At 33.8% G+C, this 72,089-nt stretch overlaps 2 protein-coding genes across 2 annotated transcripts in view; both read right to left on the bottom strand.

Moving 5' to 3' along the window:
- LOC120183687 (filament-like plant protein 4) overlaps window positions 1-3,790 on the bottom strand; it is a 3,896-nt gene extending 106 nt beyond the window's left edge. The window contains exons 1-5 of the mRNA XM_039188348.1: window positions 3,619-3,790; window positions 3,309-3,528; window positions 812-3,227; window positions 630-687; window positions 1-429 (exon numbers count right to left, since the gene is read on the bottom strand). The exon at window positions 1-429 is cut by the window's left edge and continues 106 nt beyond it. Of these exons, the coding sequence (XP_039044279.1) occupies window positions 1-429; window positions 630-687; window positions 812-3,227; window positions 3,309-3,528; window positions 3,619-3,753 (3,258 nt within the window). The 5' untranslated portion in view covers window positions 3,754-3,790. The remainder of the gene's footprint in view (window positions 430-629; window positions 688-811; window positions 3,228-3,308; window positions 3,529-3,618) is intronic.
- Window positions 3,791-39,574: 35,784 nt separating this feature from the next.
- LOC120182981 (indole-3-acetic acid-induced protein ARG7-like) lies at window positions 39,575-40,605 on the bottom strand. Its single transcript, XM_039187794.1, has one exon. The coding sequence runs from the start codon at window positions 40,516-40,518 to the stop codon at window positions 40,066-40,068; it is 453 nt and encodes a 150-aa protein (XP_039043725.1). The 5' UTR covers window positions 40,519-40,605; the 3' UTR covers window positions 39,575-40,065.
- Window positions 40,606-72,089: the final 31,484 nt, after the last annotated feature.

Below are 72,089 nucleotides of genomic sequence, written 5' to 3'. Positions count from 1 at the left end.
TTTGGAGGAAAAGAATCTGCTAATGCCTCGAGATTGTTTCTCCGGTATTGGCGTGGAAGAGCAAGATGAGGAACTCGATATAGTAGACCGGAGATTTGAATTGTATGAGTTGACCGGTGATCTCAAAAGGTTTGCTTCAGTTTCAGAAGGGCTGCATGGCGTGTTAAATGATGACTCCATGGGCGACTCTGGACCCGACCTGCTTGCATTGCCGGAACCAGCAGTGTCTATCTCTGCCTGATTTAAATCATGCAAGTTCACGTTGCTGGTAGTGGTTTCATCCTCGCAGAAACCTTCGACATTTGGGGTCCTCTCGTTGTATCCCTTCCTTTCTGTCTGAGAACGGAGAGAATTCAATTGCTTGCCAAGAAGGAATATGGTTTCTTGACACTCGGCTAGTTTCTTAGCTGCATCTGCTAACTCGTTCTCCTGTGATCAACAGAAATAATCTTAAGTCGGACAGCAAGCAAGAATCGGGACGAGCAATGTGGAAGTACAAATGACCATACAGATAACATACGACTTTCCGTTATCATATTCAACACCAACTTTAGTAGCATAGCAAATCTGTTCTACGCTCCTTGTTGGAATGACAGTTAACTTATATGTAAAATCAAATATAGCCTTACCTGCTTGCTCTTGATGTCGGCATCTGCTGCTGAAGAACAGGCAGAACAGTTCTCATTCCTAAGAATCATGGAAAACAATTATGCTAGAAATAATTATATATGTAAACACACTAGCTTATAAAATCACACAACAATTAGTTGATAAACGGTTCTACATGGTATGAAATGAGTTTGATGCTTACCTTTGCAGATGCTCTTCAAGTTCCTTGCATTTGGCCAAAGCATCATGTTGGCTTTTCTTTTCATCTTGAAGCTCATTTTCAAGAGTATCTATTTTTGCACGGAGAAGGTTCACCTCAGTATCTAACTCCTCTGCCCGAGTTTCAAGTGATCTATAAGACTCCGCCATGCATTTCAGCTGTGTCTCGGCCAAGCTGTTTGATTTCTGAGCAGACACCAATTGAGATTTAGCTTCTGTTAGAAGCAGTTCTGTTTCATGTAATTTAGACTTGGTCATCTCCAGGTTTTCAGTACATTGAGAAAAATCCATTACCAAGCTTTCTTTCTCCAACTTCAAATCCTTGAACTCTTCCGATGAGAATTTGCTCAATGTTTTCGATTCAAAATCTGAGATCAGGTGTCCATCATTGGGAACCTCCGGATTGGAAGTTGGACTTGAAATATGGGCACAGCTGTTTTGATATATTCCTCCCGATGAACCTTTTTGAGTAACTTTATTTTCTGGTAAAGCCACCTTATCTATGCAATCAGGACTACTTATTTCCACTTCATTACCCTTGAAGCCAAGGACATTGAACCTTAGTTCACTGGCCTTTTCTAAAACAGAAGAAAGATTGAAAACAAAATCTTCCAAACTTATATTGCTGAATAAGGCCTTATTGTAGGTGACAGAGAACTCACTGATTTTTTGGCTTAGTTCATTGCCATCAAAAGATATATCATCAACTGCCCTTGCTTCATCTCCCAGGAACAATACAAAGTCATGAATCTGAGATATCGCAGCTGATAATTCTTGACTTAAAGTTTGCACACTTTCTGAAGTTAACTTGTCACCTGGAGAGAGAGCAATTTCCTTCTCTGCAGTCAAGCTACCATCTTCAGGATAAACTTGCCCATTGCATGTGCCATCAGAACCGTGTGATTTGTCAGAGACACTATTTACAGAGTGCTGGCTCAGGCTGCCATTTATATCTTGCACAACGCATTTGATCTCCTCCAGAATTTTCTGCAGATCAGCATCATTAGATATTGATTCAAGCACCATAGAAAGCCTTGTTCGAAGCTTCATAACCAGCAATTTGTCTGCATCAGATTCAGGATACACTACGGACGAATCCATTTTAGACAATACATGATTTTCTGAGGGAGATAGATCATGCTGCTTTTCAGAAGCACCACCATTAATGGTTTCAATTATCTTATTATCATTGCAGCCTGAAATGCTGACAGCACCAAGTGCAGTTGTGTCAATTGAAGAACAAGCCAACTTCTCCATCTCAAGAAAGTCATCCATAAGGTCCAACTGCTTTGAATTTTCAGTTTTGTAGGTACTCTTTTCCTTTTTGAATTGAGGAAGCTCGGAGACTAAAGCTGTTGCCCATGATTCGGCACAACTTCTGTCGTCATCGTTTCCATCTTCAGATACAGAAGTAACACTTGGTGGAGTGCTAGCATTTTGACTCGGGTAAACTTCTGCAGGAATCTGAACAATTGCTTTCGAGTGACTTCTTTGTTGGTTGCTGACGGCAAGTTGTGCTTCTAAACTCTGAAGCTTGCTGGATGTCTTAGCACACAGACTCCTGGAAGCTAGTAGTTCACTGTTACGCTTTGCCAAAGCTTCTTTCAGCATCTTTGTTTCTTCTTCCATTGCAAATAAATGTTCGGTCAGAAACTCGTTCTCTTTATGGAATCTCTGCACATTGTCAAGAGAAAAGTCGCTCACAGGGGACATGTGTGGAGTGGAAGGCCGGAAAGGAGATCTCTTTAATCGTGTATCTCCATAATCACGTCCTAAACTCTCAACCTCTAGCTTCATTTGGGCGAGTGCAGCTGGACCTGGCAACTTTTTCCGCACAAGGCCGCGCAATCTTTGGCATTCTGCTTCTAGCTTTGCTATCTTTTTGACACCCTCCATATGCTGCTTGTTAGCTGATTCTGCAGTCCTCATGCTCATGTTCTTTTCTTCGTTACGGATATCTATCTCTTTGGAAACAACATGGAGTTCATACTTCAGCGAATTAATTTCCCTTTCACATGAATCAATGCTACCCTTCAGACGCTCGATCTGAGCCTCAGCTTGTGATTTTTCTTCACTAATCTTGATCAGCATGTTAGAACATTCTTGCAAAGACCTTGAAATTGCAGTGTTTTCAGCTTCGGCCTTGAGGAGCTCTTGGTCTAAATTAGCTAACTTAGCTTCAAGCTCAAGCTTAATCTTTTCACATTGCTTGTTTTTGCTAACTACCACATCTTGCAACTTCTGCTCATGTTCTTCCTTCAGATTTCGGATTTGCCGCATGCATTCTTTAAGAGCACCATCCAAATGTGATGCCCTATCTTCAGCAGTGAGCTTCAAAAGCGTGACCGATTCCGAGTGATTTTTCAATGCCAAGGCCTCGGCTTCAGCCTTTTCCCACCCTACACCGAACCGACAGCAAAAATTAAATGGGTGACCTTTTAGTTTTTCATTAGCCTTTGCAGGTATGAGCATAGACTAACCTGAGATAGCTTCTTCAGCAACTTTAGTGTGCTGATTCACCAGGTCTTCCTTGGCAGAAATCTCTGTATTGGCCGCATCGAGCTTTTCATTCAAGTCCTTAATCTCTTCCTCCAATGACTGAACTTGTTCCTCGTATGTTTTCACTTGATTCTCCAAACCGGTGAGATGTGAATACAATTCAACAGAAATTTGAACGTACTTTGGTTTTTTGTGGGCATCCTGTTCAACAAATAATATCCACGATAAGGTATCAAATAAAATAGCTCAACATATGTACTTTGAAATGAAAATCCAGAATGAAAAGTGTACCTCATCGCCTATAGGTGTTGCTGAAGCCAAATTGGCAGCAGCCTCATCCACCACAACAGCAGCAGCTACGACAGCAGAAGCAGCCTTATTAGTTTTATCAGATGATTTTTTCTTCCAAGGCCAATGGCGATCCATCACTTAAATCCCCTTTATTTCCTAGATCAAGAAGATTATACAATATGTTAAAAAGAAAAAGAAAAAACAACATAGTAAAGCAACTACATCTTAAACACCAAGTTAAGCAATTTTATGGAGAAACAGTATCTGGTTGATTAACAGCTAATGGCATCCAAAATGGGTCTTGAAAACACACTGATTCAGGAAAATAAGCTAAACATCCTTAAGGACTTTAGAAAAGCCCCTAAAGACCGATGCTAAGTCTTAGAAATTCATAATTAAGGAGAAACTTCAAAAAAGAAAAATTAGGGAGCTGTTCTGTAGATATATGATACAAGAAGTTGACAACCGATCATGAAATTAGGTTAGTAATCGTCTCTTATTTGATTGTCACAAAGAACTCTAAGAAACAAGTATTTTTTTCCTTATCAGTTCAACATTTCCCTTTTTTTTCCGCTCTGGCTTAGATCGTCAGTGAACTAGAATTCATATTGACCAAGTGAAGTACTAACACAGCTCTAAGAAATCGATATATTATTTTCTTTCAGCCTACATTTCCTCGGCCACCAAACAGAATAATGTGGAGGAAGAAAAAAAAACTAGCAAACTTGAACAAGCAGTAATATCGTAAGTGTTTTTAAGTATTTCAATTCAATCGGATTAGATAGCATTTTGAAGCCAACCAAGCGGATCAATGGCTCCACTTCAAATCCATAAGATCTAATCAAAGAGCTAAAGTTCTTAGAATCAAAAGCTCATTTCATATGAATTATACCGGAGATAGATTTCGATTGAAAATGTAAAAGCAAAAAAAAATGAGTGGGTGAAAAGGAATTTACTCGGGAAACAGAGCTAGAGAATGATAACCGGAAGAAATCTGGAAACAGGAAACCTCACCGACAAAACAGATGAGAAAAACAATTTATAAAAAAATCATTGATAGAAAGAAAACATTTTACTACGCATAAAAGCCAGACACCTTTCATCGGATTATAAAAAGAAGAAAACAGAAACAATGTGCAGAAATGGAAGCAAAGTCGGAATCTATTTCCATTTTCACTCTCTTCGACCTTACATTCACAACCAACATTGACGCTATAAAAAATCAACGAAACAAATGAAGAAAAAAACACGTTATTGCATAAGCTTGACTAACCTCCAGAAATGTAGCTTTGTAAAGGGAGTTGGATTCAGAACAGGAAAATTATGTTAGATTCAAAGATTAAGATCCAAAATTCCAGTGTTTTTCTCTTTTAATCGTGAATATTAGAGGTTTTGAGAAAAGATAAAGAAATGGTGATGGCAATGGCTGGCGGTGGAGGAAAAGGAGGAGGAAGTGGTGGAGAAGTGGGCAAGCTGTAAAATATTCTGCTGGAATTCGGTGTCACTTAAAAAAGGCTACTCCTTTGCAAAAATTTCTCAGACCAATCACCTTTTAATATACTTCGATTTCGTACATTAACGTCAGTTTTTATTTATTTTTTCCCCAGACTATGTATATTTTTTTAAAGAATATAAAATAACGTAATTTCCTTTCGGGGTCACTAATTTTATAAAGATCTAATTTAAAATTAAATGTTCAAATTATATTTAAATTTAATTTTAGGTGTTTAATTTTTTTTATTAAAAATAGGTGTTTAATATTTTTACCGTTACACTTTTAGATGTCTAGAATGTTAACATTATTAAATTCGACTGGTTAAGTAACACGTGTCAGACATATGAAATTTTAAATTTTTTAATTAAAATTTATAAATTTTAAAGCTTGATACGTGTCATTTAACGACCAAATTTAACGGAAAATGCCTAAAAGTTTAACGTCGAAAATGTTAGACACTTTTTTTTAACGAAAAATTCTTTAGGCACCTAAATTTTAGGCATAGTTTAAACATTTTTACATTAAGCCTTTTATAAAACATATCTCTTATTTAAAACATTAAAAGTATATAATACTCTAATTTGGTATTTGTGTATAGTTTTAAAAAAAATTCTAATTTTTTATTTAATTTAATTTATAATTTGTTTTTAATCTTTTATTCATGTAGTATTTTGAGGTGATGTCATGAGACAATATTAAAACAATACCTCATTAAAAAGATTATAAAAGTGAAAAATTATCAAATTTATAATTAGGATAAAAAAAAGTTTAAAAATTATAAAATATACAGATTACACATTTTTTTGGATAATAATAGCCAATTTTATAATACTTCAATAAAAATTTGTATATATTATCACGTTTTTGTTATTTTATATATAAAAACTTTGGAACCGTGTTTCATTTGGTTGCATACTACTAAATTTAATTTGACCAGAATTGTTACGAATGGGACGAAATTGCCATCTAAAAAAGTAGAGGATGACAAGAATGGCCTGTACTCATAAACATAAATTTTCTTATAAAATTACTGATACAAGAAAAAAAAGAATGCAATTATGATTGAATATGATATCTCGCTTTCATATTAATAACTGTATATTGAATATTCCCGTGATTAAAGGAAGTATTATTTTTTATGTCTTGAGTTTATATACATTATTTAAGAACGATTATAAATATATATTACCTCATAATTATAACATATTATTAAAAAATAGTTTTACCATAAAATTAAATGATATTTAGTAATGGTTGGGTTATTGTGTATGTCATTAGGGCTGAGCAACGAAACCGAAAAAACCGAAAAACCGACACGAACCGAGTAAAATGGTTCGGTTCGGTTCGGTTTGACCTTATACGGTTCGGTTTTCGGGTTAGTTTAATTATTCAAATCTTCTAATTCGGTTCGGTTAGGGTTTTCCATATGGAATCCATTTATTCCATTTGAACCAAATAAGAAATTGGGTCAGTCCAGCCTGCTACTCACTTGGACATTTACCCTTACGGCCTTACCCATAAGCGATATTGATGTAATAAAAAAACCTAAATAACTCGGCCCTCACTCTTCTCCACTCTTCTCCAGCCCCTCGACCCTCACTCTGCCGTTCTTGTCTTCTTGATTCTGCACTATCCCCAGTCTCGACAGAGCTTCAAATCTTCAACTGCAACGATTCGACAAAGCTTTATCTCTTTCCCTTCATCTTGGCATCTTGAACGTGATTTCATAAGGTAAATAACTCGAACATATTTTTGGTCTGTTAATTTTGGGGCGTGAATTTAGAGTTTTTTTTTGTGGGTTTCAAAGTTTGTAGGTCGTAATATTTGTTTTCCCCGCTTCTATCCTTGTTAATTCTACTTATTCGAGTTTGTATTGCTTCGATCTTTACTATTTTTTTATCTTGCTTTTTGCATATCAATTGTGATTTTTCGTATGAAATCAAAATGTTATTTTCATTGGTTGAAGAACTATGCTAAATCATGGTTACACCTTTACTCTCTCTCATGCTTGGATCTGTTTTCCTTTCTTTATTTTTAACTACCCTTGTTAGATCAGTGTGATTGAGCGTTCTGATGAGATTCAAGTGTGCTTACCTTTCTATTACCTTGTGATGGTCTTGGCTTGATCATGTACTCAACCTAATATTTGTTCGTTAGCTATGTGCTATAATAATGAAACTTTGACATCTCCCACAACACCATTGTGTCTTGGATAGTGACTCAACACCGGAAATAATAGTTTAAAACTGTCATTGCGTGGTGTTTGTCTAAGATTTTATAGGATAAAAATGTCGCAATCTTTAGTTGGCAAGCATTCTCGACTACATATTAAAAGCCTCAGGTCTACCCGGGTTATGGTGTGCTTTTCTTTTCCCTTTTGATTCAAGTGGCTATATATCTGTCACAGATGCATTCAATTTCAAAGAGTTTCTTAAGTTTTGAATTCCGAAAGCTTATTTATTGCATTTCAATTTTAAACTTTCATGCTTATTCACCATAGTTCTTCAATTATCCATCTATTCTATGCTCATTTTCTTGAGGTATTCATGTCCTTCACATATGTCCTGGATATGATATGATAGTATTATTCTTCATATACATGAAAGATTTTAGAAAATATGAAAATTAAAACTTAGTGTAGGAAACAAATTTCCAGGAAAGTTAACCCGGTTTAAAATAGAATTCCACATCTAGTGACCACAAAATTAACTTTACATGAAACAAAATCAGGGGGCCAAGGGTTGTTTTGGTATTTAAGTAGGTCTATCAGTTATCAATCCTTTTCATATTAATAATATTTTCTTCAAACCAAATAAAAAAGCACCAGCTGGATTGATAAAGAGATGTTGCTAGATGTGGTACTACCATTTCCCAGTCCTTATGCAACCTAGTCTCATTCCCGCTTATCTCAATTTGATCTCTAAGTCAAACTTCTTGTAGCTTAATGAACCCAGTGACACATGCCATGTTAAGTCCTTACAAAGAATGTGGATAATTTAAGAAAAAAAAATGCTAAAACTGATATTGAATTTAATTGTTTCAAACATGAAGCGAAAAGTCACGGGTTTATTCTATCAGATTGGGGGCCACAGATAGAAATGTAAAACCCACTTCTTTAAATTGCTCACTTACCAGTCCCATGATTACAAATTTATTAATAATTCACATAATTTAATTAAAAAAATATTACTTATATTTATCCTTTTAAATAATATCATTTAACTCATTATTAATATATAATTGTATAAAATTGCTTTACATTAAATCTAAATAGAATATTAATAACTAAACTTATGCTTTTCTTTTTTTAAGATAACAAACCACAACCGAATTGTTAACATAACTCATCCATTTGCTTATCTCATAATTCATGTTTTGATTCAACTTCCTCTATTTGCTTCAACTTTCTCATTCTTCAATATTTTCTTGTCATTGTAAACTGTTTTTTTTCCTTCAGAAATGAAGTCTTCATCATCTAATGCTACTCCTATGTTTTGTGCTGATGCTGAGATTCCTTGTGATACTACTGTCAAAACTGATCAATCAGTTGCAGCTTCTTCAAGCATCCCATCGAATCTTCAGCAGCCTTTAAAAAAAACAGGAGGCAAGTTAGGTACTACAAGTTCTATAGTTTGGGAACATTTTACAAAATTACCTTGTGTAGTTGGAGATATTCCACAATGTAGCTGTAATTATTGTGGAAAACCCCTTAAATGTCCAACTAAAAGTGGAACTAGTGTCATGCATAATCATATGAAACGTTGTCCTAAGTACCCATTTAACAAGGTAGATGAAAAGCAACAGAATTTGTGTTTTAAATCAGAGGAGGATGGGCAGCAAAGTTCAGGTTCAGTTATTTGGAAATTCGACCAAACACAATGCAGAAAATATTGTGCTAGGATGATTATCATGGATGAATTGCCTTTTAGAGTTGTTGAGCATGAGGGATTTTGAGATTTTTGCAATATGATGCAGCCTAGATTCCAAGTTCCCTCTAGGTTCACTATAACAAAGGATTGCATGGAAATTTACTTGGAAGAAAAAGATAAACTTTTTAAGTATTTTAAGAGTTTCAATCAAAGGGTTTCTCTCACTACTGACATATGGACTTCTAGGCAAAACCTTAGTTATTTGTGTCTCACTGTTCATTTTGTTGATGATGAATGGAAATTACATAAACGAATCTTAAATTTTACACCCATTCCAAGTCATTCGGGTGATGTGATAGGGAAATGCATTGAAAACACTTGCTTGAGTGGGGAATAGATAAGGTGCTCACAATCACAGTAGATAATGCTAGCTCCAATGATGTTGCGATCAAGTATATAAAAAAAGGCTAAACAATTGGAAACATAGCATTTTAGGGAGTGATTACCTTCACATGAGGTGTTGTGCACACATATTAAATCTAATTGTCAGGGAAGGTTTGAAAGATTTGGATGACTCGATTTTTAGAATTCGTTCGGCTGTTAGATATGTTAGTTCATCACCAGCTAGGATGCAAAGGTTTAAGTTGTGTGTTGAGCAAGAAAAAATTGAGAGCAAGGGTTTAGTTTGCTTGGATGTTGAAACTAGATGGAATTCAACATTTTTAATGCTAGATACTGCCGTGAAATTCGAAACAGCTTTTGACAGGTTGGGAGAGCATGATTTTAAATATAGAGATGAGCTTTCAAGTTCAAAAATGAAGGGTCTACCTACCGACTTAGATTGGGAGCATGCTCGTGCTTTATTGCCATTTTAAGAGCCTTTTATGATGCTACATTGAAGCTGTCCGGTTCTTCATATGTCACTAGCAATTATTATTTTCATGTTGTGTTTGGCATTGGAATGAGAATTAATGATAAGCTAAATGATTCAAACTCAAGCATAAAACTTATGGCTTCAAATATGAGGGAAAAATATCACAAGTATTGGGGGAATGTGAAAAATCTTAATCCATTCTTATTCATTTCTATGATTTTAGATCCTAGACATAAGATGGATTATGTAATCTTTGTGATTGAAGAAGTTTACGATGCTGAAAAATCTGAGCAGTTGAGTGAAATTGTAAAACAAACTTTAAGTGAGTTGTTTGATCATTATAGTTTGTTAAGTGGTAAATCCCAAGAGGAACCAAATGTTGCTTCTCAATCTAATGTCTCTAGGGTTGAAAATGATGAGATGCTTGATTTGTTTGTTTATTCCAAGACCAAGTACAAAAGGAAGAGGGCTGAAAGTGTGTTTAGTGAAGGTAAATCTGAACTTGAAAGGTATTTGGAGGACAAAGTAGAACCTGATGTTAAGAAATTTGATTTGCTTGATTGGTGGAAGAACAAAAGTCAGACCTATCCCATAATTTCTGTAATGGCTCGAGATATATTGGCAATTCCTGTATCTACAGTGGCTTCAGAATCTGCTTTCAGCACTGGAGGTCGTGTTCTTGACTCATTTCGGAGTTCTTTAACTCCAAAAATTGTTGAGTGTCTCATTTGTGCACAAAATTGGCTGAGAGCATCACCTGTAACAATCCAAAAAGAGGAACAAATTGAAGAAATGGAGAACATTGAGAGTGGTAAGTAATAATTATATAAACACTTGTAAAAATATTTTCTGACTCATTTCTGTAAATATTCTTACTTCTAAATATTGTTTTTGACTTTTAATAGGTTTCGAAGATTTAAGGCTAAATGAAACAATGATGACCATTGATGATTGATCGAAGATGGAACACTTACAAAGGTAATTTCTATGATTTAATTTTATAAAGCTTATGACATGATAATATTTGAAATCAAACCGATTGAAAGTTCTATGATTTAATGTTATAAAGCTTATGACATGATAATATTTAAATATTGTTTCTGTTTGTGATATTAAAATATTGTTTTGATAATATATTAAATATTAGTTTAAATTTAAATATATTTCAATTGAAATGTAATTCTGATTTAAATTTTGCATGATAATCTTATCCGTATAATATAGATTGAAGGTTGGGTGATGAAGAGCTGACTGTAAAGTTAAACTTGAAGGCTGAAAAGTTTTCAGCATCTGCAAATGAAAAGCTAGAGGCTGCTGGTTGTTCTATCATGAATGGATGATTATAGTTTCAAACAATTAACTTTGATAGTTGAATTACACTTTGATTTGGTTGTTTAATTTGTTGTGTGAACCGAATTGCGAACAATATGTAGATTATAGTTTTTGTATGGATTATATATGTGGAATGTGGATCATCCATAGCAATGTGGATTATAGTTTTTGTTGGATTATATACGTGTTTACTAAGATTATATATGTGGATTATGTGTTTTCAGCATCTGCAAAGTAATTTTTTTTTGAATTTATAGGTTCGAGTGAAATTTTCATTGAAAATCAAAACAGGCAATGATATTTTTCAAGTATGTCTAATAATGTATTCGGTTTATGGAAAACCGTTTTACCGAACCGAACCGAATCAAAAAACGGTTTCGGTTTTTCGGTTTTTTAACCATTCGGTTTCGGTTTCGGTTTAAATTTTGAAAAACCGTTTATTTCGGTTCGGTTCAATTTTTGGTAAAAAACCGAACCGAATACACCCCTATATGTCATTACCCAATTGAATAATTTGTTCATTTAAGTTGAAAGATTTGAGATAAAATTAAAAATACTTTTTATTTGTTTAGAGAGATTAATCGATTAATGTTGTTGCTTATGATTTGAGAATTAATTATCGGACTTTTTTGTTTTATTTTTATATTTTTTTCTTATCTTTATCAATTTCATTGTATAAATTTATTTTTTTTAATGACGTTTCCTAATATTTTATAAAAATTATTATTTTTTACTCAGGTAGCATGTCTTTATAATGCGCTTTTATCTTTCTTTTACAAGTTATTTTCTAAGATTAGACTTTTTATATTGACTATTACTTGGATATATTATTGATTTATTCAACTTTAAATTGTATTGTTGACTCTCTCATTCTGATAAGTGGTTATAATTATTTTATGTATATTGTGTTTGAATTGTGATAAAATTAATTAATAATATTTTTAGTATTTATTTAATGAACAAGTTACTATTATTATTTTTTAAAATTATTTTATTTAATTGTTTTTTTAAATAATTTATTAGACTTTACATTTAATATAGCAATGAATTAAAAAATAATCTTGCAACCAACGAGAGTTGGTTCAAGTGGTAAACATTTGATATCACTTAAGCAAGTCTTGAGTTTGAATATTTGTTTATGTAGAAAATTTTTGTTGGGAGACTCACCTACCAAAATTAGGTGTGTGACACCAGTCGGTTCGAATTAATTAAAGCAAAGCTTTGAAAATGGGGAGTGTAACCAAAACAAAATGTCTCGCAACCTTTAACGTAAATAATTTATGCAATAACTGGGAAGTACGACGGGACACGGTTGCCATTTCGTTTTCTCCCTTTTTAGCTGTTTTTGATACCAAATCGCCCTCAAAAGATTTTAACCGAAACAGTGAAAATGAAAGTTACGTAGGATCGTAAACAGTTACATGCAAATCTGGGTTCTTTTTGGATATATTTACTTTTACCTTATCACACCACACTATGATCTAATTACTGTGAATACCCATGCGGTTTAATAATAAATTCAATCTTCTGTGATAAAATAAATAAATAAACTGAATCTTCAATTCAGAAATGCAAATTAAAATAGAAAAATAATATTAATCATAATTATTTTGATTACGATTAATTAGGTAAAAAAATCAATTCATTCAATCTCTTCAAAATAAGGATCATCACCTAAATTTTTTTATTTATCCATTTCGTTTATATATCAAATTTTAAAAAAAATCGTGCAAATAAGAAAATCCTTTTGGATTAGACTTATTTTCAGATAGATGAAATATGATTGGTTTGTTAGAATTTGAATTAAGAAAATAGGATTGAAAAAGAAAAGAAGTGATTATAATGTTTAATTATTTTGGACAAAATGGAGTGGTTGAAGAATAGATTCAAATAATTATTGTCATTCATCCGATCTCGCATTTATTTTACATTTCACGGCTACGATTCTGTCTCACATAATTTATTATGTCTATTTTTTTTATTTGTATGTGTGAATATAAGATAATATATATTCAAAGATTATCAATCATTTGACATTGAAACATCTTTACACACGTGATGCTCGAACATAAAATCTCATGAAATAACAACAATTTTTTAATTATTAAGATCACTTGATTCGTGCTTAAACGAAAAGAAACTATTCTTTCTAATTTTATAATATCATTAACTTGTCCAAAATTTATAGTGTGACTATTTTAGTATAACAAAACTTATTTCAATTTTTCTTAAAAGTACTATTTTCAACATAAAAAATAATATCAGCATTATGGACTAGGAAGAGAGTTTCATTTTAAAATTCACTTTAGTATGTTAAATGAAATGTTTAAAAATTTATTTATATAATTAGTTAATTACATGTAAAATTAGAAGAATAAAATTATTTCAAATTAAAATACAAGAACTAAATCCTAAGATTGAGCATAACAAAGGGACCAAAACCATAGTTTGACCCATTATTTTCCGCTACTAACTTTTCCTTTTTCCCTTAGGCCTTAGTTGGCTAGTGGCTGTAGTAATAAATTCTTATAAAAAAAATACTATTAGAGGAGAAAATGCCATGTCATGGTGACTCGACAGTCCAACAAATTACAGGCGAGGTAGGGTGGAATTTATGGCGCGTGCTGCACACGGTGTATGAGTCACTATATATTCCCATGTACTTAATTTTAGGTTTCAGATGACATCTTCGTTTCCAATAGTTGGATTCATAAGCAAAGCAACTCAATTTAGCTTTAATGGTAAAAGCCTACGAAATCGGATTATTAAGTAATATGTCATCATTATAAATTGAATTATGACGCATTATTATTATCATTTGATTTTAAAGCAATCAATATATACTTATGTATCAAACCTTATATATTTGTGTTTTAAGAATAAAAAATAAAATCGACAATTTATAAAATAAGTGGTTAAAAGTTTTCTGTTACATCTTTTTTTTTCTCTTTTAAATTATGGGTTTTGTAACCCCTAGACCCGGCCTATGCGTTTCGACTAAGTCTAGTGGATCACAAAGACATTTTCCAAAACCATTATCCAATCAATGTAAAATCACATTATTCATGACATGAAATTATAATAAATTATACTATTAAAACTCAACCTTAAATATAAAACCAATCAGTAATAAATTAATTTAAAACATATCTTAAAAATCAAAACCACGATAACTGAATAGTAATAGTAAAAGTATCATCATTATAAAATCCAATACTTTAAAATAGGTCCATGTCACCAGAATAAAGTCAACTTGCAAGATTAAAATATTACAATCAGATATACTTCAAGAGATATGTTGATCCTCCAAGTGCTCGAACCGAGGTATCTAACCAACAATATCTGAAAGGGGAAAAACATTTTCGAAAGGTGAGCTAGGCTCAGTATGTCCCAACATTACCATAAAATCACAATAGGTACAATAAACAAATCATAGTCCAGTAAATCTCACAAATTCGTAAAAGAGTTTAACTTTTGAAAATCATAGTTTAAACCCTTTTCTAGTACACCATCAGTAGTTCCCAAAATTATTTTCCATATAGCTTACTTTATGCACATAGCAAAAAGAAAGCCGACTTAAGGATAGGCTATGAAGCTTGTATCCTTAAGCCCAAGTCAATAAGTCCATATAGCTTACCCTAAGCACACAACAAAGGAAAGCCGACCTAATGAAACATCTTGGGGCCCTCAAGAGTCACATTAGGCCCGTTTATTAGCTTGATCAGAGCTATACAATTGTAGTTCAATCCATCCCAAAATCAATATCCATATACCAGTCATCAAAGTCCATAAATCATCAACAATAAATCGGTGTACCAACAATAATAAACCATAGATTTCAATGTATCATATTTCAAAACATATAAAACCATTATGTAGTAAACAGGAACACACCTCGATAATGGGTTCATATAGTAGATCTACTGATTGCTGGTTTCACCACGCTCTGTTACAGTTTTCGAATGGGTGAATACTGGTATGCGTGGTTTAACTGATCTAGAAGAGCTGGGTCGAGTTGTCAAACGATCCGGAGAGTCTCTTGTACCTTCAAACAATAATAATTAATCAGCCCCAAATCTTACTTAATTGTTCAAAGCTAAAATTCTTAAGTATATACGCATTTTTCGGGTTTGACTATCATTTTGGGGTATTTCGAGTCTGAATTTGGCCAAACGTATTGTGGAATCAGGACGTCGAAAAACATAAAGTATGACTTTTCAAAAATTCAGATTCTTGGTCAAAGTCAAAGTCAACCACTTTGACCGTCAATTTGGAGGCCTTCGGGTTCGAATTTGACAAAACGGACTTCGGAAACGGATTCGGGACGTCGAAAACTATCAGAATAGGTATACTCGGAAAAGCTTTACGGTCGTTTAAGGGTCGGTCAAAGCCAATTTAAGTTTTGGTCAAAGGAAGTCAACGGTCAACGATCAACGGTCGGGTCGGGTCGGTTCGAACCGGTCAAACCGGTCAGAACCGGTTAAAAACCGCTCAAACCGGTTTCCAGCCCTCCACTCTCCCTGCGGCGGCGCGTAAGGCGCGTGAGGCCTCCTCCGGGGGTCTAAAAATTCGAAAAAATTTCTAAAAATTATTTTGAACGATTTCGAGATACTTACAAAGATCGGTTCAAATTTTTGAACGGCGGAGAGCTCGATTTCAACTCGGCCGAATCTTTGACTGCTCCACCTCCTCACGCGCCGCCGTCGACGACGAACAAGGTTGATACCGGCGGACTCGAAACGACACAAGGAACACGATGGTGCAGGAGGTGTCATAAACGGAGCAACGATCGGCGGTGAATTTAAGATTTTCTCAGTAATAGAGCTAATAAAAATGTCAAGACTTTGACTGTAAATTCCCGACGTTTGGCAGTGTTTCGCTTCAATTAAATTGAAGAGTTTGTTCCTCGCTCGATGATGAACACAACGGTGGTTTCAAAACGACGATCGAAATTCGGACGGCGTCTGGATCGGGGTCGGAAACGGACGTAGGGGAAAGGGAATTTGGGGTGGTGGTTTTCTATTTTTAAACAAAAACCACCCACGCATATAACATATATAACCAAAATTTACCTAATTTTATTGGGTAAATTCAGGGCTTAGTCCCTGAATTTTTTTTAACTCTAAAACAAGCTCTAAATTTTAAAATCTTTCAATTTAGTCCCCAATTTTCGCCAATTTTTACAATTAACCTCCAATTTCAATTAAATATTATTTTTGTAAAAATTCGGGTTGTTACAATTCTCCCCCTCTACAAGGAATTTCGTCCTCGAAATTTACCTTATGAGAATAGTTGAGGAAACTGAGCCTCTATTGACTCCAATGTCTCCCAAGTAGCTTCTGAGGGGCCTCGATTACTCCATTGAACTTTGACCATTGGAATGCGCCTATTCCGAAGAACTCTCTCATCTCTTTCTAGGATCTGGATGGGCTCCTCCTCATATGACAAATCAGGTCTCAGCTCTACATCCTCAACCTGAATGATGTGATCTGGATCTGGATGATATCGCCTCAACATTGATACATGAAAGGCATCATGAATACGATTGAGGTGGGAAGGCAACTCAAGCTGATAAGCAATAGGTCCAACTTTCTTCAGAATAGGATACGACCCAATAAATCGCGGACTCAGTTTACCCTTACGCCCAAATCTCAATACTTTCTTCCATGGTGATACCTTTAAAAAGACTTGAACTCCAACCTCAAATTGTATATCTTTCCTTCTCTAATCTACATAACACTTCTGCCTATCAAATGCCTCTTTGAGACGGTCACGGATCAATCTGACTGTGTCCTCCGTCTCTCGCACTAACTCAGGTCCCAACGTCTTCCTATCACGCAACTCAGTCCAACAGATTAGAGTGCGACATTTACGCCCATAGAGTGCTTCGTAAGGTGCCATACGAATACTGGTCTGATAACTGTTATTGTAAGCAAATTCAGCCAAAGGTAAAAAGTTCTCCCAGCTACCATGAAAATCAATTACGCAACCCCGCAACATATCCTCCAGAATCTGTATCACTCTCTCAGATTGACTATCTGTTTGTGGATGAAAGGATGTGCTATAATCCAATCTTGTTCCCAAAGCCATATGTAGCGCCTTCCAAAATCTCGAAGTAAATCTCAGATCTTGATCGGAAATAATAGACAATGGAACACCATGTAATCGAACAATCTCTTAAATATACAATCTCGCCAGCTTGTCCAAAGTATAATTTACCCGCACAGGAATGAAGTGAGATGACTTTGTAAGTCTGTCAACAATCACCCAAACTGAATCTTTTTTCGAAGGAGTCATAGGCAAGCCAGTAACAAAATCCATAGTAATACGCTCTCATTTCCATTCAGGAATCTTGATAGGCTGTAACAAACCTGATGGATGTTGATGTTCTGCCTTAACTTGCTGACAAGTCAAACACCTAGCCACAAAATCAGATATATCTTTCTTCATCCCAATCCAATGATACCTCTCTCTCAAATTCCAGTACATCTTATCTCCCCCGGGGTGCATAGCATATGGACTACTATAAGCCTCAGTAAGGATAGTCTGCCTCAACTTAGCATCATCAGGCACACAATATCGACCTTTAAAGCATAAAACTTCATCCTGATCAATTACGTAATCTGAGTTTGTCCCCTGCTCTACTTGCTCAAAGATGGAAAGCAAGGAGCTATCAAGGGGCTGCTTAGCCTTGATCTCATCAACCAAGGTCGACTTAACTTGCAATTCTACTAACAAAGTGCCATCGTCATATAAATTCATCTTGGCCATTAAAGACCTCAACTCCGATACCGTCTTTCGACTCAAAGAATCCGCTATAATGTTAGCTTTACCAGGGTGATAATCAATCACGCAATCATAATCCTTTAGAAGCTCTAACCAGTGACGCTGTCTCAAATTAAGCTCCTTCTGGGTCAGAAGATACTTTAAGCTCTTATGATCCGTGAAAATGTAACACTTCTCTCCATAAAGATAGTGTCTCCAAATCTTTAAGGCAAAAATTACTGCTGCCAACTCCAAATCGTGAGTAGGATAGTTACACTCATGCGGTCGCAGCTGACGGGATGCATAAGCCACCACCTTACTTTCCTGCATTAAAACACAACCAAGTCCTGAATGTGACGCATCACTATACACTGTAAAATCCTTCCCGGACTCTGGTTGAATCAACACCGGTGCTTGAGTAAAAACCGCCTTTAATTCCTCAAAGCTCTCCTGTTGTGCCTCGCCCCAGCCAAACGACACATTCTTCCTTAACAACTTTGTCAAATGAGAAGCAATGATCGAGAAGCCCTCAACAAAACGTCGATAATAACCAGCCAAGCCCAAGAAACTGCGGATCTCAGATACGTTCTTAGGTCGTTTCCAATTCATAATAGCCTCTATCTTGCTGGGATCGACCTGAACACCTCGCGCAGAAATAATATGCCCAGAAACGACACTTCTTGAAGCCAAAACTCACACTTACTTAGTTTGGCATATAAACGATGTTCTCTCAATGTCCGCAGAACGATCTTCAAATGCACGTCATGCTCTGCCTCAGTACGAGAATAGATCAGAATATTGTCAAAGAAGACCACCACAAATTGATCCAAATATGGTCGGAACACCCGATTCATCAAATCCATGAAAGCTGCAGGAGCGTTCGTCAAACCAAAAGGCATCACTAAGAATTCATAATGACCATATCTAGTGCGAATGGCAGTCTTTGTAACATCAGATCCTTTAACTTTCAATTGATAATACCTCGAACAAAGATCAATCTTAGAGAAAATAGTAGCTCCTCGCAATTGATCAAATAAGTCATCAATCCTGGGTAGTGGGTATTTATTATTGACCGTCATCTTGTTCAATTTTCGATAGTCAATATATAATCTCAACGACCCATCCTTCTTTTTCACGAACAGAACTGGAGCTCCCCATGGTGAATTACTATGTCGAATAAATCCTCGATCGAATAATTCTTGCAATTGGACCTTCAATTCCTTAAATTCCTTTGAAGCCATACGATAAGGTACCATAGAAATAGGTGAAGATCCCGGATAAGTCTCAATCTCGAACTCTACCTCTCTATCAGGAGGTAACTCAGGCAACTCTTCTGGAAAAAATCCGGAAACTCGCTAATTGTACGAATCTCCTCGATCGTGGACAATGCACCTTTGGTGTTCAAAATACAGGCAATGAAAGTCTCATATCCTTTCCAGATCATACGATCAATTTCCATCGCTGAAACTATATTGGAGAGATAGCTGCGACGTTCACCAATTAACACTACGGTCCGACCATCAGAAGTTTTCAGAGTAGCTCTCTTGTACTCGCAATCCAGATTTGCTTTGTATTTAGTCAACCAATCCATCCCAAGAATTAGATCGAACTCCTCTAAAGAAAGCTCCATAAGATCAGCGAGAAAAATTTCTCCCTGAACCTCAAGAGGACAACGCCGAAATATTTTATTCACTAATACTGCTTGTCCTACTGGACTCGTAACTGTAATAGTATTTTCAGTGTTCTCAATCGGAATCTGAAGGTTTCGAGATACCGAGCTCGATACATAGGAGTGAGTGGAGCCAATGTCCAGTAATGCAAAGTAAGAGATATAATAAATAGTAAATGTACATTCAATAACCTCAGGTTCATCTCTGTCATCCCGACGTCTAGTGGCATAAACCAAAGCTGGCTGTCTAGCCTCAGAAGCTGTTGGCCCTCTATTTTGCTGAGGTCGGGCTCTACTGTCTGTCCTGGACGCTGATCCTCGAGTCTTTCTTTGACTACGATCTCTAATTGTGGTCTGTACTGTAATCTGAGAACGCACAGGAGTTTGGGTAGCGGTCTGCTCAAACGAAGCTAGCTGAGGACAATCCCTCCGATAATGACCCCTAGATACACACTGATAGTAAAGACCCATCTTCTTACGACACTCTCTTGTGTGTTGTTTACCACAATACTCACAAAGGGGCCCATTATAATACGACGAGGAACCGCCTCGACTGACAGCTAAAGGTGAAGATGCTGCAGGCCTGAAACGTGTATTGCTTCTCTGAGGGGCCAAATTACGAGTCCTCTTCCTGGACTGTGCTGATGACTCAATATTAGTCGCTCGTATGATCGATGTAGTCATGCCAATACCTGCGGCAGAAGGCAGATTCGTTGGGGTCGTAGGAGCAGGATCACCTAACGGAGGTGGGGGATCTATTCATATCCCATCAATCGGGTCTGTAAATCTAGCCACTCGACCTCGTCCACGGCTAGTTTGACGACCACGTCTAGCACTAATTTTTATGGATCTCAAGTTTACTCTAGAAGATGAAACTTAGGGTTAGATAAGCACTTGGAGTCTCGAGCACAGTTAAAAATCTTAATAATTTTGTGATATGGCCTTAGTAACTTGTTTTGTAAAATATTTCAAAACCGTATTTTCAATGTGGACTCATACATAGTCCGAGGGTTAAAAACTAAAAGCTCTGATACCAATAAATAAACCCCTAGACCCGCCTATGCGTTTCGACTAAGTCTAGTGGATCACAAAGACATTTTCCAAAACTGTTATCCAATCAATGTAAAATCACATTATTCATGACATGAAATTATAATAAATTATACTATTAAAACTCAACTCTTAAATATAAAACCAATCAGTAATAAATTAATTTAAAACATATCTTAAAAATCAAAACCATGATAACTGAATAGTAATAGTAAAAGTATCATCATTATAAAATCTAATACTTTAAAATAGGTCCATGTCACCAGAATAAAGTCAACTTGCAAGATTAAAATATTACAATCAGATATACTTCAAGAGATATGTTGATCCTCCAAGTGCTCGAATCGAGGTATCTAACCAACAATATCTGAAAGGGGAAAAACATTTTCGAAAGGTGAGCTAGGCTCAGTGTGTCCCAACATTACCATAAAATCACAATAGGTACATTAAAAAAATCATAGTCCAGTAAATCTCACAAATTCGTAAAAGAGTTTAACTTTTGAAAATCATAGTTTAAACCCTTTTCTGGTACACCATCAGTAGTTCCCAAAATTATTTTCCATATAGCTTACTTTATGCACATAGCAAAAAGAAAGCCGACTTAAGGATAGGCTATGAAGCTTGTATCCTTAAGCCCAAGTCAATAAGTCCATATAGCTTACCCTAAGAACACAGCAAAGGAAAGCCGACCTAATGAAACATCTTGGGGCCCTCAAGAGTCACATTAGGCCCGTTTATTAGCTTGATCAGAGCTATACAATTGTAGTTCAATCCATCCCAAAATCAATATCCATATACCAGTCATCAAAGTCCATAAATCATCAACAATAAATCGGTGTACCAACAATAATAAACCATAGATTTCAATGTATCATATTTCAAAACATATAAAACCATTATGTAGTAAACAGGAACACACCTCAATAATGGGTTCATATAGTAGATCTACTGATTGCTGGTTTTACCACGCTCTGTTACAGTTTTCGAATGGGTGAATACTGGTATGCGTGGTTTAACTGATCTAGAAGAGTGGGTCGAGCTGTCAAACAATCCGGAGAGTCTCTTGTACCTTCAAACAATAATAATTAATCAGCCCCAAATCTTACTTAATTGTTCAAAACTAAAATTCTTAAGTATATAAGCATTTTTCGGGTTTGACTATCATTTTGGGGTATTTCGAGTCTGAATTTGGCCAAACGTATTGTGGAATCAGGACGTCGAAAAACATAAAGTATGACTTTTCGAAAATTCAGATTCTTGGTCAAAGTCAAAGTCAACCACTTTGACCGTCTATTTGGAGGCCTTCGGGTTTGTATTTGACAAAACGGACTTGGGAAATGGATTCGGGACATCGAAAACTATCAGAATAGGTATACTCGGAAAAGATTTACGGTCGTTTAAGAGTCGGTCAAAGCCAATTTAAGTTTTAGTCAACGGTCAACGGTCAGGTCGGGTCGGGTCAGACCGATCAAACCGGTTCATACCGGTCAAACCGGTTCGAACCAGTCGAAACCGTTCCAAACCGGTCAGAACCGGTCGAAACCGGTCAAACCGGTCAGAACCGATTGAAAACCGATCAAACCGGTTTCCAGCCCTCCACTCTCCCTACGGCGGTGTGTGTGGCACGTGAAGCCTCCTCCGGGGTCTAAAAATTCCGAAAAAATTTCTAAAAATTATTTTGAGCGATTTCGAGATACGTACAAAGATCAGTTCAAAATTTTGAATGGCGGAGAGCTCGATTTCAACTCGGCCGAATCTTTGACTGCTTCACCTCCTCACGCGCTGCCGTCGACGGCGAACAAGGTTGACACCGGCGGACTCGAAACGACACAAGGAACACGATGGTGCAGGAGGTGTCGTAAACGGAGCAACGATCGACGGTGAATTTAAGATTTTCCCGGTAATAGAGCTAATAAAAACGTCAAGACTTTGACTGTAAATTCCCGACGTTTGGCAGCGTTTCGCTTCAATTAAATTGAAGGGTTTGTTACTCGCTCGATGATGAACACAACGGTGGTTTCAAAACGACGATCGGAATTCGACAACGTCTAGATCGGGGTCAGAAACGGACATAGGGGAAAGGGAATTTGGGGTGGTGGTTTTCTATTTTGAAACAGAAAACCACCCACGCATTTAACATATATAACCAAAATTTACCTAATTTTATTAGGTAAATTCAGGGCTTAGTCCCTGAATTTTTTTTAACTCTAAAACAAGCTCCAAATTTTAAACTCTTTCAATTTAGTCCCCAATTTTCGCCAATTTTACAATTAACCTCCAATTTCAATTAAATATTATTTTTGTAAAAATTCGAGTTGTTACAGGTTTAATATTCGTCAGGAATAAAATTTCTCTTTCCTTATCTTAAATAAAAATTGATTTTTAATATTTGAAATAAATTTCAACAAAAAAAAAGCAATCCATCGCTTTCAACGACAATAATTTATTACTTGTGTTATATCCACGCAGTTTTAATTTTGATCTATACTTCGTAGCATCTCCTTAGTTTAACAATTCAATCACGATGTACTGTGCTAACTCTCTTCGTCCAACCATTTTTAATTTTAAAGCACTTTAAATTTGGAAAAATATCGTCATATAATGTCATATTTGTATATAAGGTAAATTACAAAGTTCACCACTAAACTATTCCTCTCACTCCTACTTTTTTTACGCAAGTTTTTGTTTTTAATTTAATCACTAAAATCTTAAATTATTCATTCTTTAGTCACTACGCTGTTAAACAGTTAATTATGTTATGACATGATATGCGAAAACAAAACAATATAGTCTTGAAAACGTCAAATTTACATCAAAACGACATCGTTTAGATCACTAAAATCTATTTTTTCCTCCTAGGTTCTTTATCTTCCCTTTATCTTTTTTTTCTTACTTTTCTCTTCTCTTAATCTTCCCCAATCACAGCCATTGTTTTCTATGATCAACCATAGTTGATTATTGTCAACGGTGATAAATAAGTCCTAAATTTTCTACCAACTTATTTCGCCCTAATAAACATGAACTTAGTGTACATGTAACCAAAAAATATTCTAAACTTCACAAATCTAACGTCATTATTTCTATTTTCTTGTAAAACTCCTAATTTCTGATGGCTCTTTCATTCTATGATTGAACCACCACTTGAATCATAACCTAAGCCTTTAGAATATAACATTTTGAGTCAAAATATATGATATTTAATCTACAACCGTTCTATCCATCAGTCAAGACTCCAACCTAGTATTTAATTCTTATTTCCGTACATACTATACGATGTCACATTAACTTCGTTTCATCCCATGAAAATAAAATTTACCTTTGTTCTCCTTCTTTTTCTCGCTTTGTTTACCTTTGAAGAAAAAAAGATGAGTTCTAAACTGGTGACTAGACCCCTCCTACAAGAAAGCTTGATTTCATAAACCCGACTCCTACATTCTAATCGTTATTAATGTCTCCATCTTCGAAGCAGTGGCGGATCCAGAAATTTATAAATGAGGTCCAAAATTTTAATTTTCTTTTCTTAAAAATAACGGGGTGCAAAAAAAATTCTTTCATTTTTCTTTAACATATTATACTAAATTTTATTTTTTTTTCTAAATAATGGGGATGCACTTGAATCACAGGGAGCTTAATGCATCCGGCCCTACTTTGAAGATGACCTCACTTTCAAGATCCGGTCAAGCTCTATCCTTAAATATATCAGGATGGGATCCTAGGGCTCAATATCGACGAAGATATCTCGTTAGACCCACCCAAGAAACTATTTCAAGTCCTCGATGCGATAACATCTGAATTCAACAGTAGAAAATTTGGTTGCATAGTACCACCAAAGAGAAACTCGACAAAAATATTTTGGGTTTATCTTTCTCGGTTTACTTATCGACAGTTAAAAGATGTTTCTCAGGAACAACCCTTTTGAGGTTTACGTGAAATAGAAAGCATGTAATCGACATATAATTTTATTGGATTCATATAGGTTATTTGATTTTGAACAATTGAGAATGAAAAAAAAGGACGAAGATTGAGAGGAAATTAAGGTTTAGCGAGCGTGAGTGATTGTGGCAGCAAGGTTTGATATTTGAGATTTGGGTTTGAGTCTGAGTTTAGTATGAGTTTGAGTTTTTTTTTGCCCTCTTAATTTTTTAAGCTTTGTATACTTGATTTTGGTGGGTAAATCTTCTAGTGGGGAAATTTTTTATACACACAAACTTGAACTCATGACATACTTAAGTGATATCAAGTTATTTACCACTTGAACAAACACACATTAGTAAGTCTAAGTTTGAGTTTAGAGAATAGGGCCGAAAGAAATGACAATAATATAATAAAATAAACCATGTCATAAAATATTAATAAAATAAGTTATGTCATCATAATTTTTTTATGATTTAATGATTGAGTGATTAGAATGGGAGTAATCTAAAAGTTAATTGATTAAATTAAAAAAATTGTTGGATTAAAATTCATAATTGTGGAAACATATGTATAATCACAATGTTACCATAAAGAATGTCACAAAATTAAGTGATCAATTATGTTGCATGTGCCATAAGTATTAAAGTGTCATGAAATTAAGTGTAGATACCATAAGTTGTATTTATAATTTGATAAGATACATAATTATAAATACTTAATAGATTGACCTAATATTCATTTTATATAAAAAAGATAGAGGTCCCCAATAAATAGGTTAACTTATACTACTCTTATCACCTGTAGAGTATTTAAGGTAAGAAAAAACATATATTCTTTAAAGATCACAACCAAATAATATTCAAAGATTTCAACACATCAATTAATTTAGATACAATTCCACATTTAATATATTATTCTTGATGATATGGCACGATAGATCTTGGGTTCTTGATTTTATATCAATTAGATTTTGGTTCTAACATTTTCAATGGCTGAAATAGGAACGAAAAGAAAGTTTAATGATGAATTTGTGTAATTTACCTTTTAATATATTTAGAATTCACAAAAATCTCCTTAAAACCATGAAAAGAAAGAAATCATTTTTAATTTGAGCAAAAACATGATATAAATGGAGTAAATAGGAGTCGTGTCAAGGCAAGCCCGCGTGCAATATAATATGATGAGTTCACCGCCACTACACTTCAGTTCAATAGTAACTAACAAAAATAGGCAGAGACAAATGGGTACCGTGGAATGCGAGACCCAATAATAGGGCGAGTGGGAACCTAAACACAAACAGAAGCGCGTCAGGAGGAGTGGGGCATCGCAGAAACACTTTAAGGCCAGAAAGAGGACAACACACTGCAGCATCCCAGGGACAGTTAAAAGTAAAAAGACACGTGGTCCCCATTGTTCATGCGTTTCTGTGCTGGTTTATAATATGTAATAATCTGTTTTATCCAGAAGGAAGGACAGGCTGGGATACACGTGGCGACGGAAAGGAACCACGTCTCATAGCCTTTCATTACAGAAACCAACAGCGTCGGCACTCGGCAGAGAGAAAGCATTCATCTTCCCCATCACGACAACCTAATAATAATCAGTTCATGCAAAACAATATTATTCATTTATTCTTTGTTATTATTTATTCTCAAGTAATTATAAGACAATCTTTTTATTCAGAATATTTTTTTAATCATGCATATATTATTCCTCGAATTCAAACATTCTAAAGAGAACAACATTTTTTTAACACTGAAATTCTTAGTTTATTTTGTAAGATGACGGTTTTTCATTTGAAATGAATTTAAAAAAAAAGAGTAGGTTTGTAGGTAGCGTCAATAAAAATGTGAAGATGCATAATAAATTGGGTTTTGGGATGACGATTGAATCATTGTTTTAGTCCCCACTTCCCCCATTATGAAGGTGAGATAAGTTGTAGGTTTCAATTGAATTGTTCCACATGATTAAAGCAAGTACTTTAGACTACACAATTTACTATGGATTTATTTTTTTCTAAAAATAATAAATATTTCATGACACACTACCGACATTTTTATTTCATTGCAAACATTAACCTTCGTGTGTTAGCTTGTATTGAGTGCAAACAAATAAACTCATATTAGCCAAAGGAATGGAACTTTATTCTTTATTGGAGTAAGGAGATATAAGTTGGGACTTCGAGCACAATGGTACTCTATATTGGTAATATATTCTAATACAAATAAATAGTTTGTATTTTTCACTAGTGAGATATAAATTGATGAAATATTTATATATAATTCTTTCATTATTTATATTAAATAATAAAAGAATAAGGTTTATATGTATGTGTGTTGTCATTATCATTTGTCTAACTTGATTTATATTAAAAAATGGTTTTCGAGTCTTCAACAACTTTAATCTTTACGTAAATTACATATTCGTTGAAGTACTAGTACCAGGTCTTCAATAATTTTAAATCTGATATAAACTCCGTTGAAGCAAACGTATTACATCCTCTTTCATGTCTTTAAAATTACTAACAAAAATATGCAAAAACAAATCCCTTCTAAATTCTACATCTCGAATCATAACTTTGATACCACTTGTTATAAATTTGTAAGCGAAAAAATAATTAAAGTGATATTGACATAAAATAAGACATGCATAAGTGACGAGATTTAACGTGATTCAGACTTGCCTACCTCCATAAATGAGATGAACAATAATCCACAATAAACGTAGAGAACACGAAGAGTACAAGTACATGATATTGTTAGAGTATGGTTCAGTTGTGGTCGTTCTCTCAGTATCTCCACCATCTTTGTATGAGTTTGTTACAAAGTGGTTAGGGTTGTTATTATAGCTGGATCTCTAACTAACTAGAAGTATGTGTATGCATATAGCTAGCCTGTTGACTACTATTCTTCACGTGGTTATAATAAAAAGTCTTGAGTATTCTTTCAATCATTACTTCTCATTCTTCTCTCTCTTTCTCACTCGTCTCATGTAGATAGTTGGCTCACTATCTTAACATGGTATCATTTGTTATTTCCTGGTGTTCTCGCGTTATTTGCTGAGAATGTTGTGTATACGTTGATTATGTGGATGACATTTTAATTACTGGGGATAAAACTGATAAGGTTCAGGCAGTCATAGATAAGTTGAATGTTCAATTTTCGTTGAAAGTCCTTGGTTGTCTTAACTTTTTTCTTGGAATTGAAGTGTGCTATGAGTCAGAGGGCATTATTTTGAGCCAACAAAAGTACATTCGTGATCTTTTTCAAAAGAGTGGGTTTGAAGGTGTTATGGGTCTACCCACTCCTATGGTTACCAGTTGTAAATTGTCTACAAAAGAAGGTTTTTGTAACATCCTAATCATCGGGTTAGTGACTAAATTGTAAAACTTCATAATTTAGTGGCTAATGTAGATAAATTGAAAAGTTCAAGGACTTATATAGAAATTTTGTGTATGACTGAATAGAAAAGAATGATGATTTGAAGGGCAAAATGGTCATTTGACCAAAAATGAATTAAAAATATGTTATGGTAAGGATATATACATGTGGAGCTTATGAAGGAGAAAAATGAAAAGTTTTCCAGAATTATCTTCTCTCTTCTTCCTCCCTTCAACGTGAGCTCCCTAGTTAAGGTAAGTTTGATTTTTCAGCTGGTTTACTTTCAATTAAGGAATGATTTTGATTAGTGGAGCATAAGAAAGGACTATAGAAACTTAAAGGGATATAGAAACTAAAAGAATGGTTAGTTATGGGGGATTAAAGATAAAAGGTTTCTACATGAAATCTTGGAAAAGAATTGATAAGTACAGTTTGAGATGAAATTTGACTTGTCATCAGTTAGATTAAGAAGTATGAAGTGTTAAAATTGAATTTAGAGCATGTTGGAAAAGTTGTAGAATTCTTGATTTCAAGATATAGATGAGATTTTAAAGATAATGATAGTTTAAATGGATATAAGTTGATGTGAGTAAGGGTAGTTGAGTTTAATGGCATGATAGGAGCTTAAAATGGAAGGTTTAGATTGGTATTGGTGAATTTTTGGGTTTTAAAAGTGAATTCTGGGTTAAGAGTATCGATACTTCTTCATCCAGTAACGATACTTCAAGAGTAAATAAATGAAATTTAAAGTAGGGGTATCGATACTGGTTGAACAGTATCGATACCATAAGCCCGAATTTGATAAGTTATTCATGGAGTATCGATACTTGGGGGTAATATCGATACCAAGCGTACCGATACCATAAGGCATGTATCGATACCATTTTTGAAATAAGGATTACAGAATCAAAAATGGGTATCGATACCACAGCTAGGGAAGTATCGATACCATACATAGGGTATCGATACTACTCAAAGTGGAAAATTGTATAAAGTCTTTCTTTTAGCTTGGATTATTAAGGATCGAATTATGATTCTTAGAGTGCTAATATGTATATAAAATGTATGATTGTGTAGATATCGAGCATAAGCAAGTTTTGGAATAACCGAAGAGTTAAAAACGATTAAGAGATAGAAATTAAGTTATAGAAGTGATTGGGATCAAGTGAGGCTAAGGTGAGTGCATATTATATTATAGAATTAGTTTTATGAAAATAAGACTTGTTATAAGTCTATTTCCTACGTTAACTTTCATGGTCCAATAGTTATGAACATGCATATATGATGATCATTATAAAAAAGTGCATAAGTGTTATATGTGTATATGTTTTGATACATGTTATATGACATATGTGAACATAATTAAATAACATAAGCTATATGATATGAGATTGATGGTTATATGTACATGAATATATGATGAATTAATGATTATATGGAATATATAAATATTCAAGTCCATGTCATGTAAGATGAGAGCTATAGGTATAGTTGGCATGTCAAGAGTCGAGAGATTATATGAGGTCCTTCAGGACATATAAGAGGTCCTTCGAGACATACATGAGGTCCTTCGGGAAAAATTTCACATGCCACTCAGTGGACCCTTATACGAGCTGTGGTGGCAGTATATGTGCACGATGTCAATATACTCGCATACCTTAAGTTCTCAGTAATATACATGGGCCTATTAAAGATATAAAAAGTGTTTATGTTATTATATACTATCATGTTATTATTGTTAATATAGATCATACGTGACATGATTGAATAATGTTATAATAGTTATGATTGTATTTGAAATAATTAGATTGCATGTTCATAATCTTAAAAAATGCATTATTGTATTTTTATGCCTCATTATGACCGTGACTTAGCGTGTAAGCGTTTTACACTTAGGTACTGAGAAACAGAAGGATCAGACCTAGGATCTGCAGAACAACATACCTCCACTCGAAGATCAGATCAGAAGTACTTTGCACAGTATGTTTTTCTATATAATAGATATGTTGGCATGTAAACAAAGTCGTGAAGTATGTATGCTCTGATCGATTTTATAACGTTTTGAACATACTTATGTAAATTGTTAACTTTACGTTAATGAAAGTTTAAGTTTTCTATGATTTTTATAAGTGTAACGATTTTGAAATGTCAATGCGACACCTCAGATTCGTATCCGGGTCGGGTAAGGGTTGGGGATGTTACAGCTTTCCTATTGAAGACGCTGCTCAATATAGGAGTATTGTGGGTGCCTTGCAATATATAATGATTACTCGGTTGGAGATGGTCTTTATTGTCAATTGGGCGTGCCAGTTCATGCAAGCTCCTCTTGATGTTCACTTTCAAGTTGTAAAATGAATCTTGTGTTATTTGCAAGGAACGATTGTTTATGGTTTATGATTCATACCTTCTTCTCACATATCGTTGACTGGCTTTGCTGGTGCAAATTGGGGATCTGATCCTAATGATCGATGTTCTATATTGGGGTTGTATGTGTACTTTGGAGAAAACCTCATTTCATGGAGTTCTCACAAACAACAAGTTGTTATGTGGTCCACTATGGAAGTTGAGTATCGTAGTGTGGCTTGTGCAGCTGCTGAGGTGGTTTGGCTTACATCTCTTCTTCAAGAGTTGCATGTTGGTCCTCATGGTATGCCTACATTGTGGTGTGATAATTCAAGCGCGATAGATGTGTGAGCTAATTCGGTGCTTCACTCTAAGTTCAAACAAGTAGAATTGGATTTGTTTTTCGAGAAATGGTTACAACTAATCGGTTACAGGTTTTTGAGGTACCAACTTTTGAACATATGACAGATGTCTTGACAAAGCCCTTGTATTCTCCCTTGTTTTTCAAGAACAAGTAGCTTTTATTAGTCACCCAGCTCAAGGAAAAGACTATTGAGGAGCTTGAAGAACGTTGAAGTTCGAGCTTTGGGAGCCTTGGAAAGCTCGAGGAAGTTGGAGCTCAAGCTTTGGGAACCCTGGAAAGGTTAGAGAAGTTGAAACTTCATAATGTAAGATGAATGTTAGAGTATGGTTCAGCTGTGGTCGTTTTCTCAATGTCTCCATCACCTTTTTATGAGTTTGTTAGGAAGTTATTAGGGTTGTTATTATAGCTGGGTTTCTAATTAGCCTAGAAGTATGTGTATAAATATAACTAGCATGTTGACTACTATTCTTCACGTGGTTATAATAAAAAGTCTCGAGTATTCTTTCAAACATTTATTCTCCTTCTTCTATCTCTTTCTCACTCGTCTCACTGTAAATAGTTGATTCACTATCTTAACAGATATCACATATATCTCAAAACTTGATATAGATATCAAAACTCAGTGTATCTCAAAATCTCTCAATATCCCTACAAAATTATCTTCGTAACATAAACCTCAAAAGATGAAGAGATCCCAAAAAGGATTAAATCTCTCCAAAATAATTCCCTCTCACATATACTAAAGGTTAATACATTATCTATTTATAGAGTCAAATAATTAGTTACCAAGAATTCTTATTCCATAAAAAATATTTCCTAAAATAAATATGTATTTTATCAAATAAACCTAATTATCAAATAATCTTCAACTATAAGAATTATAATAAAATTTAAATTAATTACCAATTATAATTTAAGTCACCCCTACTACACATCGGTTCAACACTAGTTATATGTATAGAAGTTCGTGTTCACAAAACATAAAAAATGATGATCTTTATCCTCTATGTGATAATCCAAACAAATATATATATATATGAGTTATTTACACAATATAAAACTCTCTAGTTTTACATAGATTTAGGACTATTGGATGAGTAAAAATAGATGGTTGAGATTAACTAGTTTTTTTCCAATGAATATATTCTTATTTCCTACTATTAATCTTAATTATCTATTTTCACTCATTTAACGATCCAAAATCTGTGTAAAACTAAAAAAAAATTTACATTGTGTAACAAGATCCTAATATATATATATTAGGATCTGCTTACACAATGTAAAACTTTTTAATCTTACATAGATTTAAGATCGTTACATAAGTAAAAATAAATGATTGAGATTAACTCTGTCTTTTTTTAAATGCTTTCAACCATTTATTAATGAACGCTCAACCACCCGTGCCAACGATGATTCTTAAACTCGTGACCTCTAAAAATGATTAATTCTTTTAATCACTAAGGTAAGTTGGTTAATGCAACTTATTTTAATTATAGATAACTTGATATGTTGAATAGATATTGCACACTTATGAACGTTAAATCATCGAATCGTCATATACATAAAGTGAAAGAATGTTAAATTATTTTATTATAATTTATATTAAGGTGTTCTCTGTAACTTATGGGTCAACCCAAATAAAAATGGGCCTATATGATGGATTTTGGGTATTAAAGTTATTAGAGTTTTAGGTTTTAGTTTCCTCCCTATATATAAAAAAGATTGTTATAGCTAATAAATATACGGTGTTTTCTCTGTTTTCTTATTGTAAAGAAAAAACATATCTATATTATTTTAATTTTAAAAATAATTATTTTATTTTTAATTTAACATTTAATAATTGCTATAAATATGTTTATTGCAATTTTAAATATAATATATTTAGCACATTCTTTTAATATTTACGCTATAATATTATGGAAAATTCTAGAATACACGTCGTATACCGAAACACACCACTAATGTGACACACCGATGCACACCACTAACTAAATTATCCTTATAACATAAATATGAAATTTTTTAATGATCTATCCATAATTAATCCTTTATTATTATTTAATTTAAATTTTAATATGAATATAATTATATTATATATTTTTAAAAAAATTATAATTATTTCGAGAATTTTTATTTATTTATGATTGGAACACTTAATTTATATAAATTTGCATAATCATCCCAACAACATTCATCAGAATCAACCGTCGACGATCCTATTCAACGTCGGAAGATCATGTTCTTCAACCTCAACTTTAAATTCTCGTTCACCTAGTCCCCATCGATTTTTAATGCTTTACAACCACCCATCTTCCATCTTATAAGCAACCTTTACAAACAACCCCAAATTCACCTTCACCAAAAGATCACGGTCTAAAAAAATATTCGTAGCCTCGGTTAATTCTTCATATGAAAACAATGACTTCAAATTGCCTAAATCGCTAGGTTCTTCCATCATAGTGTTAATTGAACAAAATCACTTCCGAAACTAGTTCCAATGAGAGAAGCTGAAGACTACATCTTTGTATAGGATGAATCTATAAGAATGTAAAATCGATCAAAACAGGAGCTCTAATTACATATAAATCGAAAATTATCAATAATTCCTTAAGTAGTTGAATAAACTAATATGCAGCTTTGAAAAAAATTACATGATCTTGGGAAGAGCCTATTGTAAGTAAAACGATTTTTCGGAGATGAATAGAATCATCAGCGGTCAGTTTGATGATTGTTATTAGGATGAATATGCAAACTTATCTAAATTAAATGTTCTAATCCTAAACAAATAAAAAATTCTAAAATAATTATAATTTTTAATAAAAAATATAAATGATTTATATTTAAATTAAATAATAATAAAATATTAATTGTGGATAGGTCATTATATTTTTTAATATTTATTTAATAAGAACAATTTAGTTAGCGGTGTACATCACTGTGTCATATTAGTGATGTATTTCGGTGTGTGACGTGCACTCCAGACTCAAACATAATTTATACATTATTATAAATTTAGTTTTTGTATTATAAATTATACAATATATAAAAATTAAAATATTATATTACAAACATAGAAACGGGTCATGCTCTAACCTTGAAAGTTAACTGTCTCAGCCTAATATCTTTGCTTAAATTCTAGAAAATTTTAAATCTTTGAACAATATAAGCTGCAGTTCTCATCAGTTTTATCCATTGATCCACAACTATGTTGGGCTTATCCAATGGATTTGGAATTCAAAGATGCTCACCACCAACGTTGTTTATGTCAACTTTATCAGTAGATAATCCTTTTAATTGGATGGGTAGGATCAATTTGGGAATAGTGGATTGTGCTTTAAAACTTTCGGATTTTTTTTTGGAATTCGACCGCTTCTGAATTTAGAATCAAACTATTTAGAGGTTTTATCATTAGTAGGAATGTAAATGAATCTAGCTTAAACAAAAAAATTGTATTTGTGTTCGTTTATTTATTTTTGAAGGTGTTTATATTTAGTTCGTTTAATAATTATATATATTTGTTTAACGTTCCACACCCATCACTCTCTTTTTATCCTTTCATTTGTAAGCCAAAAGAAAATAGTGAAATTACACCACTAATCTTTAAGCTCCTTAGGCTTTATAATTTAAACTTTAAAGTTCACTGTATATTCAATTTAGTCTCTACCTTTACGAATATTTAAAATGCAAAAGAAAAAAGAGAAAAAAGAATTGGATAAACGAGGTTATAAACGAGTTGATAAATGAACTATCAAACGAGCTTGTTCATGAACATAAACGAACCGAACATACATCTATTCGTGTTTGTTCATTTATTAAATGAACACAAAATTTTTGTTCATACTCGTTTATTTAACTTAATAAACAAACACAAACTAACGTTATATGAATGGTTCACGAACAATTAATTGAATGCGTTTATTAGTACCCCTAATCATTTGGGTTCAAGTCATTTTTTATTTTAAGTTTATATCATTTTAAGTTATGATCATTTTATATTTAAATTATTTTCAAATACATATTAAATAGTTTTGAGTCATTTATTTTTTATAATAGAATAAATTACATCAGATTCAAATTTAATCAATGAAATTAGATTTTGTAGTTTGATTATATACATTCTAGCTTGACAACAAAAAGAAAATAGTAAAGGAAAAAAAATGAAAAAGGAAGAAGAAAGAAAAGAAATGATTAAGATGGAGAATCATAGGTTTGTAGCCTTTGCTTTTATTTGATGAGGATTGAGTTATAAAATCAGTGACTGGAATCAAACCGTCCTTAACAACCGAAATTGACTGAACAAATCAAAAGGCAAACTCGGTCGGGATCGTGAGAAGACACCACCTTTGGAAATTCAGTCGAAAGTGATAATGCTCCACTATCTCTGGTTCTTCCACTTCCTGCCCTAATCCTAAGATTCCTTCCAACCACCCCTTTTTCAATTATTGGGATTACCACACCCATTTTCCATCTATTAGCTTTTCCCATTACAAAAGTCAATTTCTTCACATATTTTTAAAGTTCCAACCTTATCATTTTCACCAAAGATCGTCTTTTTTTTATATGCTGTGGGTTGCTATGGAGCAAGATTTTATGCAACGTCGGGGAAGTTAAGGTCAAGTAATGTGAACGTGAACATGCAGTCAGCTTGACATAGTTGTGTTCAACTATATTACATCAGGGGATAAACTTTTAAAATTGTAGGAGACGACGAACTTATAAAATTCTATATGACGAAAATATATTATGAATTGAAAATATAAAGAAAAATCTAAAATATATACTAATTTAAAATTTATAGGAGGATGAATACCCACCCACTCTTTCGGTCCAACCCTGGTTGTGTTTAAAAATGGTATGTAAACAGCCTGAGCCAGTGATTTATATAAAAACAATGGCCAGCTTATACTGATTAATTCCAATCAATATCCAATGCTGCATGCTTTTTTATTTGCTTTAATCTAAATCTTGGGTACCCAATAAATTACAAGTTTATTATCAAGTCAAAGGTTCATCATTGCCTTCGGCCATTATTTGCAATGGTTTCATGAATGAACTTTGAAGTTGTCCCCTACCAGCAAATTATGAATCCGTAGCCAAAATAATATCAATCTATCTACCCAATGATAGCTTGTAAACTTTAAATACAAATAATATACCCAATACTATTAATATGTTTGTAAAATAATATGGGTTGTGATATTTTTTAAGGTGCAAGTTATTGTTAAATAAAAAATGATAGTAGAAATATTTAGTCTTATCGTTTTTATAATTAATTGACATTGATAATCCTTTAGTTTATGGTTCAAAATATGTTCCTCTCTTAAATAATATTTGATATTATTTATTATATTCAATTATTATGGGTAAACTACACAAATAGTCCCCCGGTTATAAGGCGTTGCTTTGTTGAGTCCCCTTACTATTAAAAGGTACAAAATGGTCACTCGACTATTCATATGTTCTAAATTTGTCCTTTTTCGTTAAAAATTGACAGTATTTTAAGCTGGACATTAACATGTTGATTGGATATGATAAAATATGATCTCAAAATCGTTTGAGTTGTCTTTTGTGAATCGACTTTTCGTTTACATTATGTCATCGAGCTAATGCTTGAAACATTATGTAGTCGAGCTAGTATTTGAAAGCAACAACATTGACAATATACATCATTAAAATATGATTTATTGCATCTCGGTTAGAATGTAACGTCTAGCTCATACATTCATCAATTTTTTAATGGAAAATGATGAGTTTTTAATATATGAATAGTTAGATGACCATTTTGTAACTTTTAACAATCGAGTGACTCAATAAAACAGTGTCCTATAGACAGTGATAATTTTGTAACTTTTAATAGTTGAAGGACTCAACAAAGCAGTATCCTATAGTAGGAACTATTTGTATACTTTACCCTAAAATTAATTTGAATTATACCCACACATTATAAGAGTTAAAAAAAATAGATGGATCATAAATCTCAGTCATTACTTTTAATCATCTAAGGGTTCTAAATCTATGTAAAATTAAAAGAGTTTTATGCTATGTAAGCTGATATTAACCTATATATATATGCACATTTATATGATTTAGTTTAAGTAAAATAATGACTCATTTTTATTGGGTCCTTTGAGACTCATTGTCTCGAGTATGCTATGTCTCAGTATCTCGAGTCGATTCCAACTCTTTAGCATACGTTTAATCTGATAAATTTAATTATTGTTTTATTTTTAAAAGTTTTCGAGATAGATTTATTCGTCATTAACGAATCAGAACATATAATATATTTCGATTTTATAGATATTTGTTCAGTACAGCTTCATTTGTTGTCAAATGTTTATAATATTTTCTTGATTTGTATTATCATTAAGTTTATTGTTGTATTGGGATTATATTTTTCTTTATATGTTATATCTTCGAATAATGATATCTGAAAACTTTAAATCTCTGTTAGATTCAGATTTATTGAAATCATTAGCTCTCCACCGACTAAACTTTTTAGACAGGCCTCCTCATTCACCAAAGCCTCGAATTAATCTACACTCTATGAATACAAGCTTCTAATTAATAGCACAGACAAGACCTCTCATAAACTTGCATGATATGTCATAACTAAATCTAAAGTATGGCTAATGAATTCATCTAATTTGTTAGTCTACAAATAATCATAATGACCTTACAACTGACACGCACTAATGACCACTATAAATACCTTCAATCAAGACAAAAGAGGGAATGAACGATCATTAGTCATGACCAAGTCTCTTAAATCTCATTCTTCCCATGATGATCCATTCTCTTTTTCATTCAGACATCGATCAACGGTCTTCCTCTCACTGACCATAACTCTTCGACAAAATTAAAAAGAATAAACCGTCAGACCAACTAAATAAACATGTTGTCATCGATAATTTACAAATTGAATTCATTTGAACTAAAAACAATTTGGCGTAAAAAAGAACACATGGTTTATCTTGTAGATTAAATTTTCACAATTAGGGATATATTTAGTTCAATTTGATTTAGTTTTTAAATAAAAAATGAACCAAACAACACTATGCGATTTTCTAAAAATGATTTCAGAATCAAAATTGAATTATATAAAAACCAAATTTTTGGTTTGGTTTGATTAAGTTTAGTTCGATTCGATTTAATTTTAGCAGTTTTTAAGTTTAAATTCATAAAAGTAATATTATTAGTTTTAGAAATTTATTTATTTAAATTTATCTTATAATAAACTTAAAATGAATTTGATTTAAATTATTAATTTTTTAATTTGATTTAACTTGAAATAAACATGTTTAATAGAAAAAACAAAACTGAATGGAATTATAAATGTTTAAATAAATTCAAAACCAAACCAAATTAAATCATTTAATTTGATTTGAATTACTTTTTTTGATTTTTTTAAATTTCGCCACTAAACCCTATTGATAACTCAACTTAAATGAACAGTTGAGTAAATGAACGGTGTTAGAAAAATACATAAGTTAACATAAAAAGAAAATGTATCATAAGTTTGTATTTGTTGTTGGAATCATTGTTGCTTTTGTTATACAAGTGACAAATATTTACATTTTACCAAACCAAATTACCACCGACAAACTGTTGGTCAAGTGAAAAAGATTTTACTTAATATCACCGCACCGTTGGTTGCATCTCCATTCCATCCTTTTTTTTTATTCATAGCAATCCACTGTCATATAGCTTTATAGGTCTATTATGTTTCGGTTAATAAATAAACAAAAGTAAGAAATATTAAAATAATAATTTTGCCCCTATACTTAAGGAATACATTGATGTAATCCTCTACTTTCTTTATCCTTTTACCCATAATTTTTTTCATAATTATCTTTTATATTTTAATAAAATAACTGTTAATGTAAAACAATAATATAATGGTAAAATTATTTCTTCATGTTTGTTTAAACGATCAATTTTCTTTTTATTTTTTAAATTATTTCTTAATGTTTTATATTTTGATAAAAAAATTTGTTGGGAATCGTTAATTGATTATCGGTCAATGTATATTTCTTATATAATATTTTCACATGTGTTTAATCGATGATATATCATATGTCAAGTTACTAAAATGATGAGATTACATGTGTTATATCATCCAAAATAATAAAATGATATATCTCAAATTGCTCAAAGTGATGATGTGATATATATCACGTCACTAATTAAACACATATAAAAATATCATATCAATAACATATATTGACCATTTATCAACTAACTATTTTTATTAAACATGGATTGTTTTGATTATAAAATTATTAAAATATTAATGGTGTTTCTCAAAATAAAATAAATCATTTAACATAAATTGTTTAATCAAAGAGGGTTGAATCATTTAGTTAATGCTATTTGCAATATATATATATATATATATATTGTAATTATTAAAATATTTTATTTATATAAATTAAATTTTAAATAAAAAATATATTTAAACGTATATATATATATATTCATTTGTTCCTAAAATAATTTTTAATCATTTTATTTCATACGATCCTATCAAACAAAATTAGCAAACTACCACAGGCTCTTTCTAATCTTCGATTTTAAGGATTTGTCTCTCAGATAAAAATAATAAACTTCAATTAAAATGAAACTATAAAAAATAATACAAAAAATAATCAAATATAACATAAAAGAACAGTATATGAGCCATTTACATCACCATGTTAAAATTTATATATTATTAGCATGTTAAAATTTATTTAAAAAAATAAAAAATAAATCCTTGAATTGTGGGGTGTAAGCGAAAGAGACTGTTTCACGTGGGTACCATTATAACTCACAAAACGGCTACCATTATGTTTTTTGTAATTCTCCACTGCATTATTACTTAAAAAGAAAATAAAAAAACTTAAATGAATAATGGAAAATAGTTAAATATGATTCATCCAATGTATATATTTCATATCTCTACAATTCTTCCTTCCTCAATCCGTAAATCACAGAATTTACAACAGTGTTTTTTTAATTAATAACAACCACTTCAAGTGTCTAAAAGTTCTGCACCTCTTCCTTTTGCGTCACTCTGATTCGAACCCGGGACGACTCGGTGGATAACTCACCCACCTTCTCCGCCATCTCCATGCATTCTCCCGATGACCGGAGCTCAACACTCGTGGACTCAAAGCCGTTTACAATTTTTGAAAAAGGAAAAAATAATAAAAAAGTAAAAATCAACCGACTTACCTTTTTACAACGGTAAGTAATAACACGTGAATTAGAAAAAACTTCCGCAACTTAGTCAACTCGATGGTTTCAGAAGTGTATGATTTTACTCACTTGAGCCAACTCGGAACTGAGTAAAAAGCCCCGGGTAAGAATCAAAGTTTCTTCTTATTCTTCTCTTTTTCTACTGTTTCTTTATTTACCAAATTGTTTTCTCAGCGAACCCATGAAGTAACGGTCGAGATTCGGTCCACAGATCAAGCTTACTCCCCATCCCCACGTGGCAGCTGCATTTAAAGTCCTCAATGTTGACGAACTTGGCGGAATGACCCGACTCCGACCGGGAAATAACCCGGATTACTTCTTCGAAATCGTTCTCGTCACAGGGGATCGCCAATGGGCCTTGGTTAGCGAACCCGTACTCTTCCTCGGCTTGGATGAGGAGTTTCTTAAAGATGGGATGGTTCAGGTATGTCGTGCGCACGACGAATCTCCTGCAACTCGTCCCCACGCAGACAGCCACGTATCCCGCCGGGACATCGGGCGGGATCCGGCTGGCCGACATGCGAGCCTTGTTCCTCCACCGCCGCAGCATTTGTCGAAGCCTGACAATGTGACGGATTTTGCTGCTTTTTCCAAGTCCGGTCGACATTTTTCCGGTGGTACTCTTTAGACTTAAGAAGAAAAATGAATCCTTTACTTTGCTCTTCCTTATTGGAGCGTCGGAGAAATATTAGAACTTTAGAGGGGGATTTAAGAATTTGGGTGGGTGGATGAACTTATAAGAAGAAGCATATGAAAGTGGCCATAAAGTTTCGGTTAATTACAATTTTGTGTCTGCTGCTGGTGAAGCATAAAAATGTCCGAAATGTCTTTTGAACAACCATAGATTATGCAAATTCAAATAATTAATTAGGTTTTATCTTCAAATAATAAGATTCAGATTTAATAAAAACAATAAATAAACTTATAATTTTAAATTTTACAAAAATTATAAATATACACTATTATTACTTCCCTTAAATAATAATAATAATGGTGGTCAAGGAAGGACAAAGTTAGTGATGCAAATAAAATCTTCATAATTTTATATGTATGTAGAGATAGATGTCATGTAACCTTTAAACAAAAATTCTTGCTTTAGAATTATAGTTATCAAAAGGGTGACGTTAAATTGATATATATATATATATATATTAGATGTTTAGATTATGATGTTGTGAATAGAATAAATTAAGTTAAAAAATTATAATTATTTTGATAAATAATTTATCTAAATTAATTAATTAAGTGATTAAATACTAATAATTAAACTTTAAAGTAAAATATTGTAACTGTGATGTTGAATAATAAAATATTAACAAGTACGGAGGTGAAAATAAATAAATAACAAAAAGGAACATTTAGGGGCTGTTTGTTTACTTCAGAATGATTAAGCGTCGAATGATTCAAATGATGAATGATTCAGAGGCTCTGTATGAATTAGCTCTGAATGTGACATGTTGTTTGATAATGACTCTGAATCATTCAGAATGTACTTTTGTGCTGAATCATTCAGCACAGTCTTCATTCAGAGGTGAGAAACAAACATGAATGCTGAACGGTTCAACATTCAGCGCTAAATAGTTCTATTCAGAGACAAACAAACAACCCCTTAACTTAAAAATATATTGGTCATAAGAAACCAGTATTCGACTCTATGTTTGTTTCTCATTCTAATGTGTTCGGTAGGGTTAGAGACAATATAATTATAACTCTTTGAATTTATTAGTTTGATAAATAAAAGTTGAAGAATTATGTATAATAATAAATTAAATTCAAGTTTTAGAGATATACTGTTTGGAGAAAATAATTATAAAATTTAAATAAAAATCATGAAATGAATATAAAAATAAAGTAAATAGTAGCAGGTAAAGGAAAAGCTTCTGTAGAGGCATGCTTAATTAGTAGGGTAATAATGTCTTAACTCTTAAGCAAAATTATTTCCCAGCAGATCCCTGTTTGTTTAAATTCTGTTTTTCTTGTTAATCTAAAATATTAACCGATGTTTAATAGCATGCTAATCATACTTAAAGAATGTGAGTGAAAGACGATAAAAAATTACTAATATTCTGCCCAATTGTGTGCTGCATGTGGCTTTCTGCAAATCCATCGGTAAACCAAGCTTGACTGTTGGATCATCAAAGAAGATAACGGCCAAAATGATTTTAACTTTGAAAATTTGACTGAGCTCAATAGTATAGACGTTAAACCATGAGCGCGAGCGCCACATGGATCTTTGTGCAATAAGCCGCTTAGAGTTCGCGTAATTACATCACAATTCACAAGTCAAAATCTGAAGAGTTCATTTTCATATTCTCAAAATGGATAAACTGTGCCATAAAACAATGGTTTCAGAAGGTTTGGTGTTCCACGTGGATTAAACGACATGTAATTTATTTATTTATATACAGTTAAGGGTGATTACGAGATAATATCTGTTCAGATTTTTTTAATCAATTGGTAACATATACATACCTGCAAATGTAATTGTTCGAATTCTTGATTTTTGAAAAAATAATATTTTTTTACTACCGAGATCACTTGATCGAATTCTGACATATAATTTATTAATTGTAGTGGCAGAAAGCATGCAAAAGTTGAAAGTATATACTAAATAAAAACCCACCACATGCAAAAGTCGAAAAAGAGGCTGTGATATAGAAGTGGTTGAGTCGATTGAAGATGCTTTTGTTTGCCCAAACACTAAAAAAAGAAGAAATCCAGCTCTCTCCTAAAAGCAACGATTTTGTATTCTCCATATCTGACCTTGACCCATGTGCAGGGATACCCCATCCTTCCCTTTCTTTATTCCCCCCAAAACTAACTTCCAAAATTAGGGGACACAATTCGATTAATTTGGTAAGTTCTATTTCTATTTCTAAATTAAAATTTAATTTAGAGTTTAATCTATTTGATCAAATTAACTTCACATTATATGATTAGATCAGTTATGCCTATTAAATTGAATTAATTTGAGTTTAGATTCCAATTAAAATTTCGTGTATTGTAAATTATTATTGAGTGGACCATGTAACTTTTGGTGACATCAACAAAATTTTGTCAACCCTTCGATAGGTTTCGAACTCCATACTTCCCCTGTGAATACAAGTGATCTCTTGGAAACCCTATTATATTGAAGTTAGTCAGTGTACAGTTAATCTTGTTTCTATTCATCTTCGGTTGGGACAAATTTTGGATTAATGTGTTGATATTTCTACTAATGCCATACTCTTTTGTCATTGTTGCGAACTTCTTACGTGGACTTGTCCTTCATAAACAACCAAATGCCATACCTAATTAATCACTTACACATAATATTTATGATTCCATCAATTTTAATCTCGAGTACTATCTCTTTACGTATAGTTGCTTTATCTTGTTTGAGGGTTTTCTTTGATTAACAGGGAAGACAAAACCTTAAGTTCAATAACATATAAATTGTGACTGAAAAATAATACAATAATAAGCTATATTAAATTATCCATTAGAGAATTTAGGTTGAAATCTAATAGATAATATTGTTAAAAGGAGAAATCGCGAACTTCAAAAATAAATCATAAAATGGACATGAACGATTTCAGAAAAATATGCATAAAAAATTTAACTATAATGACTTCAAACATCGAATAGCTAGGGATGACAATTCAAATTCGAAATACATGATCTAATTTTTTACAGATTCAAATGTTATGAGTTCAAATGATTTATTAATTTTAATGTTAAAAATATGGTGTGGATTCACAGAATCATAATAGACACGGATAGTTATCCTCGAAAATTCAATATCAAATTTACATTACTTACGTGGATTTAGATATATGAATATGGATTATAAAATGGAGAATATATTTACTTCTAAGGAGATTTGTATATTGATCACTTAACTTTTGACGGATTTAATCGAATAAACAACTTATAATTTTTTTTATAGATTTGAATCTCTTTATAAATAATAATAAACAGATAATTTATAGATAATAATGAACTCATATTTTTAAATAAACTTAATATTTATATTTAAATAATTAAAAAATATATAAATATTCAATCGGTGTCATTTTCTACTAATACCATAATGCATAGGTATAGCCAGTTGGGGGGGGGGGGGAAACCAAACCATTGAATCGTACAAACCATCTGCTTGAAATCAAAAGAATCTGTGAACTAATTTTGGAAGCATTGAAACATTAATGAACTTCATTGTTTGGTAGTATATTATACCACACTTAATAGAAGAAACTAGGCAGCTTCAGTGTTGAGTGTGTCAGAACCAAAATATTATTATTTACACTACATGCAAATTTAATATAAAAACAGTTAAATGGAGCAATTTAATTAATATAATTTTATCTATTAATTAACCTTTTTGGCCATGTTTGATCCACATCTTGTCCCATCGCTATCAGAACAGCAATTCCTCGTTTGCAGAAATCGAAATTAGTTAAATTTCATATATACAAGATGGTGCCACTGCCAACCTCTTGTCAGCAATAAACTTTAATAAATTAATGATGCTTAATTAGACACCACTACCCATACCGAAAGCACCATGGATGGATATTTCAATGGATTTTGTGCTAGGGCTTCCACGCACAAAGAAAAACAAAGACTCCATCTTTGTAGTTGTTTATAGATTTTTCAAAATGGCTCATTTCATTCCCTGTGACAAAACTAATGATGCCTCACATATTGCTACTTTGTTTTTCAGGGAAATTTTAAGGCTACATGGTATACCAAGAACTATTGTGTCTGATCGGGATGTGAAGTTCTTAAGCCACTTTTGGAGAGCCCTATGGAGTAAGATTGGTACTAAGCTACTATTCTCCACCACTTGCCACCCTCAAACGGATGGTCAAACTTATTCATTCTTGTTTTGCACAAACACCATTCTTTGGAATTAAGTTTTGCTTGCTTGTGCACTTCATTTCCATGTTGTTCATCCGAATAGATGTATGTTCTTTGCATTCCTTCTTTTTGTTCCTTTGAATCATCATGAGGGTGAGTGGAAAGTTTTGACCTTTGAACTCCTTCAAGTAGGTAGGTTACACCATCTCCTTTAATCTTTGTGCCCTTTCATATGATGGCTCTTGAGTAGGTGGATAGCTTTTTCTTCAAATCATCTATTTGCAAAATGGAGAGTGGCATCTCAAGATTGCAAAGAAACTTATCCTCGCAACTCAATACATCAATTCCTTGTTTTTGAATCATCCCTCTTAAAAGTAAATGAAAGTTAGAAGTAAATAATTCAATAACAAAAGAAATGGAAAAATCAAACCATGGAGGAAGCTTGATGATATTATTGGGCATCGGTTCTTTGGTGATAGAAAACTTCATTGGATCCTCCTTTGAAACATGATTAAAGCAAGGACGATGTTCGATCATCATTAGAATTGGCAATGTGTTTGACATGTCTCTTGAAGTGCTCTTCTTGTCATCCTGCAACAATGAAAATTTAAGAATAGAAGAAGAATGGTTAAGGTTGTTAGTGCAAAATGAAATTTGACTCTCTCTCTCTCTTTTGCACAAACAATTTCTTTTTCAAACTCATCCTTTTCACTCTCATCTTCTTTTTGAATTTCTTTTTCAATGTACTCATTTTCACTCTAAATTCTCTTTTCAATGCTCTCAATGTATTTTTCAACTCTCATTTCTTCTTCTTTTTTGCAAACACTTTTTTTGTAGTTGTTCATGAAATTGTGTTTCTTTGACAAAATTATCAAAACACACTTGAAGATGAGCTAGACTTTCTTGATTGAAAGATGCAAAATTCCTTGGCTCACTTCGCGTTGAACTTTTGACATTGCTTATTGTTAGAAAATTGGGATCCTCCTTGTAAGATCTTCTGCTACAATTGGGTGTAGAACTAGAAAAGGATCGAGTGTCATCTCTCCTATTTAGTTGTGTTTTGATCTTCGTTGGACGTGTTTATGAACAAGAAGGTCGTTCTATCATTCGATCTAATTTCATTGAGATTGGGTCGAGATGCTTTTGAAATAAACTCCTTATCTCTCGTGTCATGGCTTGCATTTGCAAGTTTGGTGCACCACCATCATTTTGGTCGTCACCTTCTGAAATATGAGAATTGTCTCTAGAAGTACAAGACATTATTAGTAATAAAAAATGAAAAATATCCTCACCAACAAAAAACTTCACCAATACACTCCAACGAAAAGTCTCTCCTCTCGTGTTTCACTCGGGATGGCTTTTACCCTTAATGCACACTCTTGCTCTTACCGCTCTTGCTTTCCTTTAAAGTTTTTGTGGAACTCTCTCGAGGTTTACAAGGTGTCTTGTAGTCTTCGGCTGAAACAATTTGGGGCTTGGTTGGAAGAATGATGTGAGTAAAGAAAGAATTGGCTACAATAAAGAACGAATATGAGAATATGCAATGAAATCGTAAAGATAATAAAAGAAACGATGAAACGAATACGAAACCTTCTTGATTATTTTTTTCAAAGATGAAAAGAATTGCTCCCACCCTCTTTAAATTTTTTTTTTTTCTTTTCATTTTCACGATTTTTTATATTTTTTTATTTTTTTTTCACTATCTCGGGAGAGAGGAAATTGCAATCTTACTGAATCGACTAGCTCTGATACCAAATGATATGATATTGACTATATGTTTCGAGTCATATATGAGAATGTCCGATCGTAATTCTAGTAAGAACTCCACAATACTTTGAATGTAATCTGGAATTCGTAAACAACGTTGTACAATAGAAATAGATAGATAAATATGGAAATGTAAAGATGAAGATAGTAGGGAGTTAGTTTGTAGTATGAAGAATCTCAAGGAAATGGATTGCGACCCGTTAGCTATATATAGCTAAGAACCAACAATATAATATAATGGAATCGAGGTGGAAGAGGATGAAACGTGACCCACTAGCTATAGGTGAGCTAGGAACCAACGTTATAATAAAATGAAATGGAGGAAGGCTTCAAGACTGACAAGAAACAAATAGAGTTCTAATCCAAGAACTAAAATGAAAGCAACCTTTCAAAGAGTTTATTATGCAAAAAGTTCAATGTACAAATGCCATGGAAGTGCCTATTTATAGTGTTGATAGGCACCATATGAAGAGTTTTTTTACAATTAAAATAAAAAATCACCTAAATGCAATTGAATTCAATTAAATGACTTGTAATTAACCTTATCCTTTGATGGCTGGCCATGTAGATTGAAAATGGATGAATTAAACTTTAATTTGAGATAATTCTAGCCATAAATTCGTCCGAGTCATATACGATGTTACCCGATCGTGATTCTAGTAAGAACTTCACAGTGCTTTGATTGAAGACTGAAAATGTACAAACAACATTATAAGAAGGGAAATATGTATACATAAATATATGTATGAAAGTAATGGAAATGATAGAGGAAAGTTGAAGTGGATTGTAAATGAAAGAAGTGTGGTGGTGATAATGGTTGAATGGATGTAATAAAAATGGTGAAGGATGTTTGTGGTTGGCGTAGAGAATGATAGTAATTTAAAGGGTGGATTGTGACCCTCTAACTATATATGAGTTAGGAACCAACAATATAATAAAGATGGAATCGAAGTGAAAGAGGGTGGAATGTGACCACTAGCTATAGTAGAGCTAGGAACCAACGCTATAACAAGATGAAATGGATGAAGGCTTCAAGACCGACAAGAAACCGATAGAGTTCTAATCCAAGAACTAAAATTAAAGCAAGAGCGATAAAAGGCAAGAGTGTATATTGAGGGTAAAATCCATCCCGAGTGAAACACGAGTGGGAGTGATTTTTCTTTGGAGTTTATTGGTGAGATTTGTTTTTTTTGTGTTGGTGAGTTTATTTTCATCTTTATTAATCTTTTTTTCATTATGTCTCGAAAGTATACAAGACCAAATGATTATACAATAGAAAACGTACGCGATTTTACATCAAATTCTCAATTTCAAGATTTCAATCAAGAAATGAGAAGTTTGCTAAAAATTATCTCAACCCAATCTCAAAAAAGTTGGATCGAATAATTGAAAAAGGTTCTTGTTCACAAACACCTCCACCGAAGATCAAAAGGAAAGTAAAGAGGAGAGACGACACTCTACATGTTTCTAATTCTACATCCAATTGGAGCGAAAGATCTTACAAGGAGGATCCCAATTTTCGAAAAAGAAGCAATGTCAGAAGTTCAACGCGGAGTGAGATAAGCAATTTTGCATCTTTCAGTCTAGCTCGTCTTCAAGAGTGTTTTGACAATTTTGTCAAAGAAACACAATTGCAAGAACAACTAGAAAAAAGAAATATTTGCAAGAAAGATAGAGAAATAAGAGTTGAAAAATACATTGAGAGAAGAGAAAAAGAATTTTGTGAAAAAATGGGGAAAGAGAAGATTTTCGAAGAAAAAGAGAAGAGTGACATTGAAAAAGAAATTCAAAAAGAAGATGAGAGTAAAAAGGATGAGTTTGAAAAAGAAATTGTTTGTGAAAAAGAGAGAGAGCGTCAAATTTCATTTTGCACTAACAACCTTAACCATTATTCTTCTATTCTTGAATTTTCATTGTTGTAGGATGACGAGAAGAGCACTTCAAGAGACATTTCAAACATATTGCCAATCCTAAAGATGATCTAACATCGTCCATGCTTTAATCATGTGTCAAAATAAGATCCAATGAAGTTTTATATCATCAAGGAATCGGTGCCCAATAAGATCATGAAGAATCCTCCATGGTTTGCTATTTTTATTCATTCTATTAATTGTTTTTCATTTTCTAATTTTGGCTTATTTTGCAGCAAAATAATTCATGTATGTGGAGTTATCTTACCAACCTATAAGGACAGGTTCTATTTTTGTTTGGAGGAAGATTGTCTCAACAAAAACAAGGCCACTCAACAAGTATATATTCTGCCCAAAATCAGTCGATTCAAGAGTATGAAGCAAGCATCGTCAACCTAATCAAGAGCCATCATATGGAAGGGCACAAAGATTAAAGGAGATGGTGTAGCCTACCTACTTGAAGGAGTTGAAAGGTCAAGACTCTCTACCCACCCTCATGATGATGCAAAGGAACACAAAGAAGGAGTGCAAAGAACATATACCTATTCGGATGAACAACATGGAAATAAAGTGCACAAGCATGTAAAACTTAATTCCAAAGAATGGTGTTTGTGCATAACAAGAATGAAGAAGTTCCAAGCTAAAAGGAAGTCAAGATTGTTTCTTTTTGTAGTAAGTGTCGATTTGGGGACAAATCGCATTAAAGAGGGAGGGAATGATGTGATCCCAATCAACCCTAACTTTATTCTTGATCTGATTAAATCATTGAAGTTCACCAAGGCTGATTCAAAGGGAGTTCTACCTTACTTCATCCTATACCTGTTCATTTATGCACTATATTTTATCATATGTTTGTATTTACCTCTTAGGATATGCTTATCATATAATATCATTCATTGCATGAATTTGCATGAGTATTATTAGTTGCATGACATACATTGCATTTAATAAGTGTGTTGTTCATTTAAGCATGCATTGCATTTAAAGCTTCTAGTTCATTTAGGGAAGTAGTTCAATTATGCATATTTAGATCATTTAGTAAGCTACTCCATTCATTTATCTAGTTCATTGAATAAGGTTAGTTCATTGAATAATGTTAGTTCATTAATCAAACTAACTCTTAATTGTTTCATGCATATTTTCAATTAAAGATTGAATAAAGTTCACCTTTGTGTGTAGGTGCATGAGAGAAATTGAATGGTTTCAACAGATGCAAGAATATCAGTCAGAATGTCTTCTAATTCTGGATGATACATATGTTTTTGGGCTCGAAAATCAATTGGACATTATTCATATATCTCTTATCTTTCCAATCCTTTGAATCACCTCAATCCGATATCGGGAGCTTGAGATATGATCGATTTATTGAAGACAATGCATGATGGAATTTTGTTACGGGAATTTTATGCACGGATGATTTTGATGAGTTTGAGCCAAGGAAGAGTCCTTTCATCTTCTAACAAGAGATGAACTATTGATGGCAATCTTAATTCACCAATTCAAGGAATTTAAGGTTGATGTTATCACCCATTGAAGGTTATTTATGTTCAAGCAAGGGGACATGCAAATAACCATCATTCAAAATTTAGTATTCAAGGCCTTTATCATTTTTTGAAGGCTGATCATATTCTTTAAGAGAACAAGCAATGAAGGCTGATATTATTTCATTTAACCACCAAATTAAGTGATAAAACAAGCAAGGAATTTGAAGAGACAAGCTGATTTGGACATGTAGGATGTCACATTCATCCTATGACTTCATTTAACCTCTTTCTTTCCATTTGCAAGCAAAGCAAGGCAACCCAAGAGTCTTCTACCCCTTGGACGAAATTAAGGCCAAATTCAGCTTCAAATTGTCTAGATTCATCCCAAAATGATCTAGAATATTCATCCAACTTTGAAGATAAGAATACAAAGCATTGAAGTGCATTTTATTGCTAAATTGATGAGAATGTTTTCATCTTTTGAGTCTTTTCATATGCTCCTTAGAAACACTATAAATAGGCACCTTTGGGATCATTTGTACACACAATTTGATTTATGAAAATATTTTGAAAGATTTCTTTCATTTTAGTTCTTGGATTAGAACTCTATCGGTTTCTTGTTGGTCTTGAAGCCTTCATCAATTTCATCTTGTTATAGCGTTGGTTCCTAGCTCTACTATAGCTAGTGGGTCACGTTCCACCCTCTATCACTCCGATTCCATCTTTATTATATTGTTGGTTCCTAACTCATATATAGTTAGAGGGTCACAATCCACCCTTTGAATTACTATCATTCTCCACGCCAACCACAAACATCCTTCACCATTTTTGTTACATCCATTCAACCATTATCACCACCACACTTCTTTCATTTACAATCCACTTCAAGTTTCCTCTATCATTTCCATTACTTTCATACACATATTTATATATACATATTTCCCTTCATATAACGTTGTTTGTACATTTTCAGTCTTTAATCAAAGCACTGTGAAGTTCTTACTAGAATCACGATCGGGCAACATCGTATATGACTCGGAACACATAACCGAGATCATATCATTTGGTATCAAAGCTAGCCGATTCAGTAAGCAAAGCATGATAAGTAACATGGAAAAAAATGAGGAATTTGTCAGCAATTTCATATGGATTGAATGGTTGTATTCAAACTCCACATGTGGTAAACTCTCCTCCCATGTTCTCAAATTCTTCTGAATGATAAATCGAATTAACATGGAAAGTACTCGATTCACCACTTCAGTTTGACCATCCTTTTGAGGGTGGCAAGTGGTGGAGAATAGTAGCTTAGTACCAATCTTACTCCATAGGGCTCTCCAAAAGTGGCTTAAGAACTTCATATCCCGATCAGACACAATAGTTCTTGGTATACCATGTAGCCTTAAAATTTCCCTGAAAAACAAAGTAGTAATATGTGAGGCATCATTAGTTTTGTCACAGGGAATGAAATGAGCCATTTTGGAAAATCTATCAACAACTACAAAGATGGAGTCTTTGTTGTTGTTTGTGCGTGGAAGCCCTAGCACAAAATCCATTGAAATATCCAACCATGGTGCTTTCGGTATGGGTAGTGGTGTGTAAAGTCCATGTGGCATGACTTTAGATTTGGCCTTCTTGCAAGTAATGCAACGCTCACATAACCTTTCCACATCTCGTTTCATTTTGGGCCAATATAGATGTTCTTGAAGTATAGCCAAAGTCTTTGTTAATACCAAAATGTCCCATTAATCCTCCTCCATGGGCTTCTTAGTGAGCAATTCTCGCATGGAACCTTGAGACGCATAGCCTCCCTTCCTTAAATAGGTAACAAATGAAGGGTGACTCTTGGGCTGCCTTGCTTTGCTTGCAAATGGAAGAAAAGAGGATAAATGAAGTCATAGGAAGAACGTGGACATCCTACATGTCCAAATCAGCTTGTCTCCTCAAATTACTTGCTGATTTTATCACTTAATTTGATGATTAAATGAAATAAAATCAGCCTTCATTGGTTTTTCCTTGGTTGCATGTGAATAGCTTCAAAGAATGATAAGTAAGACTTGAATAGGTGAATTATGAAGGATTGAATGCATTGTCTCTCCAAGAATATGAACAGCCTTGAAAAGATGAAAAGAATTAATCCTTGAATTGCATTGAATAGAAGCATTAAGATAGCCTTCAATTGCTTGTCTCTTGGTAGAAGATGAAATAACTCTTCTTTGGCTCAAACTCATCCAAATAATCCATGCATGAAATTCCCGTAATGAAAATTCCAGCCTGCTTTCTATGGTAATTCGATCATATCTCAAGCTCCCGATATCGGATTGAGGTGATTCAAAAGGCGTTAAGAGATATAGGAATAACGTCCAATTGGTTTCTGGACCCAAATATGTTTTTATCGCATCCAGAATAAGAATACAGTCTGACTGATATTCTTGCATCTGTTGAGATTGTTCAACTTCCTCTTGCACCTAAACACAAAGATAAACTTTATTCAAACATAACATGTAAATATGCATGGTATAATTAAGATTAGTTTGACTAATGAACTAACTTTATTCAATGAACTAAATGCATGAATGAAGTAGTTTATTAAATAACTAGATGCATAAATGAACTATTTCCCTAAATGAAATACATGCTTAAATGCAATGCATGCTTTAATGAACACCATACTTATTAAATGCAATGAATGTCATGAAACTAATAAAACTAATGCAAATTCATGCAATGAATGATATCATATGATAAGCATATCCTAAGAGGTAAATACAAACATATGATGAAATATAGTGCATAATTGAGCAGGTATAGGATGAAGTAAGGTAGAACTCCCTTTGAATCAGCCTTGGTGAACTTCAACGATTTAATCAGATCAAGATGAAAGTTAGGGCTGATTGGGATCACATCATTCCCTCCCTCTTTAAAGTGATTTGTTCCCAAATCAACGCTTGCTACAAAAGGAAACAATCTCGACTTCCTTTTATCTGGGAACTTATTCATTCTTGTTTTGCACAAACACCATTCTTTGGAATTAAGTTTTGCTTGCTTGTGCACTTCATTTCCATGTTGTTCATCCGAATAGGTGTATGTTCTTTGCATTCCTTTTTTTTTTGTTCCTTTGAATCATCATGAGGGTGAGTGAAAAGTTTTGACCTTTGAACTCCTTCAAGTAGGTAGGTTACACCATCTACTTTAATCTTTGTTCCATATGATTGCAAAGAAACTTATTCTCGCAACTCAATACATCAATTCCTTATTTTTGAATCATCCCTCTGAAAAGTAAATGAAAGTTAGAAGTAAATAATTCAATAACAAAAGAAATGGAAAAATAAAACCATGGAGGATGCTTGATGATATTATTGGGCATCGGTTCTTTGGTGATAGAAAACTTCATTGGATTCTCCTTTGAAAATGATTAAAGCATGGACGATGTTCGATCATCATTAGAATTAGCAATGTGTTTGACATGTCTCTTGAAGTTCTCTTCTTGTCATCCTGCAACAATGAAAATTTAAGAATAGAAGAAGAATGGTTAATGTTGCTAGTGCAAAATGAAATTTGACTCTCTCTCTCTCTTGCACAAACAATTTATTTTTTAAACTCATCATTTTCACTCTCATCTTCTTTTTGAATTTATTTTTCAATGTACTCATTTTCACTCTCAATTCTCTTTTCAATGCTCTCAATGTCTTTTTCAACTCTTATTTCTTCTCCTTTTTTGCAAACACTTTCTTTTTGTAGTTGTTCATGAAATTTTGTTTCTTTGATAAAATTATCAAAACACACTTAAAGATGAGCTAAACTTTCTGGATTGAAAGATGCAAAATTCCTTGGCTCACTTCGCGTTGAACTTTTGACATTGCTTATTGTTAGAAAATTAGGATCCTCGTTGTAAGATCTTCTACTATAATTGGGTGTAGAACTAGAAAAGGATCGAGCGTCATCTCTCTTATTTAGTTGTGTTTTGATCTTCGTTGGACGTGTTTATGAACAAGAAGGTCATTCTATCATTCGATCTAATTTCTTTGAGATTGGATCGAGATGCTTTTGAAACAAACTCCTTATCTCTCGTGTCATGGCTTGCATTTGCAAGTTTGGTGCACCACCATCATTTTGGTCATCACCTTCTGAAATATGAGAATTGTCTCTAGAAGTACAAGACATTATTAGTAATAAAAAATGAAAAATATACCTCACCAATACACTCCAAGGAAAAGTCTCTCCTCTCGTGTTTCACTCGGGATGGCTTTTACCCTTAATGCACACTCTTGCCTTTTACCGCTCTTGCTTTCCTTTAAAGTTCATGTGGAACTCCCTCGAGGTTTACAAGGTGTCTTGTTGACTTTGGCTGAAACAATTTGGGGCTTGGTTGGAAGAATGGTGTGAGTAAAGAAAGAATTGGCTACAATAAAGAACGAATATGAGAATAGACAATGAAATCGTAAAGATAATGAAAGAAACGATGAAACGAATACGAAACCTTCTTGATTATTTTTTTTAAAGATGAAAAGAATTGCTCCCGCCCTCTTTAAATTTTTTCTTTTCTTTTTTCATGATTTTTTTAATATTGTTTTTCTTTTTTTACTAACCTGGGAGAGAAGAAATTGCAATCTTACTGAATTGACTAGCTCTGATACCAAATGATATGATATCGATTATATGTTTCGAGTCATATATGAGAATGCCCGATCGTGATTCTAGTAAGAACTCCACAATACTTTGAATGTAAACTGAAATTCGCAAACAATGTTGTAAAAATGAAATAGATAGATAAATATAGAAATGTAAAGATGAAAGATATGTTGAAATGGATTAGCAGCGTAGGAAGAGTGATGGTTATGGTTAAGGAAAATAAAAGATGAAAAGGTTGGTGAAGATTGTACGGAGTTGGTTTGTAGTCTGAAGAATCTCAAGGAAATGGATTGCGACCCGTTAGCTATATATAGCTAAGAACCAACAATATAATATAATGGAATCGAGGTGGAAGAGGATGAAACGTGACCCACTAGCTATAGGTGAGCTAGGAACCAACGTTATAATAAAATGAAATGGAGGAAGGCTTCAAGACTGACAAGAAACCGATAGAGTTCTAATCCAAGAACTAAAATGAAAGCAACCTTTCAAAGAGTTTATTATGCAAAAAGTTCTAAGTACAAATGTCATGGAGGTGTTTATTTATAGTGTTGATAGGCACCATATGAAGAGTTTTTTTACAATTAAAATAAAATAATCACCTAAATGCAATTGAATTCAATTAAATGGCTTGTCATTATTCTTATCCTTTGATGGCTGGCCATGTAGATTGAAAATGGATGAATTAAGCTTTAATTTGAGATAATTCCAGCCTTAAATTCGTCCGAGTCATATACGATGTTACCCGATCGTGATTCTAGTAAGAACTTCGCAGTGTTTTGATTGAAGATTAAAAATGTACAAACAACATTATAAGAAGGGAAATATGTATACATACATATGTGTATGAAAGTAATGGAAATGATAGAGGAAAGTTGAAGTGGATTGTAAATGAAAGAAGTGTGGTGGTGATAATGGTTGAATGGATGTAACAAAAATGGTAAAGGATGTTTGTGGTTAGCGTGGAGAATGATAGTAATTCAAAGGGTGGATTGTGACCCTCTAACTATGTATGAGTTAGGAACCAACAATATAATAAAGATGGAATCGAAGTGATAGAGGGTGGAACGTGACCCACTAGCTATAGTAGAGCTAGGAACCAACGCTATAACTAGATGAAATGGATGAAGGCTTCAAGACCGACAAGAAACCGATAGAGTTCTAATCCAAGAACTAAAATGAAAGCAAGAACGATAAAAGGCAAGAGTATATATTAAGGGTAAAAGCCATCCCGAGTGAAACACTAGTGGGAGTGATTTTTCTTTGGAGTTTATTGGTAAGATTTTTTTTGTGTTGGTGAGTTTATTTTCATCTTTATTAATCTTTTCTTTTCATTATGTCTCGAAAGTATACAAGACCAAATGATTATACAAGAGACAGCGTACGTGATTTTACATTAAATTCTCAATTTCAAGATTTCAATCAAGAAATGAGGAGTTTGCTCAAAAAGTATCTCAACCCAATCTCAAATAAGTTGGATCGGATAATTGAAAAAGGTTCTTATTCACAAACACTTCCACCGAAGATCAAAAGGCAAGTAAAGAGGAGAGACGATACTCGACATGTTTCTAATTCTACACCCAATTGGAGCGAAAGATCTTACAAGGAGGATCCCAATTTTCGAAAAAGAAGCAATGTCAGAAGTTCAATGCGGAGTGAGCTAAGCAATTTGCTTCTTTCATTCTAGCTCGTCTTCAAGAGTGTTTGACAATTTTGTCAAAGAAACACAATTGCAAGAACAACTAGAAAAAAGAAATATTTGCAAAAAAAGATAGAGAAATAAGAGTTGAAAAAGACATTGAGAGAAGAGAAAAAGAATTTTGTGAAAAATGGGGAAAGAGAAGATTTTTGAAGAAAAAGAGAAAAAGAGTGACATTGAAAAAGAAATTCAAATAGAAGATGAGAGTGAAAAGGATGAATTTGAGAAAGAAATTGTTTGAGCAAAAAAGAGAGTGTCAAATTTCATTTTGCACTAACAACCTTAACCATTATTCTTCTATTCTTGAATTTTAATTGTTGCAGGATGACGAAAAGAGCAGTTCAAGAGACATTTCAAACAAATTGCCAATCCTAAAGATGATCCAACATCGTCCATGCTTTAATCATGTGTCAAAAGAGGATCTAATGAAGTTTTTTATCACCAAGGAATCGGTGCCCAATAAGATCATGAAGCATCCTCCATGGTTTGCTATTCCATTCATATATTAATTGTTTTTCATTTGCTAATTTTGGTTTATTTTGCAGCAAAATAATTCATGTATATGGAGTTATCTTACCAACCTATGAAGACAGGTTCCATTTTCATTTGGAAGAAGATTGTCTCAATAAAAACAAGGCCACTCAACAAGTATATATTCTGCCCAAAATCAGTCGATTCAAGAGTATGAAGAAAACATCGTCAACCTACTCAAGAGCCATCATATGGAAGGGCACAAAGATTAAAGGAGATGGTGTAGCCTACCTACTTGAAGGAGTTGAAAGGTCAAGACTCTCCACCCACCCTCATGATGATGCAAAAGAACACAAAGAAGGAGTGCAAAGAATATATACCAATTCGAATGAACAACATGGAAATAAAGTGCACAAGCAAGCAAAACTTAATTCCAAAGAATGGTGTTTGTGCATAACAAGGATGGAGTTTTGTTGTGGGAATTTTATGCATGAATGATTTTGATGAGTTTGAGCCAAGAAAGAGTCCTTTCATCTTCTAACAAGAGACAAACAATTGATGGCAATCTTAATTCACCAATTAAAGGCATTCAAGGTTAACGTTATCACCCATTGAAGGTCATTTATGTTCAAGCATGGGGACATGCAAATAATAATCATTCAAAATTTAATATTCAAGGCCTTTATCATCTTTTGAAGGCTGATCATATTCTTTAAGAAAACAAGCAATGAAGGCTGATATTATTTCATTTAACCACCAAATTAAGTGATAAAAAAAGCAAGGAATTTGAAGAGACAAGCTGATTTGGACATATAGGATGTCCACATTTATCCTATGACTTCATTTAACCTCTTTCCTTCCATTTGCAATCAAAGCAAGGCATCCCAAGAGTCTTCTACCCCTTGGACGAAATTAAGGCTAAATTCAGCTTCAAATTTTCTAGATTCATCCCCAAAATGATCTAGAATATTTATCCAACTTTGAAGATAAGAATACAAAGCATTGAAGTGCATTTTATTGCTAAATTAATGAGAATGTTTTCATCTTTTGAGTCTTTTCATATGCTGCTTAGAAACACTATAAATAGGCACCTTTGGGATCATTTGTACACATAATTTGTTTTATGAAAATACTTTGAAAGATTTCTTTCGTTTTAGTTCTTGGATTAGAACTATATCGGTTTCTTATCTGTCTTGAAGCCTTCATCTTGTTATAGCATTGGTTCCTAGCTCTACTATAGCTAGTGGTCACGTTCCACCCTCTATCACTTCGATTCCATCTTTATTATATTGTTGGTTCATAACTCATATATAGTTAGAAGGTCACAATCCACCCTTTGAATTACTATCATTCTCCACGCCAACCATAAACATCCTTCACAATTTTTGTTACATCCATTCAACCATTATCACCACCACACTTCTTTCATTTACAATACACTTCAACTTTCCTCTATCATTTCCATTACTTTCATACACATATTTATATATACATATTTCCCTTCTTATAACGTTGTTTGTACATTTTCAGTCTTCAATCAAAGCACTGCGAAGTTCTTACTAGAATCACGATCGGGCAACATCATATATGACTCGGAACACATAACCGGAATCATATCATTTGGTATCAAAGCTATTCGATTCAGTTAACAAAGCATGATAAGTAACATGGAAAAAAGGAGGAATTTGTCAGCAATTTCACATGGATTGAACGGTTGTATGTAAACTCCACATATGGTAAACTCTCCTCCTATGTTCTCAAATTCTTCCGAATGATAGATCGAAGTAACATGGAAAGTACTCGATTCACCACTTCAGTTTGACCATCTGTTTGAGGGTGGCAAGTGGTTGAGAATAGTAGCTTAGTACCAATCTTACTCCATAGGGCTCTCCAAAAGTGGCTTAAGAACTTCATATCCCGATCAGACAAAATAGTTCTTGGTATACCATGTAGCCTTAAAATTTCCCTGAAAAACAAAGTAGCAATATGTGAGGCATCATTAGTTTTGTCACAGGGAATGAAATGAGCTATTTTGGAAAATCTATCAACAACTACAAAGATGGAGTCTTTGTTGTTCTTTGTGAGTGGAAGCCCTACCAAAATCCATTAAAATATCCATCCATGGTGCTTTCGGTATGGGTAGTGGTGTGTAAAGTCCATGTGGTATGACTTTAGATTTGGCCTTCTTGCAAGTAATGCAACGCTCACATAACCTTTCCACATCTCGTTTCATTTTGGGCCAATATAGATGTTCTTGAAGTATAGCCAAAGTCTTTGCTATCCCAAAATGTTCCATTAATCCTCCTCCATGGGCTTCCTTAGTGAGCAATTCTCTCATGGAACCTTGAGGGACGCATAGCCTCCCTTCCTTGAATAGAAAACCATCATGCTTAAAGTAAGTCGATATTGTTTCCTTTTGAAGCAAGCGTCGATTTGGGGACAAATCGCTTTAAAGAGGGAGGGAATAATGTGATTCTAATCAGCCCTAACTTTGATCTTGATCTAATTAAATCATTGAAGTTCACCAAGGCTGATTCAAAGGTAGTTCTACCTTACTTCATCCTATACCTGCTCAATTATGCACTATATTTCACCGTATATTTGTATTTACCTCTTAGGATATTCTTATCATATGATATCATCCATTGCATGAATTTGCATGAGTTTTATTAGCTGCATTACATTCATTGCATTTAATAAGTATGTTTTCATTAAAGCATGCATTGCATTTAAGCATGTATTTCATTTAGGGAAGTAGTTCATTTATGCATCTAGTTATTTAATAAACTGCTTCATTCATGCATTTAGTTCATTGAATAAAGTTAGTTCATTGAATAATGTTATTTCATTAATCAAACTAACTCTTAATTATCCCATGCATATATACATGTTATGATGGAATAAAGTTTATCTTTGTGTTTAGGTGCAAGAGGGAAGCTGAACAATCTTAACCGATGCAAGAATATCATTCAGAATGTATTCTAATTATGGATGCGATACAGAAATTTTTGGGTTCAGAAACCAATTTGAAATTATTCCTCTATCTCTTAGCTTTCCAACTCCTTTTGAATCACCACAATCCGATATCGGGAGCTTGAGATATGATCGAATTACCAAAGAAAGTGCAAGCTGGAATTTTCATTACGGGAATTTTGTACAAGGAAGATTTGGATGAGTTTGAGCTAAGGAAGTCCTTTCATCTTCTACAAAGAGACAAGCAATTGAAGTCTTTCTTAATGCTTCTATTCAAAGCAATTTAAGGATTAATTCTTTTCATCTTTTCAAGGCTGTTCATATTCTTGGAGAGACAATGCATTCAATCCTTCATAATTCACCTATTCAAGTCTTACTTATCATTCTTTGAAGGCTATTCACATGCTACCAAGGAACAAGCAATGAAGGCTGATTTTATTTCATTTAATCATCAATTTAAGTGATAAAATCAGCAATGAATTAGAAGAGACAAGCTGATTTGGACATGTAGGATGAGGCTGATTGGAATCACATCATTCCCTCCCTCTTTAAAGCGATTTTCCCCAAATCAACGCTTGCTACAAAAGGAAACAATCTCGACTTCCTTTTAGCTGGGAACTTCTTCATTCTTGTTTTGCACAAACACCATTCTTTGTAATTAAGTTTTTCTTGCTTGTGCACCTAATTTCCATGTTGTTCATCCGAATAGGTGTACGTTCTTTGCACTCCTTCTTTGTGTTCCTTGGAATCATCATGAAGGTGGGTGGAAAGTTTTGACCTTTTAACTCCTTCAAGTAGGTAGGTTACACCATCTCCTTTAATCTTTGTGCCCTTCCATATGATGGCTCTTGAGTAGGTGGATAGCTTTTTCTTCAAATCATCTATTTGCAAAATGGAGAGTGGCATCTCAAAATTGCAAAGAAACTTATCCTCGCAACTCAATACATCAATTCCTTATTTTTGAATCATCCCTCTGAAAAGTAAATGAAAGTTAGAAGTAAATAATTCAATAACAAAAGAAATGGAAAAATCAAACCATGGAGGATGCTTGATGATATTATTGGGCATCGGTTCTTTGGTGATAGAAAACTTCATTGGATCCTCCTTTGAAACATGATTAAAGCATGGACGATGTTCAATCATCATTAGAATTGGCAATGTGTTTGACATTTCTCTTGAAGTGCACTTCTTGTCATCCTGAAACAATGAAAATTTAAGAATAGAAGAAGAATGGTTAAGGTTGTTAGTGAAAAATGAAATTTGACTCTCTCTCTCTTTTGCACAAACAATTTATTTTTCAAACTCATCCTTTTCACTCTCATCTTTTTTTGAATTTCTTTTTCAGTGTACTCATTTTCACTCTCAATTCTCTTTTCAATGCTCTCAATGTCTTTTTCAACTCTCATTTCTTCTTCTTTTTTGCAAACACTTTCTTTTTGTAGTTGTTCATGAAATTGTGTTTCTTTGACAAAATAATCAAAATACACTTGAAGATGAGCTAGACTTTCTGAATTGAAAGATGCAAAATTCCTTGGCTCACTTCGCGTTGAACTTTTGACATTGTTTCTTGTTAGAAAATTGGGATCCTCCTTGTAAGATCTTCTGCTACAATTGGGTGTAGAACTAGAAAAGGATCGAGTGTCATCTTCCTATTTAGTTGTGTTTTGATCTTCGTTGGACGTGTTTGTGAACAAGAATGTCGTTCTATCATTCGATCTAATTTCTTTGAGATTTGGTTGAGATGCTTTTGAAACAAACTCCTTATCTCTTGTGTCATGGCTTGCATTTGCAAGTTTGGTGCACCACCATCATTTTGGTCGTCACCTTCTGAAATATGAGAATTGTCTCTAGAAGTACAAGACATTATTAGTAATAAAAAATGAAAAATATACCTCACCAACAAAAAACCTCACCAATACACTCCAAGGAAAAGTCTCTCCTCTTGTGTTTCACTCGGGATGGCTTTTACCCTTAATGCACACTCTTGCCTTTTACCGCTCTTGCTTTCCTTTAAAGTTCTTGTGAAACTCCCTCGAGGTTTACAAGGTGTCTTGTAGACTTCGGCTAAAATAATTTGGGGCTTGGTTGGAAGAATGATGAGAGTAAAGAAAGAATTGGCTACAATAAAGAACGAATATGAGAATAGGCAATGAAATCGTAAAGATAATAAAAGAAACGATGAAACAAATACGAAATCTTCTTGATTATTTTTTTCAAAGATGAAAAGAATTGCCCCCGCCCTCTTTAAATTTTTTATTTTATTTTCTTTTCTTTTTTCACGATTTTTTATATTTTTTTCTTTTTTTTACTAACCCGAGAGAGAGGAAATTGAAATCTTACTGAATCGACTAGATCTGATACCAAATGATAAGATCCCGGTTATGTGTTTAAGTCATATACGATGTTGCCCGATCGTGATTCTAGTAAGAACTTCACAGTGCTTTGATTGAAGACTGAAAATGCATAAACAACGTTATAAGAAGGAAAATATGTATATATAAATTTGTGTATGAAAGTAATGGAAATGATAGAATGAAGTTGAAGTTGATTGTAAATAAAAGAAGTGTGGTGGTGATAGTGGTTGAATGGATGTAACGAAAATGGTGAAGGATGTTTGTGGTTGGCGTGGAGAATGATAGTAATTCAAAAGATGGATTGTGACCCTCTAACTATATATGAGTTAGGAACCAACAATTTAATAAAGATGGAATCGAAGTGATAGAGGGTGGAACGTGACCCACTAGTTATAGTAGAGCTAGGAACCAACACTACAACAAGATGAAATGGATGAAGGCTTCAAGACCGAAAAGAAACCGATAGAGTTCTAATCCAAGAACTAAAATGAAAGCAATCTTTCAAAGTATTTTCATAAATCAAATTGTGTGTCTACAAATGATCCCAAAGGTGCCTATTTATAGTATTTCTAAGAAGCATATGAAAAGACTCAAAAGATGATAACATTCTCATCAATTTAGCAATAAAATGCACTTGAATGCTTTGTCTTCTTATGATCAAAGTTGGATGAATATTCTAGATCATTTTGGGGATGAATCTAGATAATTTGAAGCTGAATATGGCCTTAATTTCGTCCAAGAAGGAAGGGTGACTCTTGGGCTACCTTGCTTTGCTTGCAAATGGAAGAAAAGAGGCTAAATGAAGTCATAGGATGAATGTGGACATCCTACATGTCCAAATCAGCTTGTCTCTTCAAATTCCTTGCTGATTTTATCACTTAATTTGATGATTAAATGAAATAAAATCAGCCTTCATTGCTTTTTCCTTGGTAGCATGTGAATAGCTTTCAAAGAATGATAAGTAAGACTTGAATAGGTGAATTATGAAGGATTGAATGCATTGTCTCTCCAAGAATATGAACAGCCTTGAAAAGATGAAAAGAATTAATCCTTGAATTGCTTTGAATAGAAGCATTAAGAAAGCCTTCAATTGGTTGTCTCTTTGTAGAAGATGAAAGGACTTACTTAGCTCAAACTCATCCAAATCATCCTTGTACAAAATTCCCGTAATGAAAATTCCAGCCTGCACTTTCTTTGGTAATTCGATCATATCTCAAGCTTCCGATATCGGATTGCGGTGATTCAAAAGGCGTTGGAAAGCTAAGAGATAGAGGAATAATTTCCAATTGGTTTCTGAACCCAAAAATGTCTGTATCACATCCAGAATTAGAATGCATTCTGAATGATATTCTTGCATCGGTTAAGATTGTTCAGCTTCCCTCTTGCACCTAAACACAAAGATAAACTTTATTCCATCATAACATGTATATATGCATGGGATAATTAAGAGTTAGTTTGATTAATGAAATAACATTATTCAATGAACTAACTTTATTCAATGAACTAAATGCATGAATGAAGTAGTTTATTAAATAACTAGATGCATAAATGAACTACTTCCCTAAATGAAATACATGCTTAAATGCAATGCATGCTTTAATGAACACCATACTTATTAAATGCAATGAATGTAATGAAGCTAATAAAACTCATGCAAATTCATGCAATGGATGATATCATATGATAAGCATATCCTAAGAGGTAAATACAAACATATGATGAAATATAGTGAAAAGATGATAACATTCTCATCAATTTAGCAATAAAATGCACTTGAATGCTTTGTCTTCTTATGTTCAAAGTTGGATGAATATTCTAAATCATTTTGGGGATGAATCTAGATAATTTGAAGCTGAATATGGCCTTAATTTCGTCCAAGAAGGAGGGGTGACTCTTGGGCTATCTTGCTTTGCTTGCAAATGGAAGAGAAGAGGTTAAATGAAGTCATAGGATGAAGACATCCTACATGTACAAATCAGCTTGTCTCTTCAAATTCCTTGCTGATTTTATCACTTAATTTGATGATTAAATGAAATAAAATCAGTCTTCATTGCTTGTTCCTTGGTAGCATGTGAATAGCCTTCAAAGAATGATAAGTAAGACTTGAATAGGTGAATTATGAAGGATTGAATGCATCGTCTCTCCAAGAATATGAACAGCCTTGAAAAGATGAAAAGAATTAATCCTTGAATTGCTTTGAATAGAAGCATTAAGAAAGCCTTCAATTGATTGTCTCTTTGTAGAAGATGAAAGGAATTCCTTAGCTCAAACTCATCCAAATCATCATTGTACAAAATTCCCGTAATGAAAATTCCAGCTTGCACTTAACTTTGGTAATTCGATCATATCTCAAGCTCCCGATATCGGATTGCGGTGATTCAAAAGGCGTTGGAAAGATAAGAGATAGAGGAATAATTTCCAATTGGTTTCTGAACCCAAAAACGTCTGTATCGAATCCATAATTAGAATGCATTCTGAATGATATTCTTGCATCAGTTAAGATTGTTTAGCTTCCCTCTTGCACCTAAACACAAAGATAAACTTTATTCCATCATAACATGTATATATGCATGGGATAATTAAGAGTTAGTTTGATTAATGAAATAACATTATTCAATGAACTAACTTTATTCAATGAACTAAATGCATGAATGAAGTAGTTTATTAAATAACTAGATGCATAAATGAACTACTTCCCTAAATGAAATACATGCTTAAATGCAATGCATGCTTTAATGAACACCATACTTATTAAATGCAATGAATGTAATGAAGCTAATAAAACTCATGCAAATTCATGCAATGGATGATATCATATGATAAGCATATCCTAAGAGGTAAATACAAACACATGATAAAATATAGTGCATAATTGAGCAGGTATAGGATGAAGTAAGGTAGAACTCCCTTTGAATCAGTCTTGGTGAACTTCAATGATTTAATCAGATCAAGATGAAAGTTAAGGCTGATTGGGATCACATCATTCCCTCTCTCTCTTTAATGTGATTTGTCCCCAAATCGACCCTTGCTACAAAAGGAAACAATCGCACCTTTGGGATCATTTGTACACACAATTTGATTTATGAAATTACTTTGAAAGATTGCTTTCATTTTAGTTCTTGGATTAGAACTCTATCGGTTTCTTGTTGGTCTTGAAGCCTTAATCCATTTCATCTTGTTATCGTGTTGGTTCCTAGCTCTACTATAGCTAGTGGGTTACGTTCCACCCTCTATCACTTCGATTCCATCTTTATTATATTGTTGGTTCCTAACTCATAGATAGTTAGAGGGTCACAATCCACCCTTTGAATTACTATCATTCTCCACGCCAACCACAAACATCCTTCACCATTTTTGTTACATCAATTCAACCATTATCACCACCACACTTCTTTCATTTATAATCCACTTCAACTTTCCTCTATCATTTTCATTACTTTCATACACATATTTATATATACATATTTCCCTTCTTATAACGTTGTTTGTACATTTTCAGTCTTCAATCAAAGCACTGCGAAGTTCTTACTAGAATCACGATCGGGAAACATCGTATATGACTCGAAACACATAACCGAGATCATATCACATCGGTATAAAGCTAGTACTTGTAATATTAACTTTGCTGAAAGTACATAGTATGACTGTTATGGTGAAGGAAGAGCTGTTGAACCTCCTCAAGACAATGTAGTCTCTTCTTATCGCAAGCACTGGGTAGTTGATTCTGGTGCCATGGACCATGTAACACCGGATGTTACCAAGATCACTCAACCCTCTGATTATAGGGGATCAGGACCTAAGATAACTAAAAATCCGCTTTCGGTGTCCAAGCTTGCTAGGGACAACCATGTATTTCTTGAATTTCATGCTAATGATTCCTGTGTTTGGGATGAAGTCACTGGGAGTGTTCTTATTCGAGGGAAGCAGAATGGAGGTCTCTACTCATTTGAACTGGCTGATTACAAGGCATTGGTTGAGGGTCAGGCCAGTGTTAGTTTAACTACTACCTTAGAGGCGTTTGATCTGTGACACAGACGTTTGGGGCACCCTTCTTTTCAAACATTGAAAACTGTTTGTAATAGATTGCATGTAAACATTTCAAATAATGCCAATAAAATTTGTTCAGCTTGTTGTATTGGGAAAGCCACAAACTACCTTTTGAACATTCGCAGACTGTGTATTCTGAACCATTCCAACTCATATTTTTGATTTACGGGGTCATGCACCTACTCCATCAAACATGTTTAGGTACTATGTTGCCTTTGTAGACACTTTTACTCGTCATTCTTGGTTGTACTTGTTGAAGGAAAAGTCTCAGCTTACAACAACGTTTCAAATGTTTAAAAGTATGGTTGTCACACAGTTTAACCTGTCTGTTAAAGCCATCCAAAGCGACTGGGTGGTGAGTATATACCGCTAAATGCTCTGCCAGCTAAAGAATGAATTGTTCATCGTGTGATGTCCACATACCTCTGACCAGAACGGAGTTGTGGAGCGAAAAAATCGATACCTGATCGAACTGGCTCTTGTTCTACTAGCTCAGGCTGCTCTACCTTTGAAATTCTGGTCATATGTGTAATCACGGCTGTATACCTTATTAATTGACTCCCCACACGTGTGTTACAATTTGAAAAATTATTTCATAGGCAACTTGACTACAATTTCATGAAAGTGTTTGGGTGCTGGTATTTTCCACATTTGCGAGCGTTTTAAAAGCACAAACTCATGTTTCGATCCCAAGAATGTACCTTCTTAGGGTACAACCCTCAGCACAAGGGATACCAATGTCTGGTACCAGATGGACGAGTTTATATATCTCGTCATGTAAAATTTGACGAATTAGTGTTTCCCTTTGCAGAGCTATAGTATGCTCGTGATTCGGCTAGGAAGCAGTCTCCTGCGTTGAATATAGTGGTGCAGCCACAAAGCTTACATGTGCATGTGCCTAGGGTTCCTCATGTGTGCATGCTCCTCATATGGTTACACCAACCTCTAGTGACTCTCGTAACTCCACTATTCCCACTGGTTCAAACGTGTCGTATGCTGATAACCAATGTGCTCTTCATCTCAAGTATCTGTGTCTACTCCCACACTTTCTGTCTCTAATGAAGTAGCAAGTCACGACTCTCAGGTGCTGAACACTCAGTACTTGAGCCAATTGTGATGTCGCGATCGAATGCAGTAGTTAACACTCATCCAATGTGCACACGTAGCAAAGATGGTATTTTCAAGCCCAAAGCCTTCATCAACAATCTTGATGAAGTAATTCCAGAAATAGTGTATAAAGCATTTCAGTCTGAAAAATGGACTGTAACTATTCACGATGAGCTTAATGCTCTCCAACAAAATGGATTTATGACCTGATTCAACTTCTAGAAGGAAGGTCTTCTGTAGGGTGCATGTGACTCTTCAAAATTAAGAAGAATGCTGATGGTAATATGCAAAGACATAAGGCACACCTGGTTGCTAAAGGGTACTCATAGTACCATGGCAAGATTTTCAAGAAATCTTTAGCCCTGTGGTTCGTTTCTCTACAATCAACATCATCTTGTCCTTGGCAGTCTCGAAGAAATGGCCACTTTGACAAATTGATGTCAACAATGCATTTCTCAATGGTGGGCTGACTGAAGATGTGTTTATGCAACAACCACATGGGTTTGAGGTATGTGATCCTAATAGCCAGCCTCTTGTTTGTAAGCTACAGAAGGCGCTCTATGGCTTACGACAAGCACCACGTAACTGGCATAACAAGCTTTGAGATAGCATAATTGCACTGGGATTTTGAGGGTCCAAAACTGATAGTTCTTTGTTTGTTAATAATCAGGCTGACAGTCTCACGTTCATTCTTGTTTACGTTGATGATATTATATTAACAAGAGAATCACTCAGCCACATTCAATATGTCATTTGTGAGCTCAACAAGCAATTTTCACTCAATGACCTTGGTGACTTGTCTTACTTTCTGGGTATTGAAGTCAAGCGTTGTGCTAACTCCATTGTCTTGAGTCAAAAAAAGTTTGTACTGGATTAATTGGCAAAAGCGAAGCTGACTCGAGCCAATCCTACTACCTCGCCTATGGTTATTGCCAACAAACTATCTAAGGATGAAGGCAACCCGTTAGTTGATGCCTATAAGTTTTGAAGTATTGTTGGATCCTTGCTATATGTATGCCACACTCGTCCTGATGTAGCCCTCAGCGTGAGCAAGGTTTCACATTATATGCAAGCTCCTCGTGAATCGCATCTTATGGCGGTTAAAAGGATTCTTCAATATTTGGCAGGCACAGTGGATTATGGTATGTTGTTCTCTCCTGCTGGTCCTAATATGTTCATCACTGCATTTGTAGATGCAAATTGGGGATGTGATGTGGATGTCAGACGATCAATGTCTGGCCATTGCGTATTTGTTGGTAATTATTTGGTGTCTTGGTTGTCAAGAAAACAAAAGACAGTTTCTCAATCGACCATAGAAGTCGAGTACAAAAGCATTGTTGATGTTGCTGCAGAATTTACTTGGGTCAATGTTGTTCTTGCTGATTTAGGTGAAGCCTCGGGTACAATACCAACTATCTGGTGTGATAATTAGGGTGCCATTGCAATAAGTGCTAACCCGGTTTATTATGCACAATTCAAGCATGTTGATCTCGATGTGCACTTTGTGCGAGAAAAATGTGGCTGCCAAACAACTACAGGTTCAATATGTGCCAGCCTCATATCATATTTCAGATGGATTTACCAAGCCACTAGCTAGAGGTGCCTTTGAACATTTTCGTGATTGGGTTAAGGTTTGTTTAGCTGAAAACAAACAAAAAGTAGGGGGAATATTGGATATAGGTGGTGTGTGCACCAAGGTTGGTTAGCTGTTAGCATATTGTTGTGAGGTTGTTGTAGCTGTTGTGTGGCTATTGCAACAACAATTAAGTTGTTACAGTAGTTAGTTGTTGAAAGCATGCAAGATGTGCAAGGGAGTATAGTGTATATAAAGCAAATACTTGTAAAACACATTTGATATCAATCAATGATATAAGTTGCAGTTTACAGCTCCAAGCAGTATTCTAATAATTTGTCACCTTGAAATGGACCTTTCTATAGATTATTTTGAAACCTAAGCTTTTAATGCTTAGCTACCCCTTCTTCTAGCATTCCCAATGTCATTTTCACAAAGATTCATTTTGTGTATTAACTATCAAAACTATTCCAGATAGTCAAAAAATATGAATATGCAACTTCTTTTAATTAACAAATAATGAAAAGTTTATATCATAAATAAATAAATAAATAAGCAGAAAATTCACGACTCGTTTACAAATCACAAAAACGATATATGCTCATGGTATCATGCAATTATGCAAAAGTCAAATTAACTTCTTATATTTCTTGCAAGTTTTGAGAAATTCAACTTCCTCCAACAAAGAGTTGGCCTTCATGAGTTTTTGTATTGCTTTATCTTCAACTTTTTTCATTGGATGATATCAATTTTTAAAAGTAATTTTTAGTAAACGTATCATGCAAGGTAAAAGTAATTTTTTTAAAACTAATATATTTTTTATGGATCTTATTGATGAAAAAAATATTAGTTGTGATGGCTTCGAATAATTTGTTCTTTTTATTTAAGTAAAGAGTTGTGATTGGTGGCTTAAATAAGTTCAACAAAAAAATATAATATGACGAGAGATATATAGAGGAAGAGATATAGTTCAACCTTTTTCCCTAATCATGCATGTTACTTTTTGTACTGATCTTAATTCTTGATGTTAGGCATAGATCATGATGGCTACTCATAGGTTGACATGATAAATGAATATGATCGTTTGACAATACTTTTGACTCTGACAGGTCTTATGGGCTTGTTATAGGCCATGTCAATTGATTATATTCGTCCGGAGGAGATGAGATTCTTAGGGCTTATAGGAGCTCCGTAGTTGTTCCTTCGGAGTCTTCAATTGGTGAAGAAGTTCTTCTATATGTCTCAGTTGATAGGGATTGGTAGCAGAGGCATGACTTATGGAGTAGATCCTATTGAAAGTCAAACTTTTATTCGGTGCATTAATGCACCGAATTACATTAGTCAAAAAAGGGGTATCGAATGTCATTAGTCAAAAAGGGGTAGTTTTTTGTTGAAATTTTGGTAAGGGGAAATTACCAAATTTAGTCCTTGTACTTTAAGGTATTTACAATATTAGTCCTTCAACTTCAACTATAAATACCCTAACCCAGTTAGCTTTAAAATATCCAAAATCATTCTAGCTTTATCATAATACTAAAGAAATTAGAAAGTTTTCTTGAGAGCAATTTTTAGGGTGTAATTGGGTTGTGAGTTTTGAGTGTTTTTTGTAAACACCTGTAATTTTTCTCCCTTTAGTAAAAGATCTGCAGCAGTCTGGAGACGTAGGCATAATTGGTCGAACTCCGTTATCAATTTTGGGTGTTATTATTCCACTTTTATTTCACATTCTCACTAATCTGGTTATAGGGAAATTACTGGTTTAATTTCCTAACAGATATCAGAGCTTTTGATGGTAAATTTTGTCAGTTTTTTCTGTGAGGTTACTATTCATGTGAATAGTGAATTTTGTAAATAGTAAAATTTGGTCGGCGATAGGGAAATTGGTTTAATTTCCTTAACAGTATCAGAGCTTTTGATGGTAAATTTTGTCAGTTTTTTCTGTGAGGTTACTATTCATGTGAATAGTGAATTTTGTAAATAGTAAAATTTGGTCGGCGATACGAATTTGTCGACGGAGGTGTTCTAATACACGGTGGTTTGCAAGAATTGCCAAAAACGATCTAAAAGAAGTCATATTCAAGTAGGAGCGATGATTGCAGACGAATGGAAGGTGAAAATTGAAAAGTTCGATGGTGCGAACGTTGCTTTTAGAAGATGCAGATTGAAAATTTTCTGCACCAGAAAAAGTTATATCAACCTCTCTCAGGAAAGAAACCAGAGGGCGTGAAGGATGAAGAATGAGCTCTTCTTGATAGACAAGCCTCAGAGTTATCCGACTGACGTTATCCCGCAATGTTGCTTTCAACTTAGCAAAGGAAAATATCACGGCATGTCTTATGGCGACTCTCTCCAGTATGTATGAGAAGCCATCGACCTCAAATAAAATTCACTTGATGAGGTGATTATTCAATTTGCGGATGGCGGAAGAGGTATCAGTGGCTCAACACCTAAATGAACTCAACACAATCACAACCCAGTTGAGTTCCAAGGAAATTGAATTCGATGATGAAGTTCGAGCTTTAATTCTCTTATCATCTCTACCAAACAGTAAATTGAAATTCAACGATGTTTGGGATCTGGTATTGAGTGAAGAAATTCGACGGGGAGAATCGGGTGAAACATCAAGCTCATTAGCCTTGCATGCGGAGTCTAGAGGGAGAACTTCAGAAAGAAATCCAAATTGTGACAGATCGAAATATAGAAGGGAAAATCAAGAATGGGAAAGAAAGATTTTAACTGTTATAATTACGGTAAGAATGATCACTTTAAAAGAGATTGTAGAGCTCCGAAGAAAGATACCGACGCACGGAAATCTACCAACGTGATAGAGGAAACATGTGATGCCATGATTCTAAGCGTCAACATTCCGATTGAATCATGGATCTTGGATTCAGGGGCATCGCCTCAAAGAAATTTAATTTTTATAGGACAACTTGATGGAGAAGGATATTGTACAACCTTTTCAGGTTGTTAATGGAAGATTACCAAAGGAGCACTCGTCATTGCTCGTGGTAAGAAGATTGTTACTCTCTATGTAACCTCAAATTTGGAGAATATCATTGCAGTAGCAGATACTGATGAAAAATCAAACCTATGGCACTAAAGGCTTGGTCATATGAGCGAGAAAGGGATGAATACACTTTTGTCAAAAGGGAAGCTACCGGATCTAAAGAGTATAGATGTCGGACTATGTGAGGATTGTATTTTTGGAAAATAAAAGAAAGTCAGTTTTGCAAAGATTGACAAGACACCCAAGGCTAAAAAAGTTAGAGTTGGTTCATACTGATGTATGGGGACCATCTCTAGTTCCATCTCTTGCAGG

This window comes from Hibiscus syriacus, unplaced genomic scaffold, assembly GCF_006381635.1.
Source record: "Hibiscus syriacus cultivar Baekdansim isolate YM2019G1 unplaced genomic scaffold, ASM638163v2 tig00003725_pilon, whole genome shotgun sequence".
Taxonomy (NCBI): domain Eukaryota; kingdom Viridiplantae; phylum Streptophyta; class Magnoliopsida; order Malvales; family Malvaceae; genus Hibiscus; species Hibiscus syriacus.
This window is presented reverse-complemented; position numbering and strand designations above follow the sequence as displayed.

Coding starts and splice junctions, on each gene's coding strand:
- LOC120182981 (XM_039187794.1), bottom strand. CDS start 40,518: ATGTCGACCGGACTTGGAAAAAGCAGCAAAATCCGTCACATTGTCAGG.